The sequence below is a fragment of the Cervus canadensis genome, chromosome 6 (assembly GCF_019320065.1).
Source record: "Cervus canadensis isolate Bull #8, Minnesota chromosome 6, ASM1932006v1, whole genome shotgun sequence".
NCBI lineage: Eukaryota > Metazoa > Chordata > Mammalia > Artiodactyla > Cervidae > Cervus > Cervus canadensis.
In genome coordinates, this window is record NC_057391.1 from 70,869,796 (window position 1) to 70,941,884 (window position 72,089).

General features: G+C 38.0%; 1 protein-coding gene across 1 annotated transcript; it reads right to left on the minus strand.

Moving 5' to 3' along the window:
• Nucleotides 1-6,694: 6,694 nt before the first annotated feature.
• On the minus strand, nt 6,695-48,877 carry SGPP1 (sphingosine-1-phosphate phosphatase 1). The gene is made up of 3 exons (XM_043472256.1): nt 47,987-48,877; nt 16,105-16,194; nt 6,695-9,430 (listed from the first exon to the last, which is right to left on the minus strand). The coding sequence occupies exons 1-3, from the start codon at nt 48,683-48,685 to the stop codon at nt 8,879-8,881; spliced, it is 1,341 nt and encodes a 446-aa protein (XP_043328191.1). The 5' UTR covers nt 48,686-48,877; the 3' UTR covers nt 6,695-8,878.
• Between the last annotated feature and the right edge of the window lie 23,212 nt (nt 48,878-72,089).

The window sequence follows — 72,089 nt, forward strand, 5'->3', positions numbered from 1 at the left end:
TTGGCAAAGTAATGTCTCTGCTTTTAAATATGCTATCCAGGTTGGTCATAACTTTCCTTCCAGGGAGTAAGCGTCTTTTAATTTCATGGCTGCAGTCACCATCTGCAGTGGTTTTGGAGCCCAAAAAAATAAAAGTTTGACACTGTTTCCACTGTTTCCCCATCTATTTCCCATGAAGTGATGGGACCAGATGCCATGATTAGTTTTCTGAATGTTGAGCTTTAAGCCATCTTTTTCACTCTCCTCTTTCACTTTCATCAAGAGGCTTTTTAGTTCCTCTTTACTTTCTGCCATAAGGGTGGTGCAAATCTGAGGTTATTGATATTTATTCTAGCAATCTTGATTCCACCATAGTTGGGCCCCAGGTAAATAGCAGGGAGGAAACACAGCTCCACCCATCAACAGAAAATTGGATTAAAGATTTACATGGCCCCGCCCATCAGAACAAGACCAAGTATCTCCCCTCAGTCAGTCTATCCCATCAGGAAGCTTTCATAAGCCTCTTATCCTTCTCCAAGTCCTCTTGTGGTTCAGAGGGTAAGGAGTCTGCCTGCAATGCAGGATACCCGGGGTTTGATCCCTGAGTTGGGACGATCCTCTGGAGAAGGAAATGGCAACCCACTCCAGTAATCTTGCCTGGAAAATCCCACAGATGGAAGAACCTGGCAGGTACAGTCCATGGGGTCGCAAACAGTTGGACATGACTGAGAGACTTCACTTAATCCTTCTCCATCAGAAGGCAGACAGACTGAAAACCATCATCACAGAAAACTAACCAATTTAAGCAGCACATGGACCACAGCCTTGTCTAACTCAGTGAAACTATCAGCCATGCTGTGTAGGGCAACCCAAGATGGACGGGTCATGGTGGAGAGTTCTGACAAAATGTGGTCCACTGGAGAAGGGAATGGCAAACCACTGCCGTATTCCTGCCTTGAGAACCCCATGAACAGTATGAAAAGGCAAAAAGATGGGACACTGAAAGATGAACTCCCCAGGTCAGTAGGTGGCCAATATACTACTGGAGAACAGTGGAGAAATAACTCCAGAAAGAATGAAGAGATGGAGCTAAAGCAAAAAAAAAGCACCCAGTTGTGGATGTGACTGGTGATGGAAGTAAGGTCCGATGCTGTAAAGAGCAATATTGCATAGGAACCTGGAATGTTAGGTCCATGAATCAAGGCAAATTGGAAGTGGTCAAACAGGAGATGGCAAGAGTGAACATCGACATTTTAGGAATCAGCGTACTAAAATGGACAGGAATGGGTGAACTGAACTCAGAGGACCATTATATCTACTACTGTGGGCAAGAATCCCTTAGAAGAAATGGAGTAGCCATCATAATCAACAAGAGAGTCCGAAATGCAGTACTTGGATGCAGTCTCAAAAAGACAGAATGATCTGTTTGTCTCCAAGGCAAACCACTCAATATCACAGTAATCCAAGTCTATGCCCCGACCAGTAACAATGAAGAAGCTGAAGTTGAACAGTTCTATGAAGACCTACAAGACCTTCTAGAATTAACACCCCCAAAATATGTCCTTTTCATTATAGGGGACTGGAATTCAAAAGTAGGAAGTCAAGAAATACCTGGAGTAACAGGCAAATTTGGCCCTCTTCCAACAACACAAGAGAAGACTCTACACAGGGACATCACCAGATGGTCAACACTGAAATCAAATTGATTATATTCTTTGCAGCCAAAGATGGAGAAGCTCTATACAGTCAGCAAAAACAAGACCGGGAGCTGACTGTGGCTCAGATCATGAACTCCTTATTGCCAAATTCAGACTTAAATTGAAGAAAGTAGGGAAAAGCACTAGACCATTCAGGTATGACCTAAATCAAATCCCTAACGATTATACAGTGGAAGTGAGAAATAGATTTAAGGGACTAGATCTGATAGACAGAGTGCCTGATGAACTATGGACGGAGGTTCATGACATTGTACAGGAGACAGGGAGCAAGACCATCCCCAAGAAAAAGAAATGCAACAAAGCAAAATGGTTGTCTGAGGAGGCCTTATAAATAGCTTGTGAAAAGAAGAGAAGCCAAAAGCAAAGGAGAAAAGAAAGATATACCCATTTGAATGCAGAGTTCCAAAGAATAGCAAGGAGAGATAAGAAAGCCTTTAGTGCAAAGAAATACAGGAAAACAATAGAATGGGAAAGACTAGAGATCTCTTCAAGAAAATCAGAGATACCAAGGGAACATTTCAATAACGGACAGAAATGGTATGGACCTAACAGAAGCAGGAGATATTAAGAAGAGGTGGCAAGAATACACAGAAGAACTGTACAGAAAAGATCTTCACGACCCAGATAATCATGAAGGTGTGATCACTCACACTCACCTAGAGCTGGACATCCTGGAATGTGAAGTCAGGTGGGCCTTAAGAAGCATCACTACGAACAAAGCTAGTGGAGGTGATGGAATTCCAGTTGAGCTATTTCAAATCCTAAAAGATGATGCTTTGAAAGTGCTGCACTCAATATGCCAGCAAATTTGGAAAACTCCGTGGCCACAGAACTGGAAAAGGTCAGTTTTCATTCCAATCCCAAAGAAAGGCAATGCCAAAGAATGCTCAAACTACCGCAAGACTGCACTCATCTCACATGCTAGAAAGTAATGCTCAAAATTCTCCAAGCCAGGCTTCAGCAGTATGTGAACCTTGAAATTCCAGATGTTCAAGATGGTTTTAGAAAAGGCAGAGGAATCAGCGATCAAATTGCCAACATCCACTGGATCATTGAAAAACCAAGAGAGTTTCAGAAAAACATCTATTTCTGCTTTATTGACTATGCCAAAGCCTTTGACTTTGTGGATCACATAAACTGTGGAAAATTCTGAAAGAGATGGGAATACCAGACCACCTGACTTGCCTCTTGAGAAACCTGTATGCAGGTCAGGAAGCAACAGTTAGAACTGGACATGGAACAACAGACTGGTTCCAAATAGGAAAAGAAGTACATCAAGGCTGTATATTGTCACCGTGCTTATTTAACTTATATGCAGAGAAATATCAATAACCTCAGATATGCAGATGACACCACCATTATGGCAGAAAGTGAAGAACTACAGAGCCTCTTGATGAAAGTGAAAGAGGAGAGTGAAAAAGTTGGCTTAAAGCTCAACATTCAGAAAATTAAGATCATGGCATATGGTCCCATCATTTCATGGCAAATAGATGGAGAAACAGAGGAAACTGTGGCTGACTTTTTTTGGGCTCCAGAATCACTGCAGGTGGTGACTGCAACCATGAAATTAAAAGACCCTTACTCCTTGGAAGATAAGTTACGACCAACCTAGAGTGCATTAAAAAGCAGAGACATTACTTTGCCAACAAATGTCCATCTAGTCAAGGCTATGGTTTTTCCAGTAGTCATGCATGGATGTGAGAGTTGGACTATAAAGAAAGCTGAGCGCCGAAGAATTGATGCTTTTGAACTGTGGTGTTGGAGAAGACTCTTGAGAGTCCCTTGGACTGCAAGGAGATCCAACCAGTCCATCCTAAAGGAGATCAGTCCTGAAGGTACATTGTAAGGACTGATGTTGAAGCTGAAACTCCAGTACTTTGGCCCCCTAACGCAAAGAACTGACTCATTTGAAAAGACCCTGATGCTGGGAAAGATTGAAGGCGGTAAGAGAAGGGGACGACAGAGGATGAGATGGTTGGATGACATCACCGACTCAATGGACATGAGCTTGAGTAAACTCCAGGAGTTGGTAATGGAAGGGAGGCCTGGCGTGCTGCAGTCCATGGGGTTGCAAATAGTTGGACATGACTGAGCGACTGAACTGAACAGACTGCGACATGGAACACCTTAAAGCTCCCTAAACGGAATTCTCTAACCTTTCCATTCTACCTAGGAAACCATCTCATGGAAGAGTCACCAAAGTTTTCTTTTAATGAGTTTCAAGTGAATAATATGGAATGGTTTACACTCGCAGATCTGTGCTGTCTAGCAACATGTTTGAGGGCTAATTGTAAGGGAAAAATAAGACAATATATCTATTACATCCTTTTAAAATAAGTAAGAGAGACACATATACAGTTCTAATTGGAAGCCAAGAGCTCTCTCGAACAATGATGTTGAATCAGAAAACTTAGGTGCTCATGGGTGTATTGTGGATTACCTGACAGATCCAGAACCTATTGACTGTGTCTCTCTGATTCTTTTTGCCTTTTTATACTTTTATACTATTTATGGGGTTCTTGCGGCAAGGATACTGGAGTGGTTTGCTGTGCTGCAGTCCTTGGGGTTGCAAAGTGTCAGACGCGAGTTAGCAACTGAACAACTCTGATTCCACTAGCAAACCCCTTCGTACACTCACCCTTACAAGCCACGTCTTAAGCAGCTGAGGTTGTTCAGATGTGTGATAGTTTCTGACTTCAACCTACAGAACAAAGTCCAGTCTCAAGCACAGCAGGTTAGGAAATAAATTGAAGAACACAACGTTCCTCCCAGAGCATGTCTAGAAATCCCAGCGCGTCCCCTGGGAGGCAGTCCTTAATGCAGAACACATGAAGGCCTGTAGACTCTGCAAGGGGAGTCTTTGTGCTTAAGTTGAAAAAATTTACATTTAAGCCCCAACTGTATCTCATCTACATTTTGATTATAAATATCACTTTAATTATAAAAATCACAGATTGTGAATTAGTTGGTTATGTGGAAGATTAAAGATCAAACTGTACAAAGTGACATTCTCAAGAACATATTTATATAGCTTATTACTGGAAACTAAAGTTATATCCCCGAATATACAGAATCATTTCTTCTCAGATTTTAACTTGAAAGAAAATACATCTTAAAACTTATCTGCATACAAATCACATTCTATTCTATACAATGGGGTATTGTAGTAATTACATGCAAAACATTTCAAGACTCTAAATCATTATCCTTTAAATATTTGCATGAAAAGTGACAAAATTCTTACTAGATGAATTGGAAGCATTTATTTACAACATAAACCTTTAAAACAGAACAAGAAGTAAAATGTAGATTGTTAGATATTTTTAAACTTTTTTAGATCACCAATCTCTCTGAGAAGTTGATGAAAACTAATGAAATTTTTTGCCTGGAAAATGCACATACCTATCTAGAGACTAGGTAGGTATTCATGCAACGTGAGGTAATATTACTGTAGTAACTATTTTTTAAAAAGATAATCCATTTTACATCTCACAAGAAAATATCATTATGTAACAAAAGAAATTTTAAAAATATTTATTAAATAAAACAAATAATAAAATAAATAAATAAATAAAACAAATATTGCAAACAGCATAATAGGTAAATGTATGAATTTTTAAAAGCTGAGATAATGAACTTTGACATTTGAGACTGAAAATAAACCCAATGATGCCGTAGACAATCATGATACAGTCTGTTAGCATAGGTCATAAAGCAATCTTAAAGTTATTTGGCTTTAAGAAACTGACAGGAAAATACTCCTAAAATTACCCATTAGATTCCTGTCACATCCGATTACAATAGTAGGAGCTGGGCCTTTTAGACATCCATGGGAAATACACTAAGACAAAACATGGTGAAAGGAAAAAAGAAGAACAAATTAGGAAATACCAGCTAGCGTTAAAAAGTTAGCATTTACTTCTGTAAACATTTTTATTTAAAAAATATTTCTTTTATTTTTCTTTGAATTTTCCCTCCTGTATGTCTCACAAGGAAGATGTGGAATGCTTTGTTTATAAAATTTGAAGTGGTCTGGTATGCTTAAAAATGAAGAGCATTCTAAAATGTCCTTTGTAGTTATCATGTTGAAACTTTTTTTTATTGTGCTATTTATAGCTTCAGGGTTTTCCTGGTAGCTCAGCTGTTAAAGAATCTGCCTGCAGTGTAGGAGACCCCAGTTCGATCCCTGGGTTGGGAAGATTTCCTGGAGGAGTAGGCTTATGTAACCACCATTAAAATTCAACTGCAAAAGTTATTTAAAATTCAAGTTTAAAAGTCTTCTTTTTAACTTATGTACAAGAGCAAAAACTGGAAGAACATGACCAAAATTTAACAAAATAATCAACACAGTAACATTCACTACACCCAATTACTCTTTCTCAAACCATTGCTGCTGCCCTTTCTCAAAATAATCTCCGCAGCAAACAACAAAAACTCCTTTCAGAAAAACTAATTCAACTATAAAGTTGAATTTTTAAAATTGACCCTTATTGATGTTCAGATTAAACAGCTGGTTTTAAATTTAAGAGTAAATATTCTTTGCTAACAAGAATAAAATTGCTTTAGTAATAAAAAGTCTTTGCCACATAAAATTCTGTGATTACAAAAATAAAAACATTTAAGTATTTATTTACTAAAACACTCAAAAACATTTTAGTATTTATTCATCTTTATCAAACATTTTATGAAAATTTGCTTTAAATTATATGCCACTGAATTAATATTTATATTCTTTGAAAGATACATTTAATAAACATTACTTATAAAGAAAGCTAATAAGTAAAATTAATATAAATCTACTATAGTAGTACCACTTTATATTAGGTTTTTAAAATTAGATTGTAAAAACCTATGGGCAGCCCTAGTTTTTACAATTCATATTATGACAGTTCATAATAACAAAATGAAGTGTTCATATGTTTATTCTGCTTGAAAAGGTACCTGTTCCTAGTATTATGAGCCTGAATTAATGAATTAGCAGTCAACCAAATACCTGCAATACTTAATCATGGATTTTATTGAAACATGTTTTAGGCATAAGTTTTAAAAATAAAGTTATGAAACTTTTCACTGAAAGTTCAATGTCAGAATGATCATATATAGAGCCCAAAGTCAGTATGAACCATAAAGAATTTCTTCAATGTCTTCTATTACTAAAAACAGTACTTATATTGAATGAAATGCTTCACAGGAAAAGACTGCTAGAATGAAAATACTAGATATATTTCATAAATTTCTACCAGGAAATACAGAAACAAATGCATAGAAGGCAAATAAAACACCCTCCAATCTTGAATTTGGCTTTTATTTTAAAATACATTTAGCATGGAACTACCATAGGACAGAAAATAATAAATCACAAAGAAATGGAATATTTTCAAATACTTTTAAGCTAGATATAAAAATTAATAAGATAGCAGAGACCCAAATTATAGGAAATAGTCCCTAAAATTCAATTCAGTAAACACATTTTGAAAGAAAAGTTCTTTGCACATTTTCCAACGTACCAGTATGCTCCTAAGTGCCTTGGTTTTCTGTTAACTAATAAGTAAAGGCTGTAAATTTAGTTACTTTACTTACAATTATCAGATGCACTATTGTCAAAAATTACCATGTCTTTAAATTCTCAGAGTTATAAAAATATGAGCTCAAATAGTTATGTTGCCCAAAATAGAAACATCTTAAGTTGATATCTCTGGATAATCAGACAGATATTGCACTAAGTCAGTAATTCCATACCCGATGCTCATTTACATGGTAAGTTAATTCTCTTCTTTATGAAAAACTTAATACAAATAAATTTAATGTTAACCTAATTACAATTACACTTCAAAATATAAAGGCACGGACAGAATAAAGAATAGTTTAATATTTATACTCAAATTTTCCACTGTGAAAATAATAAAAGGTTGAAAAAAATAAGATCTAAAATTCTGATACTTTTAAATTTTGTAATTTACCGTTAAGTAGCTACTAAATGGGTATTAAAAGTTAACACTGCTAAATCCAATCCCTTCCAAATAATTTAGAAAAATGGTTTGTTTATATATGAAACATGTGCATTGTCCCATCTATAAAGTTCAAGTACATTTCCATTCATTGGAATTATCTACCTGTAGTATAAACAATCAAGACAATGTACAAAAAATATATCTTGTTCCTGTAACTTACAATGCACAGAAAAATACCTATAAAAATGGAGATATTTATCCATTTAGGTTCCCAATAAATTAGTGAGAAAATTTAGCCCGTTCCACGTTTCTTTCTAAACAAAGGCTAAAGAATTGAAGGTTGTTTACTTCTAGCCCTGTTCCCTTGACAGATATTTTTTAAATATTTGTCTGATTATATGTAACTTAAGATAAAGTTAGTCTTATTTTTATATCACAGTATACATGGCATTTCTTAATTCAGCAACAGAAAGGCACAATTAGCAAGCAATAAAATTCAGTACCTGACTTATTAAACTAATGTCCAGAACAACTGCAAATAAAATACATTCAACACAGTGCACAGAACTGGAAAACAAAAAAAAAAAGGAATTCAAAAACTAATTTTTTGGAAAATTTGGTCCATTAAAAATGCCTCCTATGTTCAACATCATGGATAACATGAAAGATGATGGCAGTGTAAAAAGAGGCAGTAAATTAATATGTGGTAGCATATGAATTCTGGTCTAGTAATTACACAATTAGATTAGGAAATGGTTCCCATTGTAAATAAAAATTAAATATATCAGTTAATAACATACCTGTATTAAGTCCAAATACACAGGCACAACTGTTTGCATATTATTATTGATTTTATAATACACCCCCATGGTTCAAAAAAACTTAGGTATATTATTTTATATATAATATATATTAGATACATAATTTTATATTATGTTCCTTAATATATATTATATAACTTGAATCCGTAACAACACAGAACTCTCCAAATATTACATGAACATTCCAAATGGTATTTATCATTTTCTCAATGTTGTAATAGCTCAGCTCACCTAAAACAATAACTGGATGTGCAGTGATAAAATGCACCGACTCTTAAGAATTTACTTAAATAATTATTTAAGTTAAATTCCTGCAAAAGCCTAACTCTGATTTGGCTTTTAACTAGAATATGGTTTTAGATATCAGTAACTGATACCCTCCTTTCTTATCATAAACAGTATTTCTCCATCAAGAGATACCAATAAAGAAAAATATGTAAGGAACCAAAAATGTGATAGAGAAACCAACCATTCCATAGGTAATATACCGATAAGGAAGTTCAACTTCCATGTGCTGCCTTGCTTTTCGAATATCATCACAAGGTATATTGAAGATTTTACAGGCTAAAGGAATAGTGATCCTTTTCATTATATCTCTGACCACTAGTACAAATAGCATCCCTATGAATATCCGCAATATGGCTTTTCCAAACAGAGTCACTGAAATGGGGTGCCTAGCTAAAGGTAATATATCCAGAGGAGGATCTAATAGTAGACCCATTTTATAGGTAAAATGAGATCCACATGCAATCCCTGCACCACTTCCCAGAATCTCAGCTGTGTCTCCCCGCGATGTACTCCAGGTGTCAAGAGTGAAAGAAAAGATCCCCAAGGCTAAATGAAGCCCGATGATGATTAATGGAGCGTATCTGTGAGTTTGGTTGAAGTTGTCAATCAAGTCCACAAATGGATAGAAGATAACTAAGATCAAAATGGTATATAGGAATCCGGCAATAACATCCTGAGAAAAGAAAAAAGCACAGTTGTTTAGTATAATATTTTTGTTTGGCATTTAAAGAATAGTATATATTTCACATTTCAAATGTTAACATACATTTTAAAATGTCACATTATTAAGCTTTATATAATATATAGTAGATACTAAAACCATTACACTAAAAAGATTTATTGATAATAATAAAATGATTATGTTTTTATAGTTCTGCCCTTTTATAAGTTAATACAGATATGCTATACACAAATTTTATATTCAAATCCTGAACAATAAACTAGCTTAAAGTATGCAGTTAGGATTTCTGAGAAAAGCAGTATACAGTTGACCCTTGAACAACCTGGATTTGAACTGTGTGGATCCGCTGAGCTGATTCTTTCAGTAGTAAACAGCAGTACAGTGCTACATGATACAGAAGAAACTGTGGACATGGAGGAACCAAGTGAATGAAGGGCACACTACAATTATTGGTGGATTTTTCACTACACTGACCTCTAAGTTGTTCAAGGATCAACCAGGCTTATTTTAAGACTTCATCTTCATGTATTTAATATAGTAATTACACATCTAAACACATAATTATTTCCATGACTAAAGAGGATAGAAAGCCTATTTTTTCTTAATTCACTAAACAAATACTTACTGAGTACCTATATGTGCCTGACACTATTTTAGGGGCTAAGGATATATTGCTTAAAAACTGAGAAGATACCTACTGCCATAGAGCTTACATTTTAGTGGGGATGACTGACAATAACCATGTAAATAAAAAGTAGATAAATATTACCATTTTGGGTTGTTATAAAGCAACTAAAATAAGACAATGGGATAGGCCCAATTAGGAGCAATTAGGGAAATCTGTCTGAGGAGGTGACACTTGAGCAGAGATCTGATTCCAAAAGAGAGTCAGCCCTATCTTTAGCCTTAAGGAAAAGTGTCCCAGGTCAAAGAAATAACCAAGTACCAAGGTACTGAGGCAGAATAGAACTTAGTAAGTTCAAAGAACGAAGAGAAATCCAGTGTGCCTCAAACAGTAAGAAAGAGAGATGTGACATGAGATCCAAGAGACAGACAGAGGTCCCCTTGTAAGTTAGGGAAGAACTTCACATTTCATTTCAAAAGCGACAGGAGGCCTGAAAGAAAGATTCCCAAGTAGGAGTGTAATAAAATCTGATTGATGTTTATAAAAGAACACTCCATCCACTGTGTAGAGAATAGATGATGGGGTAAAGTATGGAAGACAGGAGACCACTAGAGGCACAAGTTAGAGGCTGCTACAGTGACTCACCTAGATGTGTCCATATGAAGAGACACACATAAGATGGGTTTAGTCAAATATTTTAAAATTAGAGTTGACTAACTTCAACTTACTGATGATCTGAATGTAAGAGAGAAGCAAAGGGGATCAAAAATGTATGACAGAAGATGGTTTATTGGAGGAAATAAAGCTGTTATTAAAAGAATCTTCCTTTCCAAATCATTCCTGACATGAACAAAACTATTCTGAAATTTTCACCTTAAAACAAACAAAACCAAACCCTGGGATTAACCATCACTGAAAAATTTATCCAAAAAATCGCACACATTCACTGTCTCCACTTCCTCACTTCCTTATTTTTTCCTAAACTCATCACTGTATTGAAACCATTCTTTTCACAGATACTAGTGACCTTTATGCTGCCAAAAACAATGGTTACTTCTCAACAGCATTCAATACAGTTAAGCAACAGAGTAGTGGCTTAATGTTTTTCTGTCCTAAGATTTTTTATTATTGTTATAATGTAACATTTGGTACATAGAAATCAAATACGTAGAGTGTACCTGAAATTATAAGAAGTACTTGGAATCTGTTGGTATGCTGGTTGCTAGTTCTATCACTCTGCATGACGCTGAGTACTGACTGGACACCTGCTCTGAGTAGGACTGACACACACATTACCATGTGTGAGACGGACAGCAGCTCGTGGGAAGCTGCCGTGGGGCACAGCAAGCTCGGCTCAGCGCTCTGCGATGGCTTAGGGCGCCGGGACGGTGGGTGCGGTGGGAGGGAGGCTCAAGAGCGAGGGGACCTATGCGCACTCACAGCTGACTGACTTTGCTGTACCGCAGAAACTAACACACACTGTAAAACAATTACACCCCAGTTCAAAATATACATAAAAACTGTTTTATCACATATCTCCAAACAAAACATTACCAAGTGTTGCTTCTTTCTGAGCTTTATAAAAATGTTAGGCAATATGTAGTCTCCTCTGATTTGCTTTTCACACTTAACATTAAACTCTTAAGATTCATTCATCATATGTAGTTTATAGGTCATTCACTTTCCCAAGTATGTAATATTTTGTGTGATTATATAACATATTTATCTATTTTTCCCACTGATAGCCACTTAGGTTGTTTTCAGGTTTTGGATTAGTTCACTGGTTAGGGCTGAGCTTGAATGCTTTCTTAATTGGTATATATTCTTAAACCAACCAGGAATTTAAACAATGTTACTATGTTCTTTCTTTTGATGTTCCCTGTATGGGTCTAAAAAAGTTTCTCCAGGACAGGTGCCTAGGAATGGAAAGGCGGAATCAAAGTATATGTGCACGTTCAATTTTATAAGCCAATAAAATAATCTCCAAAATGTTTACAGAAATTCAGATTCCATCAGTAGGTATTTCTTGATGTTTAATTTGCATTTCTGTGATTATTAATTAAGCATTATTTCATAAGTCCATGGGCTATTCCTTTTATATGCAAGATATATTTGTGTCTTTAGGGCAACTGTTACTTTGGATTTTCTTTTTCTTATTGATTAACATGATTTCTTTAGATATATATAATAGCAGTTATATTTTTGGAAGTATATTTCAGTGTGACATAAAACATCCAATCTTGCTGTCCTCTACTTTTTTTGTATAGTTCTATGAATATTAAATTTAATTACTGTAAGACTCTATACAAATCTGCCTCCTTTTCTAATTGTCATTAATTATTTACGCTATTACCTGGATAAAAAGGGTGTATTTAATTTCCATGCTACAGAACCAAAAAGAAGAATGACTGAATTCAGAACATAAACATGGTGGCTGTCATTGTGATACCAATTTAATGTACAACATTAAAATGTGTAACTAAGTGATTTTAAGCGTTACAGCACAAAATATGTGATAAAGAAAAGTTGATGTTAAAGGTAACAAAGAACTCAAAGTAGCAAATTTTCCAAAAAGAAAGCAAATAACTTTAGATACTCAAATTAATTATAGATAACAAATCTGCTGTAAAAGTTAATAATTACATATATGAATGGAATATTCACAGTTATCAAATTTATGGTAGAGGATATCAAATACCATAAATTCAATAAAGATTTATTACATATCAAATCTGGAATTGCCTTTTCTTTTCTTTTCTCCCAATCAGTATATAGAACTAGAGAGGCTAGTGATTGGCTGAGACTAGAATTCAAGACTTCTGTCCGCTCCTGGTGTTTTTTTTTTTAATTATAACATATTTCAGGTGTCCTGATTCTAATTCAACATGTCAGTGATGCCAACAGGGTTTCTAACAACAAAATATATTACTGGAATGCATCATTCTTCATTATAAACAACTAGTAAGTTGTTTTTATCTTTAAAATTTTTTATTTTAAAGAAATTTTTATCTTTAAAATTCAAATTTAGTACATGTTCAGTACAGAAAAACTAGAAAATGTGGATAAAAAATAACAAGCAATTATTACTCAGAAATAACTACTATTAAAACTCTTAGTGTTTACTGTTCTGGATCTTTCTCTGTAACATGTTTTCAGGACTTGTGCTGTTGTTTGATTAGTTTGATTCTTATATCTTGTTATAAAAATGGGTTATGAAGGTACACACTACTTGAGGATCTCATAATACTTTTCTAAAAAACTTTCCACATATAGGCAAATAAACTTTTAGTACAATTTTAGGTAAATGTAATTATAAAATATTCATAATTTTACTAATGTAGAAATAAACTAGTAATCTGACAAGCACTTAGTTCGGTAATTTTTAAATGGCTTGTGTTTTAAGACATTTTCAGAGCTAGGTTTGATAGAAAATAAAGGAAAAATGGAGGAAGTACTCCTCTATTTTTCTGGAGATTAAGGAAATCTATTTAGGAAAGTGTGTGCACGCTCAGTTGCTCAGTCATGTCCAACTCTTTCGACCCCATGGACTACAGCCTGCCAGGCTTCTCTGTCCATGGAACTTTCCAGGCAAGAATCCTGGAGTAGGTTGCCATTTCCTTCTCCAGGGGATCTTCCCAACCCCGGGACTAAACCCGTATCTTCTGCACTGGCAGGAGGATTCTTTACTACTGCACCATCTGGGAAGCCATTTAGTAAAGTAGGCATTAAAAATAAATTAAGTGTTGCTCTTTGTGTTGTAATAATAAAAACAAAGCATATGGGAAATACTGAATGAAGTGTTCCTTATAAATTATTTAAACTGCATTACTAGAACTTTCTTCTTAATGTTAATAAAGGTTGTAACACAGGAACATAATTTACAATGCTTGCAAGTCATCTGTGATTTTACTTTTGTAAAAGAAAAACAACTTGTAATAATACACATAATAAAATTGAGTAGCCAGTCAGAATAAAACTGATAAACATATTCTATGGGACAGGATGCTTTTGAATAATTAAATAACTATGGCTGGGCAATTCCCTGGTGATCCAGTGATAAGGACTCCATGCTTTCACTGCCCAGGCCCAGGTTCAATCCCTGGTCTGGGAACTAAGATCCTGCAACTCATGCAGTATGGCCAAAAGAACAAGAAAAAAAAAAAGACTAGGTTATCAGACTTATAATTAATAATACATCAATATTGTTTTTACTTCAGTTGACTGAAGAACAGATGCTATCCAGTATCAAAAACATGAACTGAACTCAGTTTGAATAATCAATCCACTATATATTTCCTTTGAACAACAGCATGTTTGAGATTATATATTCAGTATAAGAAGATTCTAATTCCTCTTTTATGATGATAATGAATCTAGGGATAATATTATCATTCTTAGTTCATAATCTTTTGGTAGTTTTTCAGGTGACATATTGTTAATTGGGAGTGGAAGGGAATAACTGTAATGAGGCACAGAGATGGAAAACATTTTCTTGTGACTAATATTAGATTTGCTATAAAAAGGTGATAATTGGTCTATTATAAAATTAGTACAGACTAGTCAGAAAGATAAAATTATATGTCAATTCATAATTTGCATTAGTATAAATAATTATTAAAAAAAACACAAATAGTTTGCTTCCTAACTTAGCATTTGGGACTTTCATAAATTTACTAGTGAAGGGGCAGCTGCTGGAGGTAAGTAATCTGAGGAAGAAACAGAAATCCAATATTTTTCAGCTATGAAATGAGATATTTTTATGAGTAGAAAATTCTAAAAGTGTTCATTTGTTAAGGACAAGAAAAATTTGATATAACCCTTTATAAATTTTTGGATTCTGTGAATTCATCCCTATCTCTCCATCTTCCTTCTTATTCTTTATCATTCCAATTTTAGTATATGTGCTGCCGAAGCAAGCACATGATTCTTTATCTATAATATAATACATAATACCTTCACAAAGTGTTCTAAGAGACACCACACTGTACATGACGGTAGAGTTATTTTTCTCATATTGCTTGTTGTCTAGTGGGGATGACAGAAAAATAAAAAAGCAACTGAAATTCAGCGTAAGTGCTATGCCAGAATTATGCTCAAGATGTTCTGGGAGAAAGGCCACCTATCCAGTCTTTAGAAAGGAAAGATGGAGAACGTAACAAGGCTTTAGGAGATAATATTTTCTGGTGAGTCATGAACAATGGATTTGATAGTTAGGCAAACAAAGAAAGGGAAAACAGCATTCCATGTGGAGGTTAAGGCATTCCTAACAATGTGAAGATTAAAAAGCACCCTTCACATTTGAGCAAACATAGGGCATTCAATATGGCATCATACTTGTGTTTTGAACAGTAAACTACAAACAACAACAGTAAACACTGAACGGAGCAGTGTCACACTTGAAGTGGAGCTACTGATTAAGAAGCTGCTGCAGTCCCTAGTTAGAGATGGTGCGGGCCAGAAGTAGGGAATGTCAGTCAGATGAACAGGAAGGGAAGTGAGCAGGTATAGCTGAAAGATAAGAGTTCCTGTGCCGCTGCTTTTGAAACTGAATTGCATTCTCAAAATAAAATATCTGATGTAAGCCCTAAAATACTGTTGGGAAAGAAGAAAACTAGAGTTTAATATTCAAAAACAAGTGGCACCAGGGCAGTTTTTGTTCATCTAATTTCTATTCACTGGGTTTTCACTTACAAGTAGAGCTCCTTGGTGTCTGTATTTACATTGTCAGTTTTGACTCAGCAGTAGGAAAAGCATAGAAGAAAATGAGAAAGAAGATAAAAGTGAACCTGGAAGGAGAGAGAACTGTTATCCTGAATAATACTTGGTTCTTGTGATTGCTGGGAACTTTTTCTGTGAAATATATATAACTACTTTAAAACTTTGCAAAACATCCTGTTGCTATTTTTGCAAGAAAAAAAGATTTACAATAACTACGTTTTCTCACTTAAGCTTCCAGTAAGTTTAAAAATGATTAAAAATTATAAAATTGCGTGTTGATTTTAGAAAAAACAAAGCAATATGAACACAACGTTTTCCTTACCAGAATGGAGTGCATTCCCATGTAAATTCTACTTATGCAAACTAGAGAACACCAGCAGGGAATAAGAATCAGTCCATATGTGAGAGGATACTGAAGGGAAAAAAAAAAGTAAAATTAGTTAGGTAAATCAGGCTAAATATAAACAAGCAGATAAAAACTCAAGGAGAACAAGAAGTATGTGTGTTTACTTTCTGTTATATTTCCAGCACCTAAGCCTACGCATGGCACATAGTGGACATTCAAGAAATACTTTCGCATGAATGAACAAATAAATCAAATCTAATGTTTCTACAGTCTTCATTGTGGGAACTGTCTCATTTTTGCTTCTACAGTAAAGACTCAATCACTGGCCTGCTACAGAAGAAAAACAAATAAAAGACATACTTTTACTATCACTACACAATGAAAGTGCCTCTGGAAAAGCACCTGACTCTGGTCCAGCTTAGTGTCATCGCTTCCCTGGGGAGGAGGCATTATCTCCCTCTCACTTCCATCAGTGCCTACCGTTTGCCATTTCCCCATCTTCCTTTCAATGTTAAACACCATGTAATTTTTTGTCCATTAATAATTTCAAATAGCAACTATATTACAAAAAACTTTGGTGGGATATTGGAAGCAGAAAGGCATAAAAAGGGGGAAAACTTAAAATGCAGATGACTTTTAGTATCAGTTGGGTTTCCCTGACAGCTCAGTTGGTAAAAAATCTGCCTGCAATGCAGGAGACCCTGGTTCAGTTCCTAGGTCAGGAAGATCCGCTGGAGAAGGGATAGGTTACCCACTCCAGTATTCTTGGGCTTCCCTTGTGGCTCAGTTGATAAAGAATCTGGCTGCAATGTGGGAGATCTGGGTTCGATCCCTGGGTTGGGAAGATCCCCCGGAGAAGTGGAAAGGGGGATCCTTCTCACTCCAGTATTCTGGCCTGGAGAATTCTAGGGACTGTATAGTCCATGGGGTCGCAAAGAGGCGGACACGACAGAGGCTTTCACTTTCACTTCAGTGTCAATGGCACACCTCTAGTACTAACCAGAGGTGACTTTGAAGCTCCTAACACTAGAGGGAAGAAGGAAATGACTGATGTTTGGGCATGTCTTAAGTTTGTAAACGAAGAAGAGGGGGCACATTTGAGACAGTTTGTGCCTGATTACTTCAAATTTCCCAATGAAATTGAAGCCAAGATGGTTCCATTCATTAAGTATTCAAACTGGTTCAATAAGAAGTAAGGTTAAAAGAAAGGAGTTAAGTAATGCTGCAAGAGTGGTCAAGATTTAGTACATAGTTGTTTTGATTTGATTTCTCTAGGGGCTTCCCAGGTGGTGCTAGTGATAAAGAACTCGCCTGCTCGTTCAGGAGACATAAGAGATGCAGGTTCAATCCCTGGATCGGGAAGATCCCCTGGAAGAGGGCATGGCAACCCACTTCCAGTATTCTTCCCTGGAGAATCCCATGGGTAGAGGAGCAAGGCAGGCTACAGTCCATAAGGTCACAAAGAGTCAGATACAACTGAAGCAACTTAGCTCACTCACACTGCATTTACTATGGCCCAAATATTTTTTCTTGAATGTCTAAATACCTTGATTTTGAAAGCATCACACTCTTATTCCCCTTTCACCATCTATTTTTCTCTCTGTTTTCCACACAAGAAAATATTCCTCATTGTTCCTTAAACATTAGTATAACTAAGGGTTCTGGCCTTAGTAGTTAACCGGCAGTTTCACCTTGTCTTCTATTACTCAGCATGCTGAAGACCTATGCATGTCCTTGGATTAAGAACCATTTAGCCAGCCTCTGCACATATCTCCAACTTGAGATCATTATGGTGTTAAACCCATCATACCTCAAACCCTACTCATCATCCTACCAACAAGACTTGTTCCTCCTCTCATTTTCCCTATTTCATTTGGAAGCATCATAGTCTACATGAGAAGTATGTATTATCCTTGATTTCTTCCTTATCCCTCATATTCAACCAATAATGAGGTCTTACTGATTTTACTTTCTGAATATTTCTTAATTCTGTCATCTCTTCACCCTACTGATATGGTCTTTTTCAGATCCTTATAGATCCTTTTCTAGGTTCCAGGTATTCCTTCAGATGTTTTCTGATATGCATGAGGAACCTGGTTAATGATGCAGTCAGACAAGTAATCCTGTAAGGAGGGTAAGTGCCATGATAGGGGGAGTCTAAGGGATGGATCTTTAAAGTTTCCCAAACTAAGTATGATTCACATTGTCTCAAAAGATGAGTAGGATTTAATCTTTACAGAAAAAAGAGAAGCACAGGGTAAAAATGACAGAGGACATTACAAACAGTAGGAGTGAGTGAAGAAAGGTTTATGTCTAAGAAGTTTTAAGTAGTGAGGTTTTCTAGGAGAATAAGTTTAAATTCTTACTGAGGAAAGGCAACTTAATAATAAACATAAAATATGCAAATTATATGATATGTAAATATATAAATGATACTTTATATAGAATATAAAAATTATATAATAAAGAATAATAAGTACTGTGGGGAAATAAAAAGGAAAAAGGTGCTAAAACAGTCCTCTGGAGAAGGAAATGGCAACTCACTCCAGTATTCCTGCCTGGAAAATTCCACGGACAGAGGAGTCTGGTGGGCACTAGTCCACAGGGTCACAGAGGCAGACACAACTGAGCAACTGAGTGTGCACACGCACATGCACGCACGCACACAGAGCTGAAACAGTAATGTTCATCAAATATTCCTTGTGCTCTTCTTGCAATGAGACTGGGGCCATGTGCCTGGTTTTGACCAATGAACTGGGAACAAAGGTGACGTGTGCCACTTTTAATCATCCTATGAATGCTCTTTCCTACAGATGTGATACTGGAGGCTGTACGCTGAGCGTATCACCAGATGGGCAAACTTCCCTCACCCCGGGTCCCTGAGGTTCCAAGTGGATCAGAGTTGCATGCTGACCCATAACGGATATGAAGCACAGATGAGAAAGACGCTTTTGTTGTTCATCTGTTTTCAGGGTTAAATCATTAGTACAGCATAACCACACTTATCATAATTAAAACAGTAATAGCATAAGGAGTATGGGAGTGTATTGGGGGCAGGTTAAAGTTTTAGAAGATAGCCATTGTAGGCTTTACATGGACAAACTAAGATTTGAGGCAAGACTGGATGGAAGTGAATTGATCAACCAGGTATCTGAGGAAAGAATATACATGAGGGAGTGGAAGCAGGAAGAACAAAGTCTCTAATGAGGAAACATGACCAGCAAGGAGGCTTGTGTGGCCGGAACAGATAGGAGGAGAGGTGAGAGAGGTCCTGGCAACCAGAGCAAGCAGAGCCCGAGAGGCCTCTGTAAGAAATGTGACCTTGGGGAGCCACGCTGCAGGGTCCTGAGCAGAGCAGTGTCCTGAGACTGGACAGGAAGGGGGCAAGGGTGGAAAAAGGAAGACCAGTTAGGGGGCTGTTGCTATATTCTAGGTGAGAGACCATGACAGTGGCTTCAGTCTCTGTAGCAGCTACTCAGGTCTTAATTTTTTTTTTCTTCACTAGCAAGTGAGGGTCAAAGAAGTAAAAATTATCACCACAACAACCATACAAGTCTCCTGTGATTCTTTCTTCTTGCTCTTTTTTTACTTAGACCCCATAAGGAAGTAAAAAATGTACAAAGTTATTGGTGGGAATTCTCTGTACATGACAGATAAAAGAAAAATTCATTTATTGATTCTTACTGAATTTAACTTAATTCAGTTTCATTGTTCCTGCTCAGTAATGTTCCTTATCCCCTACCTTCAGTCCTAGCTTTTGAGAATCAATAAATGAATTTTTCTTTTATCTGTTATGTACAGAGAATTCCCATCAATAACTTTTTGTACATTGGAGAAGGCAATGGCATCTCACTCCAGTACTCTTGCCTGGAAAATACCATGGATGGAGGAGCCTGGTAGGCTGCAGTCCGTGAGGCCACTAAGAGTCGGACATGACTGAACGACTTCCCTTTCACTTTTCACTTTCATGCATTGAAGAAGGAAATGGCAGCCCACTCCAGTGTTCTTGCCTGGAGAATCCCAGGGACGGAGAAGCCTCATGGACTTCTGTCTATGGGGTCGCACAGAGTCGGACATGACTGAAGCGACTTAGCAGCAGCAGCAGCAATCCACATTTGAAGGAAATCAGTCCTGAGTATTCACTGGAAGGACTGATACTGAAGCTGAGACTCCAGTACTTTGGCCACCTGAAGCGAAGAACTGACTCACTTGAAAAGACCCTGATGCTGGGAATGACTGAAGGCGAGAGGAGAAGGGGACGACAAAGGATGAGATGGTTGGATGGTATCACTGACTCAATGGACATGAATTTGAGTAAGCTGTGGGAGTTGGTGATGGACAAGGGAAGCCTGGCGTACTGCAGCCCATGGGGTCGCAAAGAGTTGGACACAACTGAGCGACTGAACTGAACTGAACTGAATACACATTTATTCAGGTTTACCATCTCTAAGGTAATTTAAATGGGAGAGTGAGGAAAGCAATCAAACTCGATGCAGAGGCATTTCTCCCATTCCAGTGTACCTTTAGGTACCTTTAGGGTAAGACAAAAACTTGGGAAAAGAACAAGTCATTTTTATTTTCATTGATTGGCTGATGTTTTTTTAAGCCATTTGTCTCCATCTTCAGAATATTTCCCTAGATTTCTTTTGTGGAAAGAAACATATTTGGGGGAAGACCTGATCCAGTTTTGATTACATGACTTTCACATTTACTCCCCGGAGAATAACAGAATTCAGTATAATTAGAGTATCAAAGCAAAGAAGTATCTTATCAAGTAATCTTTTAACCAGAAAAAAAAAACCACAGGTCTTAATGACAATAAAAAATAAACTAGATAAAAGTAATACTCCTAAAGTGGGATTGTGTTGGGGGAGGAAGATGATGCATAATAACCAATTCATCTGGCAGATTTATTTAATATTTAAGAATATTCAAATTATAACTACCTTTTAATTTTATATTGAACTGTCTCTAAAATTAGGACTACTAATATTTTAGGACTACTGTCCTCAATTAGATATAACTGGAAAGAAAACAGATTCATGTGGAATTATACTTTCCTAAAAAATGACAGAATTTATTAGAAATATATAAAGTATACATAGACCACTCTTTTTCAGGCATCTTTGTTAGTTCCCCCCTTAATTCACAACTCAGTATCAGTGAGCCCAATTCCCAATCTATGCTCACTCCCTTATTGATTTCATACAGTCCCAAGGATTTATATATAAGCTATACGTTCATGACTCAAATTTCCATCTCTAGTTGGGACATTTCTACTGAATCTCAGACTTCTGTATCCAACTGCTTATGTGATCAGTGTCTAAAAGGCATCTTAAATGTAACAGGACTAAATCTGAAATCCCCAATTCCATCTCCACCTCTGACCAGCTTAAATTCCTATGCTTATCTCCTTCCCACTAAAAGATTTCCCCACAGTTTCATTCCTCAGGCCAAATACCTTGTTGTTAATCTTGGCTTCCCCATTTGTATCCATCATACAACTCATTAAAAGTGGCAGTTATACCTTCAAAAATATATCTAGTTATTAATTATAATCCCCATTGTAACCACAAAGTATCAAAAAATATACATATAAGAGAATAAGAAGGGAATAAAAATAGTACACTGTAAAAAAACTCAAATGCAAAAGAAAACAGTAATGTAGGAAATTAGAAGCAAAAAGAGGCAAAAGACACACAAAAACAAATAGCAAAATACCAAAAGTCACTTCTTACAGGTAATTCCTTTAGATAGAAATGGTATAAACTCTCCAATGAAAGGCAGAGATTGGTAGGATAGATAAGGAAACATTGCTCCAACTCTGTGTGGCCTAAGAGACTCACTTTGGATCTGAGACACAAATAGGTTCAAAGTGAAAAAATGGAAAAACATTTCACACAAACAGTATCCAAAAGGGAGAGCTAAGTGTCTCTACTAAAATCAGACAAGATAGACTTCAAGTCAAAATTGTTACCAGAGACAAAGGACAATATGCACTGATAAAAGGATCAACTCATTAAGAAGATATAACAATTATAAACATATTTGCACCAAAGCCCCAAAACAACAGAAGCAAACACTAACAGAATTGGAGAACTAGTTCTACAAGCCAGTCTCATCAGCATTGAAAACCCACTCTTCCACATAGCCTCTTTCCTAACACTTGGCAGATAATTTAAAGAACAGGCCACAGCCTCTTGATCTTGACTCAGGATTACTGAAAGTTTAACATTTTTAATGTTGTGTAGTGTTTTGAAATGTGCAGGCCAGTCAGCACTATAAGAGAAGAATTGAATATTTTCCTTGCTCTGTGTAACATGGTTTCATTGGCTTTCAGTCTCACATCAATGCTGTCCACTATGGTTTTTTTTTTTTTTTTTTTTAACTGGTTATCATCTCATGAATCCACAAATTCAGCCACTTTCCCATGTTTTCCATAACTTCATCAGACACTACAAATACTACTTTTGCATTTCCAGAGTGGCCTTACACACACATGGGTAAATTTCCTCTTCTCTTTTCTGGATGTCCTATATTATTGATACATTAACATTGAACTCATAGCCAAAAGAACTGTAACTGATGCCTTAATGAATCTTATCTCTCACATATATATTTTCTTTGTAAAGTAGATCACAGCCTTCTAGTGTTTAGGGACACTAAATAGCATTTTATACCAGAATACCAGATCACCTTACCTGCCCTCCTGAGAAATCTGTATGCAGGTCAAGAAGCAATGGTTGGAACTAGACATGGAACGACAGACTGGTTATAAATTGGGAAAGGAGTACATCAAGGCTGTATATTCTCACCCTGCTTATTTAACTTATATCCAGAGGACATCATGTGAAATGGCAGGCTGGATGAAGCACAAGCTAGAATGAAGACTGCCAGGAGAAATATCAATAACCTCAGATATGCAGATGACACCAGCCTTATAGCAGAAAGCAAAGAACTAAAGAGCCTCTTAATGAAAGTGAAAGAGAAGAGTGAAAAAGCTGGTTTAAAACTCAACATTCAAAAAATGAAGATTATGGGCATCTGGTCCCATCACTTCATGGCAAATAGATGGGGAAACAATGGAAACAGTGACAGACTTCATTTTCTTGGGCTCCAAAATCACTGTAGATGGTGACTGCAGCCATGAAATTTTAAAAGACACTTGCTCGTTGGAAGGAAAGCTATGACCAACCTAGACAGCATATTAAAAAGCAAAGGCATAACTTTGCCGACAAAGTTCCATCTAGTGAAAGCTATGGTTTTTCCAGTAGTCATGTATGGATATGAGAGTTGGACTATAAAGAAAGCTGAGCACTGAAGAATTGATGCTTTTGAACTGTGGTGTTGGAGAAGACTCTTGAGAGTCCCTTGGACTGCAAGGAGATCAAACCGGTCAATCTTAAAGGAAATCAGTCCTGAATATTCATTGGAAGAACTGGTGCTGAAGCTGAAACTTCATTACTTTGGCCACCTGATGGGAAGAACTGACTCACTGGAAAAGACCCTGATGCTGGGAAAGACTGAAGGCAGGAAGAGAAGAGGACGACAGAGGATAAGATAGTTGGATGGCATCACCAACTTGATGGACGTGAGTTTGAGCAAGCTTCGGGAGTTCGTGATGGGGCAGGGAAGCCTGGCCTGCTGCAGTCCATGGGGTCGCAAAGAGTCGGACATGACTGAGCAACTGAACTGAAACAGCACCGTAGTTTGGGGACCATTCCCTGGTGGCTCAACTGGTAAAGAATCTGCCTACAGTACGGGAGACCTGGGTTCAATCCCTGGGATGGGAAGATCCCCTGGAGAAGGAAACAGCTACCCACTCCAGTATTCTAGCCTGGAGAATTCCATGCACAGGCTACAGTCCATGGAATAGCAAAAGTGGGACAGGACTGAGTGACTTTCACTTGACTTTAAACAGTAAAACCATCATTAAAAGCACAAACACTTGAAAAACACTGCACTGAACAGAGCAAAAAGGACTGTCTGCAGTAAATAATAGCTGAAACAAGAAAGCAGGCTGTTGCCTTGTTCATCCTCGCCTGGGAACATGTATGCCAGGTGACTCAAATTTTTCACATTCTGCACATGTCTGAATGTACTGACTCTTGGGTAACAAATTTTACTGCATGGGCTAAGTTTACAAACAATCCATGAATAATGAAGATCAACTATATGAAGAAACTAAACTACTCTTAAGTAACCCTAGGCCAAATAAGAAATCACAGGGAAATTATAAAATAGGGACAAATAGAAACTAAACACAAGATAATACAAATCATGTAATACAATGAAAGCAGCACTCAGGGGGAAATGTACAGCAGTGGAGTCCTGCATTAAAACAAAAGAAACTAATCACAACTCTACAGTGAGGACTAGAAAAAGAAGAGCTAACTAAATGCAAAGTGAGCAATAGAGGGAAGTACTAAAATGATAAGGGTGGAAAAATATGAAATACAGGGCAGTAAAACAAGAGAATCAACAAAACTGAAAGTTGTTTTTTTAAAAAGAATAAGACTGGTAAAACTACAGCCTGGCAGGAAAAAAAAAAAAAGATGCAAATAACTAAAACCAGAAATCAAAGTGGAAACATTACTACTGATCTTACAGCAATAGAAAGGATTATAAGAGAAAACCATGAACAATTAATATGCTAACAAATTAAGATAACCTAGATGAAATTCACAAATTCCTAGAGAAACACAAATTACCAAAACTGACTCAAGAAGAAATATAATCTAAACAAGTAAAGAAACTGAATCAGCAATCAAAAACCTCCAAAGAAAAACCTAAGTCCAAACAGTTTCACTGGTGAATTCCACCAAACATTTATTTAAGGATGATTCAATGTCAATATTTCTCAAGTTCTTAAAAAAAACAGAAGCATAAATACTTCCTCACATGCTATGAGGCCTGTATTACTCTGATACCAAAACCAGAAACGACAGCACAAGAAAACTACAGACCACTAGCCCTTGTGAATACTAAAGCAAAAAATCTTCTACAAAGTATTAGCAAACAAAACCTAACAGCACATTAAAAGTATTACACACCATGATCAAATGGTTACTTATCTCAGAAATACAAGGGCGGTTCAACAAAAAAACCAGTGTCATACACCACATTAATAGAAGACAGTAAAAACAAAGCAAAATAAACACATGATCATCTCAACGGATACAGAAAAAGCATTTGACAAAATTCAACACTCCCTCACAATAAAAGATCTCAAAAACTAGGAACAGGAGGGAATTTCCTTAACATGATATAGGACACTTACGAAATATCCACAGATGCTATTACATTCAGTGGCTGAAAGGTCCCGCCCAGCTTGCCTGCTAAGATTAGGAACAAGACAAGGATGTCTACCTCTCACCATTGCTATCTAACATTGTATTGTAGGTTCTAACCAGAGCAGTTAGGCAAGGAAAAGAAATTTTAAAATATCTAAATTAGGAAAAAGTAAAACTATCTCTACAATGTGGGAGACCAGGTTCAATTCCTGGATAGGGAAGATCCTCTGGAGAAGGAAATGGCAACCCACTCCAGTCCTCTTGCCTGGAAAATCCCATGGCTGGAGGAATGTGCTATGCTATAGTCCATGGGGTTGCAAACAGTCAGACACAACTGAGCGACTTCACTTCACTTCAAAACTATCTCTACTCACAAAGACAGGACCTTAAAAACAGAAAATCTCAAAGAATCTACAAAAACTACTGGAATTGAGAAATGAATTCAGCAAAGTTGCCAGGTACAACAAGAACAATGCACAAAGAAGAGTTTTATTTCTACACATCAACGATAAGTAGTCTGGAAAGCAAAGTAAGAAAATAATTCAACTTATAATAGCACCCAAAAGAATAAAATACCTACAACACTTTACTAAAAGAAATGAACAACACTTATCTTTGACACAGTCTACATTTATGCATTAAGATATATTCTGTATACATTCTATATATACACATATACTACAAATACTTATATATGTACTTAAAATAATAGTATTTATTTTCACTATTGTCTAGTGTCTATATATGATAGGCAGTCAATAAATACTTGCTGAATGAAGTAAACATAAGCCTTTAGCCACTTACAGTATCTCATTCAAGATAACCTGGGGTGAAAGTGCTGCACTCAATATGCCAGCAAATTGGGAAAACTCAGCAGTGGCCACAGGCCTGGAAAAGGTCAGTTTTCATTCCAATCCCAAGGAAAGTCAATGTCAAAAAATGCTCAAACTACCGCACAATTGCACTCATCTCACACACTAGTAAAGTAATGCTCAAAATTCTCCAAGCCAGGCATCAGCAATACGTGAACCGTGAACTTCCAGATGTTCAAGTTGGTTTTAGAAAAGGTAGAGGAACCAGAGATCAAATTGCCAACATCCACTGGATCATTGAAAAAGCAAGAGAGTTCCAGAAAAACATCTATTTCTGCTTTCTTGACTCTGCCAAAGCCTTTGACTGTGTGGATCACAATAAACTGTGGAAAATTCTGAAAGAGATGGGAATACCAGACCACCTGACCTGCCTCTTGAGAAACCCGTATGCAGGTCAGGAAGCAACAGTTAGAACTGGACATGAAACAACAGACTGGTTTCAAATAGGAAAAGGAGTACGTCAAGGCTGTATGTTGTCACCCTGCTTATTTAACTTATATGCAGAGTACATCATGAGAAACACTGGGCTGGAAGAAGCACAAGCTGGAATCAAGATTGCCGGGAGAAATATCAACAACCTCAGATATGCAGATGACACCATCTTTATGGTAGAAAGTGAAGAGGAACTAAAATGCCTCTTGATGAAAGTAAAAGAGGAGAGTGAAAAAGTTGGCTTCAAGCTCAACATTCAGAAAACTAAGATCATGGCATCTGGTCCCATCACTTCAAGGCAAACAGATGGGGAAACAGTGGAAACAGTGGCTGACTTTATTTTGGGGGGCTCCAAAATCACTGCAGATGGTGACTGCAGCCATGAAATTAAAAGACGCTTACTCCTTGGAAGGAAAGTTATGACCAACCTAGATAGCATATTAAAAAGCAGAGACATTACTTTGCCAACAAAGGTCCGTCTAATTAAGGCTATGGTTTTTCCAGTGGTCATGTATGGATGTGAGAGTAGGACTGTGAAGAAAGTGGAGTGCCAAAGAATTGATGCTTCTGTATTGTGGTGTTGGAGAAGACTCTTGAGAGTCCCTTGGACTGCAAGGAGATCCAACCAGTCCATCCTAAAAGAGATCCAGTCCTGGGTGTTCATTGGAAGGACTGATGCTGAAGCTGAAACTCCAGTACTTTGGCCACCTCATGCGAAGAGTTGACTCATTGGAAAAGACCCTGATGCTTGGAGGGATTGGGGGCAGGAGGAGAAGGGGACGACAGAGGATGAGATGGCTGGATGGTGTCACCGACTCGATGGACATGAGTTTGAGTAAACTCCGGGAGTTGGTGATGGACAGGGAGGCCTGGCGTGCTGCGATTCATGGGGTCGCAAAGAGTCGGATACAACTGAGAGACTGAACTGAACTGAACCTGGGGTCAAAAGCCATGGTATCACTCAATTCCTGACCTCAAACCTGGGCTGTGTCAGACTTTATTTCTAATGAGAGCATCTCTGGAATTCACCATGATAAACTGAAATCTGAAAATCCTGTTAAGTAAACCTAGGTTTACTGGTTTACTGGTTCCAAATAGGGAAAGGAGTATGTCAAGGTTGTATATTGTCACCCTGCTGACTTAACTAATATGCAGAGTATATCATGTGAAATAGCAGGCTGGATGAAGCGCAAGCTGGAATCAAGACTGCCAGGAGAAATATCAATAACCTCAGATATGCATGTGACACCAGCCTTATGGCAGAAAGCAAACAACTGAAGATCATCTTGATGAAAGTTAAAGAGGAGAGTGAAAAAGCTGGTTTAAAACTCAACATTCAAAAAATGAAGATCATGGCTTCTGGTCCCATTAATCATGGCAAAGAGATGGGGAAACAGTGAAAGACTTTATTTTCTTGGGCTCCAAAATCACTGCAGATGGTGACTGCAGCCATGAAATTAAAAGACGCTTCCTCCTTGGAAGAAAAGCTATGACCAACCTAGACAGCATATTAAAAAGCAGAGACATTACTTTGCCAACAAAGGTCCATCTAGTCAAAGCCATAGTTTTTCCAGTAGTCATGTATGGATGTAAGAGGTGGACTATAAAGAAAGCTGAACACTGAAGAATTGATGCTTTTGAACTGTGGTGTTGAAGAAGACTCTTGAGAGTCCTCTGGACTGCAAGGAGATCAAACCAGTCCATCCTAAAGGAAATCAGTCCTGAATATTCATTGGAAGGACTGATGCTGAAAATGAAGCTCCAATAGTTTGGCCATCTGATGCGAAGAACTGACTCACTGGAAAAGACCCTAATGCTTGGAAAGACTGAAGGCAGGAGGAGACGAGGATGACAGGGAATGAGATGGTTGGATGGCATCACCGACTCAATGGACATGAGTTTGAGCAAGTTTCGGGAGTTGGTGATGGACAGGGAAGCCTGGCCTGCTGCAGTCCTTGGGGTCGCAAAGAGTCAGACATGACTGAGGAACTGAACTAACTAACTAAACTGAGGAACTGAACTAACTAACTAAACTCAGGAAAGTATTGGAATTTCCAATACTTGTTTTAGAATAAACATTATTAGATAAGGATTCTGTAGCTTAGGCTTTTAAAAGTAATATATACTTTTTAATACAAAGCAATTCAAGTTGCATAGAAATATAAAAACCTCTTCATTCAATAGCACATTATAAACTATATTTTCTATACTAAAAAGAAAAACAAATAATAAAAAAAAAGTAATTAAATTAGCATGTTTTCCTTCATGGTACTTTCCACTGGTAGACTAATGAAGGTAATCATTCCTGGTAACTCAGCAGGTAAAGAATACTGTCTGCAGTGCAGGAGATCCCGGTTCCATCCCTGGGTCAGAAGTTCCCCTGGAGAAGGGATAGGCTACCCACTCCAGTGTTCTTGGGCTTTCCTTGTGGCTCAGCTGGTAAAGAATCCATCTGCAGTGCGGAGACCTGGGTTAGATCCCCGGGTTGGGAAGATCCCCTGGATGAGGGCATGTCAATCCACTCCAGTATTCTTGCCCAGAGAATGCCATCGGCAGAGCAGCCCGTGGGCTTCGGTCCATAGTGTCACAAATGGTCAGACATGACTGAAGCAACTCAGTATGGCAGAGCATACACAGGCTATGAGCCAGGAGATGCTGGAATATATCCAGGGACGTGAAACAAGGCGCAAAAATTTCATGGTCTAACGGTATTAAAATCATAGTCCGTTCTCTGATCACTGTGGAAATATGGGAGAAATCAATATCGTAGGATACTTGGAAAAAACCCACGAATTTTCAAGTGAAATGTGACATTTACCAAGAGAGATCTTTGATGTAGCCACTGAAAGCCTCAATAAAGTTAAAAGACTGAAAAAACTCAGAGGGTGGCTGCAGAGAAGAAAGCATTTAAATAATAAATTAATATCAAAAAGAGAAACTATTATCAAAGATACTTTAAAAACTCCATGTATTTGGAAGTTAAATGTCTTTTAAATGATGGGTGTATCTAAGAAGCTATAACAAGGAAAATTAGAAAATATTTGTAACAGAATAAAAATGACAGAGAATTTATCAGAATTTCTTGCATGGAGCTCAATACAACTAAATACAATGTGAAATCTGGCTTACAGTCTATGGGAACTTGAATAGAATTTGTATTCTGCTGTCATGTGAGAATTCTATAAATCTTAATTATGCTGATTGGATCATAGGGCTTTTTAGGTCTACTATATCCTTCTACTTTTCGGTCTATTTATTCTACTAAGTTTTGAGAGTTTGATATTGAAACTCCAACTAATAATTCACCTACTTAAAACTTGTTATACATAGTGGAGGTATATTTTCCAAGTCTCTTGTAAATGTGTCATCATACTGCAATAAATTAAAAAAATTAAAAAAGAAAAAAAAACAAGGGCTATGTATCACAGGCAGACCACAGTCTTACAGATAGTTAAGATGAAATACAAATTACTAATTCTCTCTGCAGAAACCAGAGTAGAAACAAAAGAGAAAAAAAGAGTAAGCCCAGTTTTGCAGACAGTTTCCAATTCATTAATTCATTCTGATTTTAACCTATCAAATAAGTTTTCATCTAATATAGCCTATTTGCTTACAAGGTGCCAGAAAATTTCTCCACTGCCTAAATTTCTCCTAATACTACAGATTCTGTTGAGATTTTTTTTTTTTTTAATTTCTAATTCAAATCTTCACAGTTGGGAACAAATCTGGTCTGGGATGACAACAGCACTTGGGAGAGTAAGTGGAGTAGTGGAATTTAAGTACGTGTACTGAGAACTTCCAGGTTACACTTCCCTGGTGGCTCAGAGGGTAAAGTGTCTGCCTGCAATGAGGGAGACCCGGGTTCAATCCCTGGGTCGGGAAGATTTACTGGAGAAGGAAATGGCAACCCACTCCAGTACTCTTGCCTGGAAAATTCCATGGACAGAGGAGCCTAGTAGGCTACAGCCCATGGGGTTGCAAAGAGTCGGACATGACTGAGCGACTTCACTTTCACTGAGAACTTCCAGGCGTCCAAACTGGATTTAGAAAAGGCAGAGGAACCAGAGACCAAATTGCCAATATCCATTGGATCATAGAAAAAGCAAGAGAATTCCACAAAAACATCTGCTTCATTAACTACACTAAAGCCTTTGACTATGTGGATCACAACAAACTGGAAAATTCAAGAGATGGGAATACCAGACCACCTTTCCTGCCTCCTGAGAAACCTGTATGCAGGTCAAGAAGTAACAGTTAGAACTGGACACAGAACAATGGACTGGTTCAAAATTAGCAAAGGAGTATGTCAAGGCTGTTTACTGTCACTGTGCTTATTTAACTTACACACAGAGTACATCATGTGAAATGCCAGGCTGGATGAAACACAATCTGGAATCAACATTGCTGGGAGAAATATCAGTAACCTCAGATATGAATGATGACACCACCCTAATGGCAGAAAGCAAAGAAGAACTAAAGAGCCTCTTGATGAAGGTGAAAGAAGAGAATGAAAAAGCTGGCTTAAAACTCAACATTCAAAAAATGAAGATCATGGCATCCGGTCCCATCATTTCATGGAAAACAGATGGGGAAACAATGGAAACAGTGACAGACTTTATTTTCTTGGCTCCAAAATCACTATGGATGGTGACTACAGCCATGAAATTAAAAGAAACAAAATCCCGTCTAGTGAAAGCTATGGTTTTTCCAGTAGTCATGTATGGATGTGAGAGGTGGACCATAAAGAAAGCTGAGCGCCGAAGAATTGATGCTTTTCAACTGTGGTGTTCTTGATTCTTGAGAGTCTCTTGGACTGCAAGGAGATCAAACCAGTCAATCCTAAAGGAAATCAATCCTGAATATTCAATGGAAGGACTGATGTGAAGCTGAAGCTCCAACACTTTGGCCACCTGATGGGAAGAGCCGACTCATTGGAAAAGTCCCTGACGCTAGGAAAGACTAAAGGCAAGAAGAGAACGGGACAGGAGAAGGGGATGACAGAGGAAGAGATGGTTGGATGGCATCAATGACTCAAGTGACATATGTTTGAGCAAGCTCCAGGAGATGGTGAAGGACAGGGAAGCCTGGCATGTTGCAGTCCGTGGGGTCACAGAGTCAGACACTACTGAGCGACTGAACAACAATAGCAATTTTCAAAATGCAAAAGGCATCGTAATAGAAAACTCAAACTGGATATTCTTCTACCCTAATTTTTTTATACCCTAATGTATACCCTAAATTCCATTCTAGGCATATGTTAGAAGAAATGCGTGTGGGTTTGTTCTTTACTTAGATATTAATAAATAATTTAACATACAATTAACTCTGTACCAGGAACTATTGAAAGAGCTTTACAAATATTGCTTCCCTGGTGGCTCAGATGGTAAAGTGTCTGCCTGCAATGCAGAAGACACGGTTTCAATTCCTGGGTCGGGAAGATCCCCTGGAGAAGGAAATGCAACCCATTCCAGTACTCTTGCCTGGAAAACTTTATGGATGGGAGGAGCCTGGTAGGCTACAGTCCATGGGATTGCAGAGTCGGACATGACTGAGCGACTTCACTTTCTTTACAAATATTAGTTCATTTGATCATCAGAACAACCCTAAGGGGTTAAGTGTTCTAATTTAAATGAAACGCCTCACAGAGAGGCCCCAAATCAAATAGGTATTAAGTTACAGATGTGAGATTCAAACATTGGAAATCTGATTTCCAAGTCTGAACTCTTAACCACTATACAGTGCTGCATAAAGCGTGCTATTTTTTTATTTTTTAATGTATCCAGCAACTCTTTTATTTATTTCTTGGCTGCTCAGCATGTGGGGTCTTAGCTTCCCAAAGAGGGATTGAACCCCGGTACCCAGCAGTGGAAGTGTGGAGTCCTAACTATTGGAACTCCAGAGAATTCCCTAAAGTATGTTGTTTAATTCCTTGTATCACCAGGATCAAAAATATCATGGATATATTTTACTTGTTTTTTCTTAGAATGGAGAAAAATTAAATTTCACTTAATTACAGGTGGAAAGGATATCTTATACTGATTTCATTCCCCTCTCTTTACAAAACAAGAAACAGAGCCAGGGATGCTACATAACATTTAAGTACTACATTCTAGCAGCCTATTCTGATGCCTCTTGCAATTTACCATCCATGTTACTTTATACTTTTATCACTACACAAATAGGTTATAATTTCAAGTTTGGTAAGGGTTCCTAGTTTCCATTTTCTTCCTAGAGAATGTTGAGCTATATCTGCTAAATCTAAGTATTTCCTCTAAAAAGAATGTTAGTTCAGTCGCTCAGTCGTGTCCGACTCTCTGCGACCCCATGGACTGCAGCAGGCCAGGCTTCCCTGTCCATCACCAACTCCGGAGCCTGTTCGAACTCATGTCCATCAAGTCAGTGATGCCATCCAACCATCTCATCCTCTGTTGTCCCCTTCTTCTCCTGCCTTCAATCTTTCCCAGCATCAGGGTCCTTTCCAATGAGTCAGTTCTTCACATCATATGGCCAAAGTATTGGAGTTTCATCTTCAGCATCAGTCCTTCCAATGAATATTCAGGACTGATTTCCTTTAGGATTGACCGGTTTGATCTCCCTGCAGTCCAAGGGACTCTCAAGAGTCTTCTCCAACACCACAGTTCAAAAGCATCAATTAAAAAAAAAAAAAAACGTTTTAGAGCTTATCAAAAAAGACGAAAAGAGGGAATTCCCTGGCAGTTCAGGGATTAAGACTTTAAGCTTTCACAGCAGAGAGTATGGGTTTGATCCCTGATCAGGGAACTAAGATCCCTTGCAAGCTGCACAGCCAAGAAAACCCGCAACAACAAAATGTAACGGAAAAATTTACAAATCCTTCAAATTTTCAAATTAATAAGAATTTACTAAACTCAAAACAGATTACATGATCTCCTAGATGTTTCTCATTTCATAACACTATCTAATCTTTTCACTGTAAACCCTATCATGGAACACTTATCTAAACACTTCCTTCAGTTATTCTACCAAATGGTTTTACTCTTATTGATATGCTTTCCTTAAATATTTATCACACATAGCCAGAATTATTTTTTATATTAGGATATTCCCATTCCCATTCACTGAAGTTGGTAAGTCAATATAATTATTTTTTAATACAATTAAAAAGCAGTTATGAAAACTGTCTTTAGTAGAACTCAAAAGTTTTTAAAGTAACTTAAACATAGGACAAAGGCAAGCAACAAAAAATTTATATATTTTCAATTTAAGGAGTGGAGAGTATTTATGTAAACAATGGAGGACAAGAATAAAACATTAATGATATACTCATATATCATATATGATATTGTTCTCATACACTGCTAGTGGGGTAAAAATTGAGGCAACCTTTCTGGAAAGCATTTTGTCAATATATAAAAGAGCTCTAAATATTCATATACATTGAATCAGTAACCTTTCTCCTAGAACTTTTCACTAAAAAACTAGAAATGAGGGCAAAAATTATATATAAGTATGTTTACCATAAAATTATATATAACACACAACAATGAATAAATCAGTATTTATTGCCCACAGTGTTTAAAAATATCAGTTTTGGGGAATTCCCTGGTTTTCCAGTGGTTAGAACTCAGTGCATTCACTGCCGAGAGCCCAGTTCAATCCCTGGTTAGGGAACTAAGATCCCACAAGCTCCATGCAATGCCAAATAAAATTACACAGACCCGGATCTAGTGACTTACTACATACATTTTTAGGACTCTTAAAAATGCAAATAACAGATATATCTAATTATCTTGAGGGAAAAAAAAAAATACATTAGAAAGATTTAGAACACTAGGGCAGAATGAGGCTAAGTTTCAAGAAGAAACTGGAATTATAAACCGGACAGTCACAGGGCCATCTCTTCTCTTTACATATCCACTTCATTCTTTTCCTGCAGACCATTTTCTCTCTTCTTCAGTCCACAGGGTGGATGAAGGTTTCTGAATTTACTGCTTCTTCTCTCGGGAAACCTGCCCAAATAGTACTCTTCTCAGTTCCTGATGGGCAACATCATGTAGAGAAAATACGTGAGCCCTATAGGTGAGGGAGCCTTTAGAGGGCTGGGAGCTAGACAGACCCCATGAAAGGTGCTTACTTCTTCAGGTGTGGGGCCATGGGCTAAGTTTCATAGCCTCTTTGTGATGCAGTTTCCTCATTTGTAAATTATATCAACAGGAACGGCAACCCTATCATACAAAAGTAGTCTTCAGGAATATGAAAATATTTCATTCACTAATAATGTTCTCTAGGAGCTTTTACTGATTGAAAGTTTATGACAAAATGTATTAGTCAGAACACTTTAGAGAAAAAGAACCAACAGGATGCGTATGTACACATACACATTGAGATTTACTATTGTAAAGAATTGGCTTTATTGTTGGGTTTTTTTAAGCATTACGGAGGTTGGCAAATCCAAAACCTGCAGGGTAGGCATGCAGCGTGGAGGCCCAGGGAACCTGATTAGCTCAAATCCAAAGGCTGGCTGTTGACAGAATCCCCTCTTCCTTGAGGGATGTTGTGTTCTTCAGTTGCTGTCATTTCCAGTTCTTTGCAACCTCATGAACTGCAGTACCCAGGCTCCTCTGTTCCCCACTAACTCCTGAAGTTTGCTCAAATTCACATCAATATATTGAGTCAGCGATGCTATCTAACCATCTAATCCTCTGCCACCCCCTTCTCCTTCTGCCTTCAATCTTTCCCAGCATAAGGGTCTCTTCCAAAAAGTTAGCTCTTCGCATCAGGTGGCCAAAGTATTGGTACTTCAGCTTCAGCACTAGTCCTTCCAATGAATACTCAGGGTTGACTTCCTTTATGATTGACTGTTTTGATCTCCTTGCAGTCCAAGGCACTATCAAGAGTCTTCTTCAGCACCACAATTGGAAAGAATCAGTTCTTCGGTACAAGGGGAGGCAGTGACAGACTTTCTTTTCTTGGGCTCCAAAATCACTGCAGATGGTGACTGCAGTCATGAAATTAAAATTGCTCTTTGGAAGGAAAGCTATGACAAACCAAAAAGCAGAGACATCACTTTGCTGACAAAAGGTTCATATAGTCAAAGCTATGATTTTTCCAGTAATCATGTACAGATGTGAGAGTTGGACCATAAAGAAGGCTGAACACCAAAGAACTGATGTTTTCTTTTGAGGACGGTAGTCTTTTTTTCTCTAAAGGTCTTCTACTGATTGGATAAAGCCCCACCTACATTACAGAAGGTTATCTAGTGGCTCTTCATATCAGGTGGCCAAGTATTGGAGCTTCAGCATCAGTCCTTCCAGTGAATATTCAGGGTTGACTTCCTTTAAGATTGACTTGGTTTGATCTCCTTGAAGTCCAAGGGACTCTCAAGAGTTTTTTCCAGCATCACAATTAGAAAGCATCAATTCTTCGGCACTCAGCCTTCTTTATGGTCTGTCACCTTCTTTCTCTGTCATCTAAAAATATCCTCACAGAGACATCTAGAATAGTGTTTGACCAAAAATCTGGGTACTGTGACCTAGCCAAGTTGACACATAAAATTTACCATTACACATTAATTAAATAAAGAATAAAGTTCATACACAGCATGGTCCCAATTGTTTCAAAATTGTAAGGAATAAAGTTAATACTAGCTTTGTCCTGTTCTATTTTCCAAATCTTCTATAAGGTTCAGTAGTCATCCTTTTAATAATATCAACTTATATCAAATTACTTTTCTTCTCCAGAATACCCCCTTTTCTTTAACTTATAGTTTATAGTATATTCTTTTTATGACATTGTCCAGTCTATACTTCTCTCTTCTGGGAACACCCCACTCAGACCCAGCAATGTCACCCTGGAGACATGTTCACACTATGTGATGCTGTTCTCTGGACCACAGCTACTAGATCTGACACCTGGCTCTAGAGAAGCAGACCCACTGGCTGAACTAAGCTGATTTGGTTCTTTTTCCTAATAGTAGTTTGAAATAAAGTGAGAAGGTCAGTCAGTCTCTGTTACATGTTTGAATTTAGAAATGACGTACAACATGAGGCTGACAGATACATGCCAAAGCAGAGATAGAGAAGAAAGCAGCAGGACTAAGAGGCCATGCCGCCTCGAGAAACGAAGATGGATGGCATGCCCTTCCTTCTGATAGTATTCCAGAGCTTAGCTCCAGTCCCTCAGGAGACCTTGTAGCACTTCATGCTTGACTTCCATGAGGTTCCCGCCTCTAGTCCTCAAATAACTTTTTTTTTTTTTTTTGCTTAAGATAGTTCTAATGGGTTACTAGAACACTGTACACCCCTCCCCACCCCCAGCCTTAGTTAGACAACCCCTAAGATATCTTCTTACCTCTCAAACTGCTACTTATCAGATTCTGTTCCAGGTTTCTTTCACTCCATACACTCCTTAAATATTAATGTCTTTAAAGTTTTTTTTCCTACTAGACCCTCTGTTCTTCTTACTCTATGCGCTCTCTCAGAGCAATATCATCCACTCTCATCACTGTGTTCTGCAAATTCATGTTGATGACCAAACCTGTCCAGGTCTCTTTCACGTACCCAGCTGCCTCCCAGATGTTTACAAATGGCTGTCTTACAGACACCTCCAACTCAACATATCTAAAACAACCATGCTCCTACTCCTTTCCCTAAAGCTGACCTGATTCCAATATTTTCTATTTCTAGAAATCAAACTACTATTTCTCGTCTTTCCAAATATCTGGAAATCTGGGAAGAATCCTTTACTCCATTTTTTCTCTTTACAGACACATCCAGTTAATCGCCAAGCCTTGCCAATGCTGTATCTGTAATCTCTCTCAAATTCACACATTTCTCTCTTCTGCCACTATGGAGGTCAGGGGCCAGTGAAGTCTTTTTGTATAAAGAGCCAGAGAGTAACTCTCTTGGGCTCTGTGGACTCTACAGTCAATGTCACAACTACTCATCCATGCTGTTCTAGCACAAAAGCACAAGGGACAATATACAGATGAACTGACGTGCCTGTGTCCAATAAGGCTTTACTGGATAAGCCACTAAAATTTTGAATAATATAATTCACATGTGTCATAAAATATTCTTCTTCTTTTGACTTTATTTAAAACTGTGAAAGCCATTCACAGTTCACAGGTCATAAAAAAATCAGGCAGCAGGCTGACGAGGCAGTCTCCTGATGTAGCTCCCCAACAACTCTCCCCTGGGCCAGCAGAGCAACTTCTTACTAGGTCTGGCTTACCTGCCTCCTGCCTTGCTTCTTTCCATTCCATTTCCCATACTACAGATTCAAGAATATTTCTAAAATACCAATCTAATCTCCTTGAGCAAACAGAACTTATTTGTTTTATTCACTCTGATATCTGGAGGGGCTTATATTATTGCCTAGTACTTATTAAAAATGTGAAGAGATTATATTTGTGGTATTGAATGTCATTACCTTGATTAAAGCTTTTTAGTCAGTCAGAAGAAACAAATGTGTAATTACAACAGAACAAATGTATTTGTCATTATTCTCAGTTGACATGATTTTCCCCATAGAAAACATATGAGACTATCATACAAATTATTAAATTAATTGGAGAGTTGAACAAAGTTTATGTGTGATCAATGTACAGAAGCCAAGGGCATTTCTATACTACAGCTGCAAAAAGTTAGAATATTTGAATTTTAACAAGATATCATTTACAACAGTAACAAGAAATACAGTAACTAGAAATAAATCCAATAAAAAATATAGTTGATCCATATGGAGAAAATTATAAAACTTCACTGAAATACATTTAAGAATTTAAATAAGTAAAATTTATCATATTCAAACATAAGAAAATTCAATATTGTAAGGCTATTGATGCTCTCCATATTAATTTATAAATTCACTGCAATTTCAGTAAAAGTTCAGACAGGCTTTTACATGGAAATTAAAGAGGTGATTCTAAAATGTATACTGAAAAGAAATATTCAAAAATAGCCAACATAATCTTGAAGAGTATGACATAGAACTTTCATAAACGGATACCAAGGCTTATTTTAAAGCAACTATAGCATTTAAGGCAATGATATCACCAGAGATTAGACAAACAGTGCAACAGAGCAGAGAACCCAGAATTAGACCTGAAAATACGGGAACTTGATATGTAATGTAAGTGGTGTTACAGACAATACTACTACAGTGGGAAACGATAAACTATCCGAAAATGGTGCAAGGTCACTTAAATGTTTATATAAAAAATTATATCAGATCCATACCCCACAACACATACAAACCAACTGAAGATGGATCAAAGACTTAAATGAGAAATGACAACTTTATCTTTCCAATACAAAGAACTGCAAAAGGATTTTTCTTTTAGAACTAGACAAAATCTAAAGTACATGAGGAAAGATAAAAACAGTAAATGTATGATTCAGGGAACTCAAACCAGGGCTTTGTGACAACCTAGATGGGTGGGATGGGGTGGGAGGAAGGTTCAAGAGAGAAGGGCAGGCTTCCCTGGTGGCTCAGTGGTAAGGAATCTATCTGCCAGTGCAGGAGACACGGGTTTGATCCCTGATCGGGGAAGATTCCGCATGCTGTGGAGCAACTAAGCCCCCGTGCACCTCCAGAGCCCACGCTCCACAAGGAAGGTCACTGCGGCGATAAGTCTGTGCACTGCAACTAGAGAGCAGCCCCCACTCGCCACAACCAGAGAAAAGCCCACACAACAACAAAGACCCAGCACATCCAAAAATAAATTAATTAAATTAAAAAAAGAGAAAGACGGGACATAGGTATACCTATGGCCGATTCATGCTGATGTATGGCAGAAACCAACACAGTATTGTAAAGCAATCATCCTTCAATTAAAGATAAATAAATAAATAAACAAAAAAACCCAATGAGAATACTGAAAAAATATTTATAAAACTATAATAAGTATAACAGTATAGTATTTGTACACAATACTGTTGTGTGCAACACAGGCTTCCCTGGTAGCTCAGCTGGTAAAGAATCCACCTGCAATGCAGGAGACCCTGGTTAGATTCTGGGGTCAGGAAGATCCCCTGGAGAAGGGATAGACTACCCACTCCAGTATTCTTGGGCTTCTCTGGTGGCTCAGACAGTAAAGAATATACCTGCAATGCAGGAGACCTGGGTTTGAGCCCTGGGTAGGGAGGATATCCTGGAGGAGGGCGGGGCAACCCACTCCAGTATTCTTGCCTGGAGAATCCCCATGGACAGAGGAGCAAGGTGGGCTACAGTCCATGGGGCCACAAAGAGTCAGACACAACTGAGTGACTAAGCACACACATTTGCACCCAATATCAGATATACCAACTCTAACTCAAGGTATGGGCATAGACCCCAAATATATACCTATACTTAAGATATGATAAAAGTGACAGTTCAAGTTAACAGGGAAAAATGGATTATTCAATAAATGGTGCCATTAGGAAATATCAAATTGGATTCCTCCCTCAAAACAAGAGATTGGATTCAAAGGTTTAAGCATAAAAAAATGAAACTATAAAAGTACTATAGGAAACCATGGTAGGAAGACATCCTAACATTACACAAAACTCCAAAACTATGAAATAAAAATTGATACGTAAAAAAAAAATTCTGCTTGGAAAAAAAGTCAGAAGAGAAGTAATAAATTAGGAAAACATATTTCCAAATCACACCACACTCAAAAGGCTAATTTCACCATAACATAAAAGACTTCAAAAACTAGTAACTAACCCAAGAGAAAAAACAAACAAAAAAATATGTCTACAAAAACTTATGTAAAAACATCCAAGGCAACATTATTCAAAATAACTAAAAAGTGAACCCCTGGTAGCTCAGCTGTAAAGCATCCACCTGCAGTGCAGGAGACCTGGGTTCGATCCCTGGGTTGGGAAGATCCCCTGGAGGAGGGCATGGCACACTCCAGTATTCTTGCCTGGAGAATCCCCATGGACAGGGAAGTCTGGCGGACTACAGTCCACAGGGTCACAAAGAGTCGGACATGAGTGAGCAAGTAAGCACACACCACAGCACAAAAAGTGAACTCAAATGTCCATGATGAAAAGACACATAAAACAGTAGTATATATATCCATTGGCCTGCATGCATGCGTGCTTAGCTACTAAGATGTGTCCAACTCTTCGTGACCCCATGGACTGCAGCCTGCCAGGCTCCTCTGTCCATGGAGTTTTCCAGGCAAGTATATTGGAGTAGGCTGCTACTTCCTCCTCCAGGGGATCTTCCTGACCAAGGGATTAAACTCACGTCTCCTGTGTCTCCTACACTGGCAGGTGAATTCTTTACCACTGGCATATTACTCAGCAATAAAAAGGAATTGAAGTACTGATACATGCTACAAAATGCATGAATCTTAATACATTATGCCATGTGAAAAAAGCTATTCGCAACAGACTACATACTGAATACTCTCATTTATACAAGATGACAATAGTAGGCAAACCTATGGAGTAGATTAGTGATTGTCTAGAGGTGTCAAGAGATTGGGGGAAAATAGGGAGCAATGACTATGGGGATGGGATTTCTTTGGGGGATGATGAAAATGTTCCAAAGTTGACTGTGACGATGGTTGCACAATGCTATGAATATGGTGAAAGCCACTGACTTGTATATTTTAAATGGGTGAATTGTATGGTACATGAATTACATCTCAGTAAGCTGTTATGTTGGAGATGACTCTTGAGAGTCCCTTGGACTACAAGGAGATCCAACCAGTCCATCCTAAAGGAGATCAGTCCTGGGTGTTCACTGGAAGGACTGATGCTGAAGCTGAAACTCCAGTACTTTGGCCACCTGATGCAAAGAGCTGACTCATTTGAAAAGATCCTGATGCTGGGAAAGATTGAGGGCAGGAGGAGAAGGGGACGACAGAAGATGAGATGGTTGGATGGCATCACCGACTCAACGGACATGAGTTTGGGCAAACTCTGGGAGTTGGTGATGGACAGGGAGGCCTGGTGTGCTGTGGTTCATGGGGTTGCAAAGAATCGGACACGACTGAGTGACTGAACTGAAGCTGTTGTATTTTATATACATTAAAAAAAACCCACAAAACAGTAGAGGTAAGAAGATATCTGTTTCTGCCCATAAACAATTAACTGTTGTAGGAAAAGCTGTTGCACTGGAAACAACCAAAAACCTAGACAAATTATATGAAAGAACTGTTTTCAGATATTGGAAAACAAATAGCACAGCACTGTGATTCATAAGAAAAGGGAAAACAAATGCGAAGAGCCCTCTGATTGCCCTGGGTGGTTGCTAGAGGGAGTTTCCAGGCTGTAGCATGAGAAGAGGAACCAAAACAAAGTCTAACGGTCTTACTGAGCTATGGGGAGAGAAACAGAAGTTCCCAGGGGGCATAGCAGCAATAATTTTCAAGAGAGTACTGGAAACAGGACTCTGGGTGGAGAAATAACTCCATGGAGGTGAAGGGGTCTCTGCAAATTGCTGGCCGTGTCCTACCTTGAGCACACATGGGACAAAAGTCCACCAGGCTGGGGGGAAACTACTGGAAAGTGGTAGCAGACCACATAATTCCCAGAGCTTACACAGGCCTGCAACTGCTTTCCCATCAGGCAGAGAGCTGAGGGAATTGAGTAGTCTTCAGTAGGTTATCACTGTAAGTCAGTCAGGCTAACTTAGCTCTAGACTATGGTTATTCCAGATTCACTCTAGCGAGCCTAAAAAAAGTAAACTGACAAGTAATTTAATTGTACACTAGATCAAAGATCCAATAGGAACTTCCAGATATAAAAGTCTAGAGTATCTAAAATCATATCCCATTCTATATAATGTTTACCAGAAAATTAGACACTGCAGAAGACCAGTGAATTTGAAGTCATAGCAATAGAAACTATTCAAAATGAAGAAAAGAGAGCAAAAGCACTGCAGTCATCATCATCATCAAAGCACTAGTGATCTACAAATGACCAGTGTTTAACAAATCTAACATATGTGAGACAAGTTCCGGAAGGGGAGGATGTTAGGGAAGAGGGGAGAAAAAAATATTTCTAGAAATAATCCTGGAACACTCTACAAAAATAATAACAATGTACTCTGAGTATTATAACATAGATGTAAAATGTATGACAACAATAATACAAAGGAGGGAAAAGGGAAAAATAAAGCATGCTATTGCTGTACCTGAACTGGTATAACATTATTTGAAGGTAGAGCAAGGACTTGGAAAAAAAAAACAAAAAGAAAACCAAAGATGTATAGTTTTTAAAAATTAGTAAAATACCAACAATCTGGTAGGAAAAGAATAGAGAATGTCTTTGAATTGGCAGTAATGGAACAATCAAATTCTGAGTAAATCATACTGTTAATGTACTGGAACATCACGCACATGTGCAAAAATCAGATAGCTCTCTCAACAGAAAATGCTAATAGAGAGACACAGTATATAACACAGCAGTGTGGGGTCACTTCAGAGCCAGACTGCCTGAATCTGAAATCCAGGCTCTGTTAGGTACCTGCAGAGTCATTCTGGGCAAGTTACTTAACCTTCTCTGCTTCAGTTTCTTCTGCAAACCAGTGATAATACTCATGGGATTTTCTGGGGATTGAAAGTCATGCAAGGCATTTAAAACAATCACAAGCACAAAATTAGTATTTATTAACTGCTGGGTAAAAGAAGAGGAAAACCTTCACAATATATTTCTAAGTGAAAAAAGCAAGGTCCAGAACAGTAGAGTACGTTGCCATCTGTAGGAAGAACAAACTATATAAATATACCACTACCAAAGTAAAGACTATCTCCAGAAGATTAAATAAGAAATTTCTAACGATGAATCCTTCTGGAAAAGAGAGCCTCCTAGCTGTGACCACAGAAAGGAAAACTGTACTCTCCTCTTCATGTGCTCAGTAGCTTAAAGTCGTGTCCAACTTTCTGCGACCCCATGGACTGTATAAGTCCATCAGGCTCCTCAGTCCATGGAATGCTCCAGGCAAGAATACTGAAGTGGGTTGCCAGGCCCGCCTCCAGGGGATCCTTCCAACACAGAGATCGAACCCAAGTCTTCTGCATCTCCTGCATCGCAGATGAATTCTTTACTGCTGAGCCACGGGGCCAGCCCCACTCTCCTCTTCACATTTTTTATGTAAACATTGGATTTTCAACAATTATCCATTCAAATAAATTAATTTAAAATTGAGATTAATAAGCATATACAAAATCAGAAAAATGTGCATTTCAAACACAAGTATCAGCTAGTTAAAAAGAAATAAAGTAGCAAGCCAATTTCATTTTTTAATAAACTGTATTTCTTCCCAGAATTACTATAATGGTCAGTTCCCCGTGGCTCCTAAAGCCTTTTCTGGTCTTTGTCATCTGTGACCTACTTTTCGAACACTTCTAACTCTTACTTCTTTGCCTTTTATCATTTCATGATCTCACAAATAGTTTCCTTTATTATCTACAATAAACTATATTATGATAAATATCTTATTTTTTTCCCAAAGCCTTCATTATGCTTAATTTTTTTAATTCATATTAGGAAAATAGAAGAAAGGAAGGATAATTAAATCAGCATTTAGTTTCAGTCAACAACTTATGTTTAAAAGAAATATTTGTGACTATTGTACATGTATTGTATCTCAAGGCATATCAAAGCTGTTTTTGTATTTTAAGGACACATATCTATTTCAAAAATTTTATTACTGAAAAGTCAATTTAAAATTCACAAAGCATGATGCGAAGAGAGTTTTCTCTGGAAGCTCTAGAGTCTGTCTATAAGTTTACAGTCAGCCTGTACCTCACTAGTTATGTAACTTTGAGTAAGTTATTCTTCTCCTATCTCAGTTTCATAATCTGTAAACTTGTATTAACAAGTAGGGCCAAACATTGGCATGTTTTAAGAGAAGACTAAATGAGGTAATAAACATTTCAAACAATGTCTGACCCATAGTAAGGCCTTAATAAATATTAATAAAGATAATAATATAACTGTTATTTTAATAATAATTTTTAAAGTAGTGAAAGCATATGGACTAGTTGGGAATGGGTAGGCTATAAAGCATGTGATGTCACTAATTTTTAAAAAATGAAACTCATCTAAAAATTGTTTAATGTTATTAAGTATAAAATTTGAACTGATTACATGACATATTATTTAAAAATTAAGACTTTTTATTTCTGGAAAGAACATGCAGGAATAAATATAAAAGGAATGTTTTACTTTTTTATATTATTCTTCAAAAGACTATGTTTTTAATATCTAATGTTCCTTATTTCTTACTTTTTCTCAATTCAGCTACAAAAAATTCCGATAAATAATATGATCAAGCTATTTAGTACCTGGAGAAATACCATAACACTTTCTACCCTGCATTACTGGAAAAAATTCTTCCAGCATATCAAATAATTGTTTGGAGCCATACTGTTTCAATTTCCCTTTTTGTATTATGAACATACCTTTAAAAGAACTGCGAAGGAACAGTGACAGCAATGTTGGAGAAATATAAAATACAGCCTAAGGATCAAATATACTAATTTTACTGGATGGGACTTAAGAACGTACATTTTTTTTTCCTCAAAAGTATTTAGAGAATTTCAATAAAATGCAATACCCCTTACTTATTTAATGGATCAGAATCTCTGGGAGTAAATTATAGGAACTGCACTTGATGCAAGCCCCTAATAATTTTTCTGGCTTACTGTTATTTTAAGAACACATGAATATGAAACACAAAGGTTTCATTTAAAAGGTTTCATGTACGTGAACCATGACTAGATTTCAAGCAGGAAGATGAAGTGGCATGAAGGGAGGAGTGAAGCAGATGTCCCACCAAAGGGAGATAACTCAAGTTTCCAAAGAAGTTTCAGCGTCCTATGCACGTAAGAGACACACACACCTGCCCTGAACAAGCAGCCGGAGCACAAGCAGACGGTAACGACTGTCAGTCAAAACTGCTGTTACTCAGAAAAACACTAGGCTTTCATGGTTTAATTTCTATCCCACTTGGCAATACATACGTTTTTTCATTGCTCACTCTGGAAATACAAGCCTCCTAAGTACTACAATACTAATTGGCAGAGAAGAGAACCTAAACACCTTACAGCAAAGCAAGGTACTTTTGTTTTCAATTCACAACAAGGTTTAAAAAAAAAAAAAGTAAAAAATTTAAAAGGCTGTTTGGGTTTTTTTTTTTTAATTAGTTGGAGGCTAATTACTTTACAATATTGTAGTGGTTTTTGCCATACATTGACATGAATCAGCCATGGATTTACATGTGTTCCCCATCCTGAACCCCCCTTGTACTGAATTATTATAGCCATTTATAAATACAGAACTTTCATGTAGGGGAGTCTTTTTTTCAAAACAACTAATCAAAGACAAATAATTGCTCAAATTTTGGAAGTTTATTCAAACCTGTAATGGATATGTAAAAGAATAAACAAATTTTACAAGATTAATTCTACTGTAACTGGTCAATTTCGACATCTGTAAAATGACACTTTGAGACCAGGAGACGTCTGAAGTCCTGACTAGCTCAAATTCTAAAACTGCATGATATATAAAGCCCTCAAACTTTGAATTAAAAATACTAGGTTGTTGAAAAACTATATTCTAAGTATATTCTGGTAATTCAAATAACCCTGAAGTGTTAAAATACTGATAGATGCATCCCATAAACAATCCGGTGGTACTGTGTTTCAGACTTCCTGTTAGCATGTGCTCTCAATGAATGAAGAGGAAAAAAACTACTTTCTCTTACCTGGACTGCTAAAAATTAATTGCTTGCAACATAGCTACTCAATGAGGAGTTATAAAAGGCTCTATCATTATGGAATCCTGAAAATCTCATAAAAATAAGAGAAACATCATTAGCTAACCAGTAAATATCATAACTCAATGACAATAGTAAACTCTGAAGTATTTAGATTAAGTGCATTTGAGATATTTACCTATTATGCAAACAAGCAGCATTACTTTACAATCTGAACATTACTGCGTAACTCCTTAGGTTGCATAGGGAAAAAGAAAAAACGTTCATGGTACTCTTCCCTCATAATGCTGCCATTCTTATTACACACATTACACATTTCCACGGTCCGTAAGAGATGCACTGCCCAGAAGTGTCTATAAGGACAAGGGTTTATCTATATTGAAGTTAAGTCTGAGATAGGTAACTTTACCATAACAGAGTTTACACAGGATGTGTATTTCTCAGTAGAAGATAATTTTGTGCTGTGATGGGGAAAAAAAAATCAAGAAGTCTGATACCTTAGATTCTTCATAGTTATTAACTCTATTCTTAAATTAAGGGACTGGTCTGCAGAACGAACAAACCTCCTTACAATTTAAAAGACAGATAACTAACACAACATTGTAAACCAACTGAACTTCCATAAGAATTTTAAAGTGACAGATAAAACAGACATCAGTCTAAAAATAAATTTTGCTTCTATATAAAAAAGAACTAGCTTTAAAATCTGCATATACAGACCACGAAAAACTGAAAAGTGGGAGGCCAGAAGCAGTACGCAAAATATAAAAGTTTATTGTTTAAAAACTCACTCATCCCTGGCTGTCAGGCAGTCATATTTACCATTTTTACAAACCCGCTGGTCTGACCAAGATCCCTACTTTTAAGACCAACTAAAACCAAGTATTTGCAAAGTTAATTCAACATACTGTAGCTCAACAACTCAGTACAGATCAGTGATCCAAAAGCTAATTAAATTGTGTCTATCAGCAAATTAGCAACCACACCCCTCAAAAAGGGCACTCAGGCGGTGCTCCATTAACTTCCACAGGGTGGCTTTCGTTTAAAATTCATTACTTCATTGCCTGAATGACCATGTTTATTTTACAAACACTGTCTCCAGCAAAAGTCAATGACTTTTACCTACGCCTGAAACAGCAATCAGTCTGGGGAAAGGCACCGTATAAAACGGGTGAATCTTAGTCACCCAATGATTAATTATAAGCACGATATACTTAATCATAATGATAGTCTGTGCATCACAAGAATTAAAAACAGTTTATCAACTCAACTAAAGCCGGATGATAATGTATTACTCCACGAACGGTATTTGCTTCAGGTTCCAAGAAAAGCATTACTAGTAAAATGGAGTTTGATGTCTAAGTCTTAGGTTTTCCCCACCGTTTCATTATTATTATTATTTAAGCTAGAAAGGGCCTGTTTGGCGGGGGAGGGGGGTGGGTGCTGTGAAAACCTGCGGGAAGAGAAGTCTGGGAAGAGAATGGCCAAAATCAAACGACCGCGGAGGGCAACGAGGGCTCGGAGGCTGTGCGGGGCGAGGACAGGGACCCTTACCTGCCAGCGGCCATAGGTGAGGAGGATCATGGAGACGGGGATGGCGGTGCCGGACATCGCATGGGTGGAGGGCATGCTGTACTCAGAGTTGTAGAAAACCTCCAACTTGACCACGGGTGGCGAGGCGGGCCGCGGCCAGCGGATGATGTCCTTGGTGCACTGGCCCAGGTACATGACCAGCACCCAGATGACCACGAGCCTCCGGCCCACCAGGGCGTCCAGGTTCCAGATCCAGAAGGGGAAGAACAGAATGTAAAAGAGTTCGTTGCCCAGCTCCGTGCCGAAGCAGAACAGGTAGTGGAGAGGCCAGTTACTCACGTGGGCCAACTGGCCCTCCTCGCCCGTCAGCGAGTTGCGGCGCAAAAGCCCCGCGCGCCGCGGCGAGGCCGGGCCCACCTCGGTCGCCCGCCCGTTCCGCACGCCGTTGGGGGCGCCGCCGCCGCCGCCCAGCTTGGCCGGGCACTGATTGCGGTCGCTCCCGGGCGGCGGAGGGCCTCCGGCCGCCCCCGGCTGCCGCTCTCTGCGCCGGGATTCTCCGGCGAGGTGCGCCTCCGCCTTCTCATCCTCCCTCTGGTCGGCGGCGGCCGCGGCTGTGCAGCTCGCCGGCGCTTCCACCCCGCACAGCTGCTGGAAACGGGCCACTTTCTGCGGGTCCTGCAAACTGCTTACCAGCTGGGCCAGCCACTGCCCCAACGACATGATAACGGAACGGCGCGGCCCGCGGGCCGAAGGACGGCGGCGCGAGGGTGGGCCGGCCCCTGGCGCAGCCCCGATCCGTCTCCGCGCGCCTACGGCAGCGGCAACGGCAAGGCGAGCGGCGCCTCCCGCCACCAGCTGGGTTCTGCCGGGTGACGGCGCCACAGGCCGCAGCGGCCGCCGCGCGCCCCCGCCCCGCTCGCCCCTCCCTCGCCGCGCGCGCTCCGCCCCCGCCCCGGCCTCCACGCGCCGGCGCGCGCCCCGCCGGGCCCCGCCCCCGCGGCCGCTCTAGAAGGGGGCCCGGCGGCGCGGGTCAGCCTCGAGCGCACCCGGGCGGCGTGAGGGCGCCGAGGCTCTGCAGGGCGGCGGCCTGGAGGTTCTCCTGATTAATACCCACCAGGCGTCGCGGCGCTCGGCGGACCGGACTTTGCGCGCCCCTCTTCAACCTCAGCCCTCGCTCCCTGCTGGCTGGGGTTGCCGACTTCTCTCGGTCCGGCGTTGACTGGGAAAGGCCACGATCCTAGTGCCAGCTTCGGCGGTGCCAGTGGCCAAGCACCCGGACATCCTGCTGGCACAGAATCAAATGGTGAATGGTGAACGAAAGCGAAGTAACTACCACGCACTCCAAGAATTACAAGTAATTACGGAGCTGTCTTTAAAGCCACGTGCCAGTTGACTGGTGGTGACGAGAGTAGATATAGCTCCCAGGACAGTAGCGCGTCATTGGTTGTCAAAAGCTCAGATAAATAGACGAAGTAAAACCAATAAATCGCTGAAGTAGTAATTAGTAAGTGGATATTGTGCACACACCAAAGAGACAGTTTGTCAACTAGGATCACTCAAACCAAGATACGGAGTGAGGCATCGGGGTATATTGTTGTTATAAGGCAGCTTATATGGTGATAAGGTAGTGATTTTTTTCTTCTTCATAGTGATTGGTTATAATAGAATTTTCAGCGGTTACCTCATTTCAGCCTTGAGAAGCAGTTCAAATTTTGCTTATTATTTCCAAAGGCGTAAGCAAGAAATGACTAAATTGGTTTCGTCTGCCCAAGGGATTAAGACTGGTCTCCGTTTGGTTTTGAATTTAACAAATATTTTTGTCTAAGTTACCAGATCACAGTTATTCTTAACCTACCTGTAGAATTTCCGTTTGATAAATTCTAAGAGCTAGCAGGGTTGCACAGAAGATATGTAATTGGCAACTGAACTCAGGGGGTAGATTTCTGAGTTTGATAAGGCTGGTTTAGAAACTTAACTTTCATGTCCCACAAGTTACAAATTTGACTTCTAGAAAGAATGGTTTTTATAAGAAGCGTTCTGAACTCTAGTTCCAGGAAGTTATTTCAGGTACAGTGAATGTCTAAATTTAAAAATTTGAACTTCTTCCAAGAAACAGGCTGGAAAATTCCCCTCCTTTATGTCATTAGAAATATTGTATTTTCTTCTTTCCCAGGGAGAATGATTCTTCTCCTCCAACTCCACTTGCCAGGCTGTGACCATAGAAAGATGAATAAACCATCATCCATGCCGTCAAGTTGCTCACAAGATAAATAGGAGACAGAGATAGATCCCCGTCTGGAGCATAGAGCAGATGGTAAGTGCTAAAACTGAGTCATAAACAACATGCTCTGGAAAGGAGAAGAAACAAGTTGATTAGGAAAAGTTGTTGAGGTGATCCTATTAAGCTGGATCATAATTGAAAAGTGAGATATGAATAGTTGGAGAAGCCCATCTTTGGAAAAGAGAAAATGAATAAAGACGGACGGAAATGTGCAAAGACATATTTGGTAAACAGTTAATAGCTCATAAAATACAGAGTAGGAAGGGTAAATGACTGGAATGGGGTTAGAAAGGGAAGCTAGGACCAAATTGTAAAGGCTGGGGATTTTATTTTGCAAGCAGTGCATACATGCTAAGTTGCTTCAGTCGTGTCTGACTCTTTGTGACTCTATGGGCTGAAGCCCACCAGACTCTTCTGTCCATGGGATTCTCCTGGTAAGAGTACTGGAGTGGGTTGCCATGCCCTCCTCCAGGGGATCTTCCTGACCCAGGAAGGGAATCTGTGTCTCTTACATCTCCTGCATTGGGAGGCGAGTTCTTTACCACTAGCACCACCTGGGAAGCCCTTGTAAGCAGTGCGGGACCATCAAAGGCCTTTAAGCTTGGCACTAACACCATTAGAGCTGTGCTTAGAAAGAGGACTAGGAAGGAAATCAATGGTGAATTTCCACAGGTCGGAGACCAGAGGCCAGTTAAATCATTAGAAGATGATTACAGTAACCAAATGAGAGAATGAGTGCCTCAACTAGAATCAGATTCTGAGAATTGGAAGAAAGGGATTTGAAAGGATCTGCCCGCAATGTAGGAGACCCAGGTTCAATCCCTGGGTTGGGAAGATCCCCTGGAGAAGGGTGTTGCAACCCACTCCAGTATTCTTGCCTAGAGAATTCCATGGACAGAGGAGCCTGGTGGGCTATATAGTCCATGGTGTCATAAAGAGTCAGACAGGACTGAGTGACTTTAACTACTCACTACATTTAAATTCATAACTCTGCAGGCAAATAATAGTCCATCCCTGATTGGAAAATATTGTGTCTAATATTGAGACATTTCTAATTTAATGAGGAAGACATAACAAGAGAAAACATGCAAATATATTCAAAGATGTAAAGCCAAGCATAATTAACAGTTCTAGGAAGTGAGATATAAGCAATCACTATGTGGAGTGAGAGGCAGGAAGGTGGCATTGGGATAGCTCTGACGGCTTCTGTCAAACAGATGATTAGCTGGTGTTTAAAGTCAAGGAGCAACTTTGTAGAGAGAAATGTCTGTGAGGCAGTTTACACATGCTTTTCTATGAAATAATTTGTTCAGAGGGGAATTATTCTGATACATCCAAGAAATTTTTGATTCTGGGGATTAGTCTAAAGATAGCAGGGAAAAAAGAAAATATAGAAAACAAAGTAGAAGGTGATCTTTACAGATCTTCAATTTACAATGGTGGTCCTGATAAACCCATCATAAACTGAAAACATCCTAAGTAAAAAATGCATTTAATACACCTAAACTACCTATCAATATAGCTTAGCCTAGCCTACCTTAAACATGCTCAGAACACTTACGTTAGCCTACAGTTGGCAAAATCACCTAACACAAAGCCTGTTTTTTAATTAAGTGTTGAGTATCTCATGTAATTTATTGTATACTGGCAGTGAAAGTGAAAAAAAGGATGGCCGTGTGGATACAGAATGGTTATAAGTGTCCCAGTTATTTACTCTTGTCATCTAGTAGCTGACTGAGAGCTGCAGCTCCCTACTCTCCCCTGCCCTGCCCAGCCTTTTGTACTGCTTATCCTTAGCTCTGGAAACTGTCATAATTCAGAATTTGAGGTATGGTGTCTACTAAATGTGTAATACCTTTGCACCATCATATAGTCAAAAAATCTTCAATCGAACCATCACAAACCAGGGAATGTATGTATATCCTGTGGCTAAATTATGACTCCTTCAGCACTGATAGATTTTGTCAGAATGCAATATTCCCTTTAAAGGTAGTAGAAACAGAGATGATGGGGGAATGGGAATTTGGCCTATGACTGCACTGAGGAGGAAAAAGAATGCAAGTTGACCAAACTTGAAGGGGCTAGCACTCTCCTACTAGTGCAATAATTCTGTTAATGATAAGGAAAAGGTCTTAGCTGTAAACCAAAGCACCACAGTGAAAAAAATAGTAGTTTTGGCGGATTCTATTCACATTCACTCCAGTCTTTTCATAACAGAACATTTTAGGACTTAATGGAAATTTAATTGTATAAAAATTCAAATTTAAATATTCTGCGGCAAGTATCTTTAAAATAAAGCATAAACATTTTTTAAAAGAAAAAAATATTTCTGCCAAGTAAAGATATGACTCTCTGGGTGTGATTCAGTGTCTTGCCTGCAAAGTCAAATGTCTTTTTTTTCGATTAATTTATTTTTTAATTGAAGGATAATTTCTTTACAGAACTGTTGGTTTCTGCCAAACATCAACATGAATCAGCCATAGATGTATTTATGTCCCCTTCCTCTCGAATCTTCCTCCCATCTCCCTCCCCATCCGACTCCTCTATGTTGCTACAGAGCCCTGGTTTGAGTTCCCTGAGTCATAACAGCAAATTCCCATTGGCTATCTATTTTACATATGGTAATATAAGTTTCCATGTTACTTACATTGTAACAAATGTCTTAATCCATGTCCTACAATTGATATGTTAAATTTTGTGATACACTTCTTTGTACTTCATGTAATATTGAAACATTTTGAAGACTCATGTTCTATAAAAGGCAAGATGTTGCTGTCATTTCTAATGGAACTTTCCTTAAAGTAGAAGGGAAATACAATACACAGTCTTGGCCTTGGTCGTTCTACCTTCAACAGATAATTTATCATAGTGAATTGTGGTAAATCATTGATTCGGGCTTCTCTGGTTTTTCAGATGGTAAAGAATCTGCCTGCAATGCAGGAGACCCAGGTTCAATCCCGGGGTCAGGAAGATCCCCTGGAGAAGGAAATGGCCACCCACTCCGGTATTCTTGCCTGCAGAATCGCATAAATCGAGGAGCCTGGCCAGCTACAGTCCATGGGATAACAAAGATTTGCATATGACTGAGCGACTAAGCACACATGCAAATCATTGATTCAGCTACTTTTACAATGAATTCAAAGAACTTTATCAATAGAAATGCACTGTCTAAGTAATTTAGGTTCAAAACTATGTTATACTGTATTGTATATTTGAATGTTGCTAAGAGAGTAGATTTTAAAAGTTCTCATCACAAGAAAAAAAGAACTATGTGAGGTGATGGATGTTAACTAAAATTACAGTAATATATTAAATCATTATGTTATACACCTTAAACTAATACAATGTTCAATGTGAATTATATCTCCTTAAACCCCTCCAGGGGACGGAGAAACTATATTACTTAATAAGAAAATGATAATATTCATTTTAATTTATCAATCTATTTTCTTTTGCCTACCTGGAATCCAACTAAATTTATTTTTTTTGTTTGTTTAGAATTTTTAAATATTTTTATTGAAGTATAGTTGATTTACAATATTGTGTTAGTTTTAAGTGTACAACAAAGTGATTAGGTATACATAGATACATGTATTTGTGTGTCTATATACATATATATTCTTTTTCAGATTCTATTCCATTATAGATTATTACAGGATAGTGAGTCTAGTTCCTTGTGCCATACAGTAGGTCCTTGCTGTTTATCTGCTTCATATACAGTATTGTGTATATGTTAATCCCAAGCTCCTACCATTCCCCTTTGGAAACCATAAGTTTATTCTGTCTGTGAGCCTACTTCTGTTTCAAATTAATTTCTTATTTGTTAAACTGCAAAATTTATATGTTATAAACTAGTCACCATAACTTATTACTATTACTAAAATATTTTTGAAATGTAGATGTCATTACATAGCACTTAGGGCATCAATAAGTCATCATTATGAATATTTTTGAATGATTAAACCCATGTTTATTAAATTATTTACATATAACCTAGTGATTTTATCCTGCATCTCTGATTAGTTTTATACTTCTCAAAAATAGGATTTACTCTGACTTCTCAAAAAGATGCCTATCATAGCACAAATGTAAAGAAGATGTATGATGGATATAGATAAAATTTTTAAAGTAAGAGTTGAATGTTTTTATCTTCTACATTTTCTCTGCCCCAGCCTGTCACTTTCTCCCAAAGGAATATTCTAAGGAACAAAAACAGTCTGAGAGTATCTCAGTCAACAAAATAAATGGTCTCTCACTCACTTTTACTTCTGGCCCACGTAGGCTGAGATCACCATGCAATTTTTTTTTCCCTTACCATACAGACCAGTTATACCGTTTTATTTTACCCCAACTCTGTAGTGCTTTTTTTTTTTTTTATGTATTTATTTTGGCTGTGCTAGCGCTTTGTTGCTCCAGGCAGGCTTTCTTTGGTTGCAGGGAGTGGGGGCCACTCTTCATTGCGGTGCACAAGTTTCTCGTTGTGGTGGCTTCTCCTGTTGCAGAGCACAGGCTCTAGGCTCACGGGCGTCAGTAACTGTGGCATGTGGGCTCAGTAGTTCTGGCACACGAGCTTAGCTGCTCCGCTGCATGTCGAATCTTCCAGGACCAGCGATCGAACCCGAGACCCCTGAATTGGCAAGCAGATTCCTAACCCCTGTACCACCAGGGAGGTTCCTTCCCTGCCTTTCTTGATGCTTGTGTTCAGGTCTTCCTTGGATTTCATAAGCCAATAAATTCCTTTTTTATTTAAGGTTTGTTTTGAGATAGGTTTTGCAACTTCCAAATAAAATCACACAGGTGGTTAGAGGCAGAGTTAGAACTAGAATTCAGATCTGATTGCTCACCTACAGCTTTGGTGATGAACAGTTTTTGTTGCTGCAAAACCTGTTGCTGGCCCCCAGAGGCAAGGACTGTGCTTTGCTTCTAATTCGTTTTTATTTCTACTAAATAGATGCTGGGAGCAAAACTGACACTGAATACGGAGTTGATGAGTTACTATAAACGTATACAGTTATGGAAAGAACATTATCTTGATTCAGAAGACCTAGATTTGGGGCATGGATCTGCCACTGACTTCCTGTAAGATCCTCGGCAAATCACTTACAGTCTCAAAGGTACAAATCTTCACAGCACAATGGAAGGAACAAGAGCCTTGTAGGATTATGGAAAGGCTAAAAATGACATCATATAGGTAAGAAATTTTTTAGCTCTAAAGTGGGTTAACTGCAGGATATACATTGGAAATTTTATTTAAAGCCCTGTCTGAATTTGGTATATTATCATTTTAACATCACCATACAAATATCCATCATCACCTCAAACTCCGCATATTTAGATACAATGCACTGTCTTCTTCATACCTCTGCCCCTATTCACCACCCCCTCAAATACTCTCCCTTGCTTTAAAAACTGCTTTTTAAAGGCAAACTGGATCACACTTCTGTCCTGCTTAAAGCTCTTCAGTGTCTCCCCACTGCCTTCAGAATAAAAAATTCAAATTTTACTTTGTCATTCCTGAAGAACTAAATGTAGATCTCTCAGGATATAAGAGGAGAAACCAGGTGATTGAGGTCTAGTCAGTTCTGCACTTTGGTTTTTACATAGGCTATTTGGCTCCTACCTGACTTTTTGTTATCTTCTCCCCTCCTCCCATGAGGTATGCAAACTAGGGGAACTTTAACAGGCACAGTGAAAGAAGCCAGGTGGTGTTCAGGCCTTGTCAACAAGGTCATCATCATGTTGTTCCTGTCTCTCCCTCTTACTTTACTACTGCCTCGATTATCCTCTTACCCTCACTCTATATTTAGTTATTCTGAAATGAATTGCTCTGAATATTTCATGCTCCCTTGTGCCTCTGTGTTGATACTCTGTGTCCATTCTCTGTGTCAGCTTGTATTATTTCTGTCTTGAACTCACTTCCTTCTGTCTCTCACCTGGCTGAGTTCTGCAGGATGGTCTCCTACACTAGAACATAAATTAATTGAAGACAGGAATAATATCCTTGGTTATTACCTATATCTTTCTGTATACCTAGCACCTAAATGTTGTCAATCAATATATATATGGGCTTCCCTGGTGTCTTAGCAGTAAAGAAACCTCCTGCCAATGCAAGAGATGCAGGTTCGATCCCTGAGTCAGGAAGATCCCCGGAAGCAGGAAGTGGAAACCTACTCCAGTATTCCTGCATGGAAAATCCTATGGACAGAGGAGCCTAGTGGGCTACAGTCCCTGGGGTTGCCAAGAGTCGGACTAAACAACAATATGTGAGTGAATGAGCTTTACAAATCCATTCCTGCAGAACTCCCCTAGAAAGACTCTGAAGCCTAAACAGATTGTTAAAATGTATATAAACTTGATTATTTGGCTTTGGCTCATTCCCAGCATACCTGTAGTTGTTTCTTATACAAATCTTTGAGAGACCTAATAATCCTTAGCGATGCCTCAGGTCTGTTCCAACCAGTGTGAGTGAAGTCAAGTGAAAGTCGCTCAGTCGTGTCCAACTCTTTGCAACCCCATGGATTATACAGTCCATGGAATTCTCCAGGCCAGAATACTGGAGTAGGCAGCCTTTCCTTTCTCCAGGGATCTTTCCAACCCAGGGATCGAACTCAGGTTTCCTGCTTTGCAAGCTCATTCTTTACCAGCGAGCCACAAGGAAAGCCCAACCAGTGTGACCAGTAGCTATTTGGTAACAAATTCCTTGGAATCATTTAACTTAAACAATCACTAAGAGGCAACGAGAAAGTGAAGCTTTTCCTTTTTAGATACCCAATTTTGATAATAAAAGTAATGTTTATTGAGTCTTGTTACATGATGTGTACTATTTGATAGGCTTTACTGATAGTAACTAATTTAATCTTCACAATAACCCTGTAAGGTAAATCTTTTTTCTATTTTCATTATACATATGAAAAATTGAGGTATAGAAAGATTAAAGAAAATGCTCAAGGTCACCGAGTTGGGAAGTAGCAGAGCCTGCTTTCAGACCCCTGATACCCAGAGCGCACAGTCTTAACACATTATGTAATATTGCCTCCCAGTTCAGTTCAGTTCAGTCTCTCAGTCGTGTCTGACTCCTTGTGACCCCATGGACTGCAGCACGCCAGGCTTTCCTGTCCATCACCAACTCCCAGAGCATGCTCAAACTCATGTCCATTGAGTTGGTAATGCCATCCAACCATCTCCTCCATTGCCTCCCAAGAGGTCGTAAAATAACCAGCTCAATCTTTGCTATTCTCTTATGACCATTATTAGTTAGGAAATTCTATCTTCTGCCCTATTGTAAATAATATTCAATTGACTTCTGAGTCCTGAATTCTCACATTTTATCTGCATTCATTTTAATCACAAGATCAAATATTGAATGTTTACCAAATACAATGCATTAGGCTATAGGCCAGAGGAAATACACAGAGGAATGGGCACATTTGTGCCCTCAAGAAGTTTATATTCTAGAAGGAAGAGATAAACTGTAGACAAGCTACTGTAGTAAAAGACAATTGTGTTAAATACTTTAATGGAGATACAGACAGTGTCAGGGAAATAATAGTGGAAGAGATTAATTCCCAAACAGGGAAGGAATAGTATGTGTGTTGCATAGAAATTAAAATGGGTTAATTTTGGAAGGAAAACATTCAAAGCACAGGAAATAAAATGGTTAAACACAATGAGACTAGAAAAAGCAAGGCAGGTTTTAGAAACCGGTGAAAGTGTTCAGTGAGAGAAACAAGAGATGTTAGACCTCTTGGAAAGACTTAAAAGCTACACTAAGGAATTTGGACTTTATTCTCAGGCAGCAGAGAGCCAGAAAAAGACCAAAAGAGTGCAAAGAATGCTGAGGCTGGAGTCATGATCTTGGCAGAGATTAATTTGCTAGCCACGTGAGAAATCAAATAAAATTTGACTTGGTCAGGAGTTGGGCAAAAAAGGGTTTTCTTTTGTAGAGACGAGTGAACAAAGATAGAAGGGACCAGGTAGGGGATGTGGGATGTGAGGATGGTATGATGGGTTGTTGTGTTAGTCACTCAGTTGTGTCTGACTCTGCAGCCCCATGGACTGTAGCCTGCTAGGCTCCTCCATCCATGGAATTTTCCAGGCAAGAGGCAAGAATACTGAAGTGGGTTACCATTTCCTTCTCCCAGGGATCTTCCCAACCCAGGGATCAAACCGCATTTCAGGCCGACTGTTGACTGTAGTTTGAGCCACCAGGGGTTCCTCCTGTGATGGGAGAGTAAGTCAAGGGGGTTTTACCCTAGGGCCAACCTCTTCTCAGGGAACTGCCCTTCAGGAGGGGCTGTATGCTGCCTCAGGACTCAGGGTGGGCCCAGGTACAGGATCCTGGAGGAAGGAAAGAAGCTTAACCAAAATTTGGTTAATATTTTTTCCTGTTGATCAGTGGGGACAAAACAGTTCAGCTCTTCATTTATGAGGCAAAGAATGGATATTTCTGTGTGGCTCTGTCATTAACAAACCAGGCAGGCATCTTATCTAAGTCCTCTGGGGAAGAAGGGTGAGGGAATTGTTTAACCTTCAGATAAAGGTCAGCTTTCTCAAGGCGTTACTTGAGGCATTACTTTATACTTAGATTTCTGTTGAGAAGCATAAGTGTTAGTATTCTTTGGATGTCAAGCCCAAACCTGTTTGAGTTTTATTGCAAGACCTAGGCATTGTCATTCATTCTAACACACCCATATCTAATAAAAGGGTAAAGACTCCAGTATTATGAAATTTATCTGGAACTGAGTCATTCCATTGTTTCCAAAGTTGTTCTTATTACACTTTCATGTCCTGGGCTAGTCAGAAGTGGTTGTCAGATACTAAAATTATTGCTGAAAGATTAAGTGCAAACATTGGGTCTTAGGCTTCAAAACTGTAATTTGAACTCTGTAGTTTTAATTGTTGCTGGTTCAGGTTAACAAGGTGAGCTGACATGAAGCAACCTTAGATTTTCTCAATGTGAGGCTAGAAAAAGCTGATATTTCAACCATCCAGTCGAGAGACACACATTCCAGCTACTGCCAAAGACTCTCTCTCTTTGACCAAGCCTAAATCGACTTTGGGCTCAGTCCTTGGCCACTTAGTCTAGTTTTCCAAAGAATCCTGCTGAATTGGTTTAATGAAAGTCTTCCACCTTTGGTATCTGATCACCTTGTATCAGATCAAATTCCTCATCCTGCATTCTTGATATTTTAGGGCCAGCCTTCAGCAAGAATCTCCTTTATCCCTAATGTGTTCTATCCACTGACCTCTATCTTGCTCCTTGACTGTAAATCTCTGCTTGTCTTTATTGTATTCAGAGTTGAGCCCACTCTCTCTCCTCAAATGAAGAACCCTCATTGCAGTAGTTTGTCTTGAATGGAATCTTCCTTAGTCTCTAGATAAAGTGTCGAGAACATTTTTTTAACATCAAGTTCATATACATATTATATGTGTATCTCCAGAAGTAGGCTATCACTTAAGAAGCAGATCTCTGTTGCTTTCTTCTTCTTTCTCATATTTTTTAACTGTTAGTGCGTAGAATTATTTAGTTTCATATATAAGTTATGAGTACTATAAATTCATATCATTTCCACTTACTGTCTTAAGAGAGCAAAACAATCTTTCAACTTCATAATTTCTATTTCAGAAATCTTTTTCATGTTAACTCTGCAACTAAATTTAGCAACTTTAGATTTTCAAAAATAGGTATATTTTCATCCAAAAATATACTTAATTGGAAAAGAATTTAAATGAAATGCTCATACATTGAGTTGTCAAGAATACCAGAATTAGCAAAGAATAATGATTATTTGTAGTTTTCATAGTACATTTCTATAAAATTGGCTTTCATATATGTTATTTCATGTGATCTTGACAGTGATAATAATAAATAAGTTATTATCATCAATCTATATTTGAGGCAACTTAGAATGTGGCAGAGCTGGAATGAGAATTAAGTCTGCTGGGTATCGGTGGAGTACTGTGTTCCTTTTGCTACACTGCTCTATATACTACATAGCCAGAGAAATATTCTATGTAGGAGTGCAAGAAGATTAAATGAAAAGAAATGATAGTGTCGATAAAAGCATTTACTTTGAATAGATATGTCTTATCTGCATTCTTTAACTGGTTCATGTTTGACATAATTTATAAATCTCCATTTACAGAGGAATAATATTTGTATCTACAGATGTATATATTTCTCTTCTACAGGTAAAATGGGTAATCAGACTAACATGTCCTTGATAACCAAAATCAGAAAAGGACAAAGCAAGAAAAGAAAACTGCTGGCTACTAGCACTCATAAAATAAGGTGAATATTCTAAACAAGGGCTTCCCTGGTGGTTCAGATGGTAAAGAATCTGCCTGCAATGCGGGAGACCCAGGTTCGATTCCTGGGTCAGGAAGATCCCCTAGAGAAAGGCATGGCTATCCACTCCAGTATTCTTGCCTGGAGAATTCCATGGACAGAGGAGCCTGGGGGCGCTAAGTCCATGGGGTTGCAGAGTTGGACCCAACTTAGCGACTAACACTTTCATTCTAAACAAAACATTAGCGAATCAAATCAAACAGTGTATTAGAAATGTTAGCATATTGGATTTATACTGAAGACACATGTTGGTTTAATAGTAGGTAAATTAATGTAATTTATTGTGTTAACAACAAATCTAAGAAAAACATACGATCTTTTCAGTTGATGAAGGAAAAATATTAAATAAAATTCAACATCCATTCACAACAAAATTTTTTTAAAAAATCAGGACTGTAATGAAACTTACTAACTTGATAAAAGTTATCTGCAAAAACTTATACCAAACATTTTGTGAAATACTAAACACTGACTCATTACAAAAGACCCTGACACTGGGAAAGATTGAAGGCAGGAGGAGAAGGGGACGACGGAGGATGAGATGGTTGGATGGCATCACTGACTCAAACGACATGAGTTTGAGCAAACTTGAGGAGTTGGTGATGGACAGGGAAGCCTGGCGGGCTGCAGTCCATGGGGTTGCAAAGAGTCGAACGTGACTGAACGACTGAACAACAACAGCAAACATATCTCAGATCAGAAGCAAGTAAAAGATACCTGTTATTACCACTTCACTTCAACATTGTATTGGAAATCTTAGTTGCTTCAGGGATAGAAGAAACAAAACTGTCACTATTGGTGAATGGTATAAGGTTTAAAAAAATTATCTATTTATTCATTTATTGGCTGTGCTGGGTCTTCTTTGCTGCATGCAGGCTTTCTCTAGATGAGGCAAGGAGGGGCTACTCTCTAGTTGTGGTGTCTGGGCCCATCAGTGTGGTGGCTTCTCTTGTTGCCAAGCACAGGTTCTAGAGCAGTGGGCTTCAGCAGTTGTGGCACATGGGCTCAGCTGCCACACAACGCATGGGGTCTTCCCAGACCAGGGGAATTGAACCTGGGTCCCTTGCATTCACAGGTGAATTCTTAACCACTGGACCAACAGTAAAGCCCCTAAAATTTTTAAATCTAGAAGTTAATTATTAAAATCGATAAGAGAAACGGGCAAGAATGTTTAAAAATCAATATACAAAAGTCTGCTGCAATTCAACAGTGTATATCTGTTGAAAGATGTAATTTTTTAAAAATGCTATTTTCAATGACAACAGAAAACCAAAAGTATTCAGGAATAAATTTAATAAAATGTTAATGTATGTAATCCTTTTTTGAGGGAAATGATAAAATGTTATGAAACTACATTAAAATCCCAAGTAAATAAATGTCAGGTTATTAGATAAGGCTCTCTTTGATAGTTGTGTGTGTGTGCGCTTAATCAGTTGTGTCCAACTCTTTGTGACCCTTTGGACTGTAGCCCGCCAGGCTCCTCTGTAAATGGGATTTTTTCAGACCAGAATACTGGAATGGGTTGCCATTTCCTCCTCCAGGGGATCTTCCCAACCCCGGGATCAAACCTGCGTCTCTTGTGTCTCCTCCATTGCAGGCAGATTCTGTACCCACTGAGCCATCACGGAAACCCTTGTGAATCCCTCTGGGAAAGCAATGGACCATTATTCATACAATATACAAAAGAAAATTCCAGATAGATTGAGACCTAAATACGGAAAACAGAACTTCAGACTTCTTAAGTGCTATGTAGGACAGTATCTTTATTGTATTAAGAGTGCTGAAAGGTTTCTTAAATTGAGCACAAAAACACAAACCATAAAAGTAAAGATGGATAAATTCAATAGATTTAAATTAAGAACTTCTGTTTATTGAAAGACACCAAAAAACAGTAATAAACTGAGAGGGTACTGTGACACATAAAACTCACAAAAGATTAGCATCCAGAATAATTGTAAGACAGTTAGTAAGAATAAGACTAATACCAAAATTAAAAACTGGTGCAATACAGAGACAGTCATTCACCAAAAAAGAAGAAATCATGTATATTATCATATGTGAAACGAATCGCCAGTCCAGGTTCGATGCACGAGACAGGTTGCTTGGGGCTCGTGCACTGGGATAACCTAGAGGGATGGGATGGGGAGGGAGGTGGGAGGAAGGGTCAGGATGTGGACCACATGTACACCCATGATGGATTCATGTCGATGTATGGCAAAACCAATACAATATTGTAAAGTAATTAGCCTCCAATTAAAATAAATAAATTAAAAAAGGGGGAAATCAAATGGTTCATAGCCATATTAAAATGTGTTCAACATCCTTAGTAGTCAGGAACATGAAAAATTTAAACCAAACAGTACTATTTCATGATAATCAGACTGGGCAAAAATTTAAAGTGGGTTAGTGTTAGATATTGATAAGAATATGTGGAGCAATCAGAACTTTGACACATTGCTGGTAGAAGTTGAAATTGGTACAACCACTTTGGAAAATAATTTGGCATTTTCTGGGAAAAAAGAACACAAGCATACCCAACAACCCACTGTTGCCACTCCTAGGTACAGTTTAAGGCATCTCTTGTACATGTGCCTTAGGAACACACATAAGAATGTTCACAGAAGCAGTGTTTGTGATAGCAAAAAATGGGAAACCCAAATGTCCTCCAGTTGAAAATAGCCTAATAAATTGTTGTGTGTTTCTCAACGGAATACTTTACACAGCAGTGAAAATGAATTAACTTTTATTCTACTGCTAATGAAAATTCAATTAACTACAAGTTAAAAAGAAAAAGGAATTTTACATGAGCCAAACTGAGAATTATAACCCGGGAAGTAGATTCTCAGAAAGCTCTGAAAACTGTTCCACCTGGTAGAAGTTGAAGGAATAGGCATATATATTTTTGAGACAAAGGATTGTACCTCAAAATGATAAGCTGGTGTTTTACACAAGGTTCATCAAGGGTTCATAGTCCAGGTAAGCATATACAGCCACTATAACCCCCTACAGAGCCAGGAAGGAACACTATTTTTTTTTAATAGCTGAAGAGTTTTATTTTATTTTAAAAATTTTATTAGAATATAGTTAATTTACAGTGTTGTGTTAGTTTCAGGTTACAGTAATCTACAAACAGTGACAGTTTAACTTCTTTTCCAATTTGGATTCCTTTATTTCTTTTTCTTCTTTCCTTTCTGTGGCCAGGGCTTCCAAAATTAAGTTGAATAAAAGTGCTGACAATGGACATCCTTGTCTTGTTCATGATCTTAGAATGTTTTCAGCTTCTTACTCTTGAGAATGATGTCAGCTGTGTTTGTCATGTATAGCCTTTATTATGTTGAGGTAAGTTCCCTCTATGCTCACTTTCTGGAGGATTTTTTTTTTATCTTAAATGAGTAGTGAAAGGAACATTATTGCTTTAAGAAGTAACACAGCTACACAAAGAAGAAAGAGGGGAAAAAAATTTATTTTTGTGACTGAGCAGGCACTCCCATCTTTGAGAGCTCTGGTTAATGTGTAATGCAGATGCACACTGAGCTTTAGGTTTTTTCTTATTCTGCCTTAAAATACACATTTTATTTCATCACCATTTCAACAACATAGTTGATTCTCAAGAACAATATATTAAGAGAAAAGTTCAAGTCACAGAAGAAAAACACAGTACAGTTTCATTTATACAGAGACCAAAGAAATGCAAACTCACATAATATACAGTGGTTACCTCTCAAGTAAAGGTGGAAAAGACACAAAGTGACTTCTTAGATACCAGCAATTTTTTATTTCTGAGTTTGGAATGGTTGGTTGATCCTTTTGGGCTTCCCTCGTGGCTCAGATGGAAAAGAATTTGCCTGCAATGCAGGGGACCCAGATTTGATCCCTGGATCAGGAAGATCTCCTGGAGAAGGAAATGGCAACCCACTCCATTTTAGTATAATCTAAATTGTGCAGATACATGTTTTAAAAAGCGAATTAAAACAAAAATTTAAAAATTAGGACCATCATGGTGGAATTGCATTTCATCATACCACAGCAAAGTCTGTGGCACATTTGCCAGAGTTTATGGACTTGTACGCAGACAACTGAGATTATAGCAATGTTAGGGTATTACTGTACTTATAGAATACATTTATGGTGTACCTATGGTCAAAGTTCACTTTTATTTGCAGATGGCAGAAACTCAAACTAGTTTAAACACAAAAGAGTATCTATTGACTGTATAGCTGAGAAATGCAAGATTGCTTCCAGCTTCAACTACAGCTAGATTCAGATTCTCAGATGATGTCATTGGAATGCTGTCACAAACCCACCATTCTCAACATTTCCTTATTGCTGTTTTTAGATTTATTCTTCTACAAGTTTTCTCCAAGTGGTAGCAATGATGGCCATTTGCCAGTCTAGACTTCTCTAGTTTTCCTCACAATAGCGGAAGAGTGCCTTTTCTTCAGCATTATTAGCAAAAGTCCTAAAGAGGATTGTGATTACCCTTGCTTGGTCCCTCTTCATGATCAGTCCCTGCTGCCACAGATGTGCAGTATCTAGCTAGGTCTGTACCATCTGTGTATTTCCTAAGGTGGTGGTGGTGGTAGATGCAGAAGTGTATGCCTGGTGGAGAAGGGCAGGGAATCAGCCCCACAAGAAATGGGTCCCCACAAGAAAGACGTAAGGAAATGTCTACTGGGTAGAAAAAGAATTAGTTATCACAATTCTCTGGCAATACTAAAGTTGCCTGTCATGTCCAGCATCTCGTGTTTGTTGCTCACAAGAATAATTTTAGATCCTGAGTATGCACTCCTTTTCAGATTCTTAAAGTTTGGAATAATCTCCAAGAAATTATTATCCTTCTTATGGTATATGAAATATTTCGGTACATGAACCTGGCAAGTATCCAACGATATTATAGCTCACAGATTAGCTCTATTAATAGAATTTCTCAAGAAAGTCATGTATTGCAGCAACGCATAATGTGATGTTTTATGATTTATGCAAAATGATTCACAAATTATCTTGATCAACGGCCCCACAATGTCAATGCCAATAGCTTTTCCCTTGGCTTAATTGCTTGCTCATGGACTAATTATTTTACTTTGTGTAAAATCTCATATTGTTGCCCAAGATATCAGGCAAGTGCTAAGAATTTCTGACTAGATTTTGGAGCTCATTTACAGACAGTTTTGTTCATTACCTCCCCAATTTTCCCAGTTTCCGTTTTGATTAATAAACTATTAATTCTTATTCTCTACCTATCTCATCACTCAGAGTCATTTCATTATGTTTACAGAATTTGATGTCAAAGAGGTGTTGTGTTGAAGGCAATATGTGTGGTGGTTAGGAGATAAGCTTTAGAGACAAGTAAAAGTAAGCTCATTCCTAGCTCTGTTACATGTTGGCTCTGTGATACTGGAATAAATAACAATGCTTACCTCATAGGAATTTTGCAAAGAATGAATGAGGTTATTTATGTAAAAAGTTTAACAGTGCACAGCTTATAGGAAACATTGAATAAATTGTTGTTATTGTTGATCCTCTTCTCTTTGCAAGATGCTAAAATTGCTATTTCCCGCCCCCCCCTTTGAAGTAGTCATTGTAGCTTTTAAGTTTTCTATTTCCTTTCATCCTTTATTCTAGTTTCATACCCTGTGGTCACTAAAATGAAAGATCCTAAAATTAATCAGTACCTCACTTGAAGAAAAACTGGTGTAGAGAGTAAAATGAATGTGTCGAGCAGTTTTGTTTAGAGTTGGTATTTAAAATTGGAAGTTATTAAGTATACAATACATGAAGAGACAATTTGACTATAAAATACATAGACCACCATAACTGTGAAATTTTAGAAACTTGCAGGAACTCTAGGTTGGATTTCCTTATCATTGTTGCTGTGTGACTCATATTTATGAAATAGGAAAAAGTTGAAGAAAAGGAAATTACAAAAAGAAAACACAAAAAATGTAAAGATTTTATTGCCACACTAAAGAATGTTTTTAATTGGGAGTTGTGCATGGGTAGGGCTTCGCAGGTGGTGCTAGTGGGAAAGAACACACCTGCCAGTGAAGGAGACGTAGGAGACGTAAGTTTGATCCCTGGGTCGGGAAGTTCCCCTGGAGGAGGGCATGGCAACCTACTCTGATATTCTTGCCTGGAGAATCCCATGGACAGAGGAGCCTGGTGGGCTATAGTCCATAGGTTCACACGGAGTCGGACACAACTGAAGTGACTTAGCATGCTCACATGTGCATGTGTATGGGGCCTGTGTGACAAACTTTCTGTATTGAATTGATTAGATAAGTAAGTGCTTTTTAAAAATTTATCTTTAGTTGAAGGATAATGTTTTCCAATGTTGTTAGATCAATGCTTTTAAGTTGAGATACACTGCTCCAAGTCTGTATTACACCATGTTTACAATTTTTTGTTAGTAAATTTAAACAGATAGACTGTTAAGGTGTCAGATTTTACTGCAATATTCTGATGATTCTGAATTTGTTATAAAAAAGTTTTAGAAACATTCTTGATGCCATTAACAAAAGGACCTGGCAGTGAAGGTTTTTACTTTTTGTTGTTACTTTCTTATTTTACTTTTTGTTATTGTTTAGTTGCTAAGTCATGTCCGACAGTGAAGGTTTTTACTTTTTGTTGTTAGTTTCTTATTTTACTTTTTGTTATTGTTTAGTTGCTAAGTCATGTCCAACTCTTGTGAGCCCCATGGACTGTAGCCTGCCAGGCTCCTCTGTCCATGAGATTTCCCAGGCAAGCGGGTTGCTGTTTCTTTCTCCAGAGGATCTTCCTGACCCAGGGATTGAACCACCATTTCTGAATTGGTAGGCAAATTCTTTATCACTGAGCCACCAGGGAAGCGTTCCTTTTAGTTTTACCCTTTTAATTATACATGGTCACATTCTAGTTGAAAGTTGGTCATAACTTTAACAGGTTTCTATTAGTATTTCACGTTTATTTAACAGTTTAAATTGGAAAAATTTTGGATATTATCGGAATATCCAGACATTGAAAATGTTGGAAACTATAAAGGATAAAAATATTAGTTGTGTGTCTCTGATCTGTGAGTTTTTCTCCCAGTGGCTTGAAAAGAATTTTTTTTAAGTCATGCTTGTTCAATGAACCTAGTGTTCATTGTAAGAAGACTATGTCACTATTTATCTTAAAAATAGTTGGACTGAGATATTAACTGAATCTTATACCTATTCAAAGATTTATCAGTAATATGCTGATAAACCAGCTAGCCTCATCTCAGTTCAGTCAAAAGCTAAAAGATTAATTCAGCTGCCTCTTGTCAAGTATTTGTTTTCAGTAATTTAGGGGTAAATGACCAAAGAAAGGAATTACATGGCCTAAAGAAGGATTAGAGTGGTAGAAATGGTTGTTTGAAGTTTCAAAGAGTGCTTTCAATCTCTTTTATTCTTTACAACTTAAGCTGCTTATTTTGTTTGACATATTTTTTCAGTGACTGCTATTAATAGCACCTCTTTGTTTTGGATATTATTTGGATATTGGATTTTATTTTCTTTCACAGATGTTGTTGGCTTAATTTATTTTATAATTCCAACTTTTCCTTACCTTGGACCTCCACCTAGCTTTTGATGTATCCATTTTTCTGTTGCTCGCACAGGAAAGCTAACTTTTTTTTAATAGAAATTCTATCTTGTGGACACTGGTGGAAGAAATATAGTTGTAATGATTCTACAGTTACAGTCACTGTGCCTTCAGACCTCCTGGAAAGAGGTTCCCTTGGTAAATGCTTCTGGTCTAATAAACCCTAAAGAATTAAAGAATCTCTGTTTGACAAGTGTGTGTGTGCATGTGTGTGTATCTCTACATATATCTACCCACACACACATATATACCACACGCAAGTGTAAGTACATATATATATGTATGTATATATCATAGAAGCAAAAATATAGATTAAAATAAGCTCTTCATACACCACATCAAATTAATGGTAGCCCACAACAGAATATCATGTCTATCTAAATAGCACGTTAAAGAAAGGCTTGTTTCATAAAACCATCTGCGGTGGATTTCCTAGAAATGTTATCAGTGCACAATTCTTCTTGCCCTTTAGTTTCATTTCAGCATTTATAAGGGCATTTATGTCAACATGGGCTGTTACCCAGTCATTAAATTTACCCTTATGAATTTATGAATCTTGTGTATTCAATATTTCTATATATTTATGAATGTGTATATTTTACAACAAATCAAAAGTGTATTTATCTATACATATGATTTCATCTATATAAAAATGTATAAAAAAGATGAGAGAGACTACATAAAATGACAACAATGATTGTCTCTTGCATTTTTCCTTCATTTTATTTTCATGTCATTTTCAAATTCTCAATAATTATCTTTACAATTTGCAGAAATTAAATAAGACATTGTTTTAACATATTCATAAAACTGTATGGTGATTTTTAGTATGTAATGACTATTTTAAAGGTTAGCAGTACAAATGCAATAATTTAACATTTTATATGTAGCTGTACATTTCAGTTTATTCCTTTTGAGAAAGTTTTTTTCCACAGTTTTCTTAAAATATAAACAAAATGACTTAATCAAAGCATACTAACTTTAAAAAGTGGTCTGCAAGCTTTTTTGCATATTTATTTTTACATTAAATATATGTATTACTATACCAATGTATGATGTACGTTCCCTCATAGCTCAGTTGGTAAATCATCTGCCTGCAATGCAGGAGATCTGGGTTCTATTCCTGGGTCTAGAAGATCCCCTGGAGAAGGAAATGGCAACCCACTCCAGTATTCTTACCTGGGAAATCCCATGGACAGAGGAGCCTGGCAGGCTACAGTCCATGGGATCGCAAGAGTCAGACACGACTTAGTGACTAAACTACCACCACCATGCAGTGCACAGACATTTTTAAGGGTGGAATAAAAATATAAGTTGACATTTATTCAATAGTTTCTTTCCATACCCAGTGGATTGTCTTGCGTAGCCCTGAAGGACACACACCAGACTTTGAAGACCATTGCCTTAGAAAACTAAAAAGTCAACTAATTTAGGGTTTTACATTTATCTATATGCTGGGTTCCCTCCATTATTTTTTTTAAAAAGTGACAGTAAATTCTTTTTTTCCCCTATTTTTGGTATTGTTTTTGAGAACCAAATTCTACATGTCTTTGATGCTAGATTTTGCATTCATTTTTTTTTGAGGACTGTCTTTACTATTTAAGTTCAAAATTTGGCATTTGCTGCTTAAAACTATATTTCATAGAATTGTATAGGAAAGGCTGGAAGTATAAATGAAACTGTCAGGCAGTCCATGAACTATAAAATACGGGCAAAGCAAGGTCAGACTTTCTCTAAGACACATTTTATAACATAATCTCGAGAGATGTCCCTGGACAAAGGCAAGCACCACTGGCTTGAATTAGAAGAGTTTTTGGCTGTTTCTTTTAGCCTTCTAGACACTGTTCATAGGAATAAGTAAACAATTCAAGGAATTCAAGCAGGCGCTCCAAAAATACTTCCAATCTCTATAGTCTCCATCTTTTAGCAGGCATACAGATAAAGGGACGGAAATTAATCTTGAGTCATGCACAAGGGTGAAAAAAACCAATGTCTGTGAAGAAAAGAAACCTTGTTCACTGATGTGAGAAAACGTTATTAATAAGTTTATATTTAATACACCAATCAATGCTAGCTAGGTAGTAAGCTGAAAGAAAAACACAGTCATTGTTTTGATTTTTAAAGTGTTTAGATCAGATTTTGAAAGTGTTTAGATCAGATTTTTATTTTATTTTGAAAGTGTTTAGATCAGATAAATGAATAATCAGCTACACCTTTGCTTTTTAGACTTGTAGTCAAAATTACTTAAGAGAAGCAAAATGAGTTGATTTAGTTTTTATCTATCTGCTCATTGGATATACAAATAAGTAATGAAATAGGCAAGAACTGACTAACACCCACATTTGTTCATCATCCTTGTCATCCAGTTGGCTGGCTATATTAACACAATATTTCTTTTTTAAAAGATTTATTGGGGAAAAACGCTATCAACAACATGTTTTAGACAATTCAAGAGATTAGAATGGACTATACTGTTAGATTTCTTGGGCATAAATGTGGCATTGTGGACACGGAGGAGAATACATGATGAACTACTTAGTAGTGAAATGTCATGGAGCCTGCAACTTATTTTCAAATGATTCAGAAAGTGAGAGAAAAAATCAAATTGGTAAAAAGCTAACAAGTGGTGAATCTAGGCAAAGAATACATATAGATACATTACACAATTATTTCCTTTTTTTTTTTTTTTCTCTGTAGATTTGAAATAAAGAGTTGGAGGAAAATGATGTAAATAAAGCCATTTCTGAAGCCTATAAAAGGGTTTTTGCCTTTGAAGCCTTTTGTAAAGAAGTAATACCCAGGGCTTTTAGAGGCTAAAAAAACCTATTTTAGGGAATTCCCTGGCGATCCAGTGATTAGGACTCAGCGCTTTCACTGATGGGGCCCAAGGTTCAACCCCACAAGCCATGCACAGCCACCAAAAAAACCTAGAGTAAAAGGTGTGATGTGTGCGTGCTAATTTGCTTCAGTAGTGTCTGACTCTTTGTGACCCTGTGGGCTATATTTACCAGGCTCCCCTGTCCATGAGATTTTCTAAGCAAGAATGCTGGAATGGGTTGCCCTGGTCTCCTCCAGGGGATCTTCCCAACCCAGGGATCCAACCCACGTCTCCTACATCTCTTGCATTGGCAGGCGGGTTGTTTACCACTAGCACCACCTGGGAAACCTAGATTAAAAGGCAAATAACCCTGAATATTCATTGGATGGACTGATGCTAAAGCTGGAGCTCCAATGCTTTGGCCATCTGATGCTTAGAGCATCAGACCCTGATTCTGGCAAAGATTAAAGGCAAAAGGAGAAGGGAGAAGCAGAGGATGAGATGGTTGGATAGCATCATCAACTCAATGGGCATAAATTTGAGCTAACTCCAGGAGATAGTGAAGGACAGGGGAGTCTGGCGTGCTGCAATCCATGGGATCACAGAGTTGGACACGACTTAGCAACTGAACAACAACATTCAGTGATAGATGTTAACTAGCTGAGGTTAAGTACTCATGTAAGCTTACTTTGCGTCTTTCCCTTTTGCAGTGCTTGTTTGAGCACAACTTGTTTGATGCCTTGCTCTCCTGCTGGACCATAAGCTCCTGATGGTGAGAATTCTGTTAATTTTTTAATTTTTTATATTGCCATATTTTAAAGTACATAGCAAAGAAGTTTATTATTTCAATAAATAGATGAAAATATATCAGGAAACTTTTTGCTCACTTGTTGCTCAAAACAAAGCTATAACAACCAAGCATAAAATTATTTTTCAGATTCCTAGCAACCAGAACAAAGAGAGACGAAGCCAAGGGCTTAGCTTGTGGCCTAACAAGCCAGGGGTCAGCCTCTGTCTCAGGAAGCAGTGTGGAAAAAGCAAACACGCTAGCTAAGAAAGTCACTCAGGATTCCTAGTT

Bases quoted from the DNA above. Each gene is read 5' to 3' on its own strand.
- SGPP1 (XM_043472256.1), bottom strand. From the start codon at position 48,685: ATGTCGTTGGGGCAGTGGCTGGCCCAGCTGGTAAGCAGTTTGCAGGAC. The intron at 16,195-47,986 runs GTAAGGGTCCCT...TTTTCCCTTCAG, and splicing joins TCACCTATGGCCGCTGGCAG to TATCCTCTCACATATGGACT. The intron at 9,431-16,104 runs GTAAGGAAAACG...TTCTTTTCTCAG, and splicing joins TGGGAATGCACTCCATTCTG to GATGTTATTGCCGGATTCCT.